Source organism: Malus sylvestris, chromosome 2 (assembly GCF_916048215.2).
Source record: "Malus sylvestris chromosome 2, drMalSylv7.2, whole genome shotgun sequence".
NCBI classification, from domain to species: domain Eukaryota; kingdom Viridiplantae; phylum Streptophyta; class Magnoliopsida; order Rosales; family Rosaceae; genus Malus; species Malus sylvestris.
This window is the reverse complement of record NC_062261.1, coordinates 15,167,064-15,237,249: the sequence shown is the minus strand read 5'-3', so window position 1 is coordinate 15,237,249 and position 70,186 is coordinate 15,167,064. Positions and strand designations below refer to the sequence as shown.

At 38.6% G+C, this 70,186-nt stretch overlaps 6 protein-coding genes and 1 pseudogene across 10 annotated transcripts; 2 read left to right on the top strand and 5 right to left on the bottom strand.

Moving 5' to 3' along the window:
- Nucleotides 1-13,816: 13,816 nt before the first annotated feature.
- Nucleotides 13,817-19,200, top strand: LOC126590150 (protein DWD HYPERSENSITIVE TO UV-B 1-like). Of its 2 annotated transcripts, XM_050255681.1 has the most exons (11): nt 13,817-13,973; nt 14,605-14,671; nt 14,797-15,050; nt 15,305-15,638; nt 15,752-16,399; nt 16,528-16,968; nt 17,199-17,393; nt 17,466-17,522; nt 17,693-17,755; nt 17,837-17,934; nt 18,260-19,200. In XM_050255681.1, the coding sequence occupies exons 1-10, from the start codon at nt 13,948-13,950 to the stop codon at nt 17,918-17,920; spliced, it is 2,169 nt and encodes a 722-aa protein (XP_050111638.1). In that variant the 5' UTR covers nt 13,817-13,947; the 3' UTR covers nt 17,921-17,934; nt 18,260-19,200. The 2 variants fall into 2 exon arrangements, with proteins under 2 accessions (XP_050111638.1, XP_050111646.1); XM_050255689.1 differs by lacking the exons at nt 13,817-13,973; nt 14,605-14,671 and having other exon boundaries at nt 14,905-15,054.
- Nucleotides 18,135-20,478, bottom strand: LOC126590163 (U-box domain-containing protein 4-like). Its single transcript, XM_050255698.1, has 2 exons — nt 19,224-20,478; nt 18,135-19,075 (listed from the first exon to the last, which is right to left on the bottom strand). The coding sequence occupies exons 1-2, from the start codon at nt 20,112-20,114 to the stop codon at nt 19,019-19,021; spliced, it is 948 nt and encodes a 315-aa protein (XP_050111655.1). The 5' UTR covers nt 20,115-20,478; the 3' UTR covers nt 18,135-19,018.
- A 208-nt stretch (nt 20,479-20,686) lies between these two features.
- LOC126590125 (U-box domain-containing protein 4-like) lies at nt 20,687-29,142 on the bottom strand. 4 transcript variants are annotated; one of them, XM_050255648.1, is made up of 6 exons: nt 28,955-29,141; nt 26,966-27,023; nt 25,692-25,972; nt 23,814-23,930; nt 21,215-23,257; nt 20,687-21,118 (listed from the first exon to the last, which is right to left on the bottom strand). In XM_050255648.1, the coding sequence occupies exons 2-6, from the start codon at nt 26,976-26,978 to the stop codon at nt 21,059-21,061; spliced, it is 2,514 nt and encodes an 837-aa protein (XP_050111605.1). In that variant the 5' UTR covers nt 26,979-27,023; nt 28,955-29,141; the 3' UTR covers nt 20,687-21,058. The 4 variants fall into 4 exon arrangements, with proteins under 4 accessions (XP_050111605.1, XP_050111613.1, XP_050111627.1 ...); XM_050255656.1 differs by having other exon boundaries at nt 26,966-27,017; XM_050255670.1 differs by lacking the exon at nt 23,814-23,930 and having other exon boundaries at nt 28,955-29,142.
- Nucleotides 29,143-38,826: 9,684 nt separating this feature from the next.
- LOC126598582 (aspartic proteinase nepenthesin-1-like) lies at nt 38,827-43,628 on the bottom strand. Its single transcript, XM_050264954.1, has 12 exons — nt 43,206-43,628; nt 42,982-43,102; nt 42,093-42,520; nt 41,827-41,983; nt 41,306-41,388; nt 41,019-41,115; nt 40,773-40,845; nt 40,429-40,620; nt 39,962-40,086; nt 39,712-39,813; nt 39,523-39,620; nt 38,827-39,284 (listed from the first exon to the last, which is right to left on the bottom strand). The coding sequence occupies exons 1-12, from the start codon at nt 43,490-43,492 to the stop codon at nt 39,116-39,118; spliced, it is 1,932 nt and encodes a 643-aa protein (XP_050120911.1). The 5' UTR covers nt 43,493-43,628; the 3' UTR covers nt 38,827-39,115.
- A 392-nt stretch (nt 43,629-44,020) lies between these two features.
- Nucleotides 44,021-48,115, bottom strand: LOC126598590 (FRIGIDA-like protein 3). Its single transcript, XM_050264967.1, has 5 exons — nt 47,797-48,115; nt 47,625-47,696; nt 45,237-46,297; nt 44,840-45,009; nt 44,021-44,746 (listed from the first exon to the last, which is right to left on the bottom strand). The coding sequence occupies exons 3-5, from the start codon at nt 46,276-46,278 to the stop codon at nt 44,246-44,248; spliced, it is 1,713 nt and encodes a 570-aa protein (XP_050120924.1). The 5' UTR covers nt 46,279-46,297; nt 47,625-47,696; nt 47,797-48,115; the 3' UTR covers nt 44,021-44,245.
- A 1,015-nt stretch (nt 48,116-49,130) lies between these two features.
- LOC126601556 (serpin-ZX-like) lies at nt 49,131-52,259 on the top strand (annotated as a pseudogene).
- A 100-nt stretch (nt 52,260-52,359) lies between these two features.
- Nucleotides 52,360-55,809, bottom strand: LOC126603982 (metal transporter Nramp3-like). Its single transcript, XM_050271024.1, has 4 exons — nt 55,087-55,809; nt 54,425-54,561; nt 53,644-54,296; nt 52,360-52,786 (listed from the first exon to the last, which is right to left on the bottom strand). The coding sequence occupies exons 1-4, from the start codon at nt 55,611-55,613 to the stop codon at nt 52,580-52,582; spliced, it is 1,524 nt and encodes a 507-aa protein (XP_050126981.1). The 5' UTR covers nt 55,614-55,809; the 3' UTR covers nt 52,360-52,579.
- Between the last annotated feature and the right edge of the window lie 14,377 nt (nt 55,810-70,186).

Genomic DNA, 70,186 nt, shown 5'->3' with positions numbered 1-70,186 from the left:
TACTCCACGACTCACCACTGTGGCCAGCGACGAGTTCGTCATTTCCGACGACTACAAACCAACAAACCGACTAAAAACAAACCCTCTCTCACATTCAATCTAGCCCTAAAATCTATTTCTAGAAATTGTTAGCCATTTTCGATTATTAAGTTGGTGCCTGAAGTCCAGCAAGCTGTTTTACGACCTGAACGTTGGCAATTGGACCTTGCTGTTACAACCAGTCGTGTAACTTTCGTCTCAGGAACCAAAATCACCCGTTGCATGCCTCAATTCGTTACGGTTTAAGGTGAATCAAAGGTAAGTTGTTGTCCACTTTTCCTGCAAAAGGTAATACGTTTATGGAAAATTTTCTTTGAAAAATTCTAGTTTCCGGCGAGATTCCGTAATCCTTAATTTCTAAACCCTAATCTACTCTCTTCGACCTTTACTTAGGAGTGATTTCAATTTTCACTCCCTCTGCAATTTTTTTTTCGATTTGTGAATTCAATATGAAATTATCAACTTTTCCTACTTTTTTTTTTTTGCAAAGTAGCAGCCAAAAGTCTGAGGATTCTGTTCGAGAACCCCGTAAGTATGTTAATTTTCTCAAATATTGAATTGAAAAAAAATCCATTGTTTAAAGAAATGTGTTATATGTATTTTGCCTTTGGATTGAATTTGTGTTGTATGTAATCTATTGTTTACTTTGTCAAACAGGTTTTATTTCAATTTTAAACGTGTGTTGTATGTAATCTATTGTTGCATTTAAAAAAAACGTGATGTATGTATTTTCCTTTGGATTGAATTTTAATCATGTTGCATGCTTAGAAAGAAAGCCAAGCAAATCCAAACAACATAATAGATTCATGACATGTGGAATATATACTTCATGATGCGTGGAATACACTTTCAACATAGAACCAGAGCACACAAATCAGAATCATTTGATAATGCATATAGAGAAAAATCTTATATATCGTAAAGTAATATATCACATAATTGTTGAGAATTATATTTTTAATAGTTTATTTGGAAGTTCACAAATGTGGATGAGTGTGTGGATTATTACATAAGTCTAGCAAGAAAAAAGCGGAAGTTCTCTTTTACAATTAGTTTTGTTGCATATAAACAAGAAGCTTAAAGCTGTTATAGCAATTGGTTGGACTGTGAGTTTGGGGTTTTTCTTATATTTTGACTTTTGGTGTTGATAGGTTTATGACCATGTCATTTTAGTATTCAATTCATGGGGACTACGGCCTTGGATTCGTTAACTAATATGAAACCATTCTTTGGTTACAATTCAGGAAGATGACCCAAGTTCAAAACTCCTCTCCTCCAATTGCATAATACATGAGTTCCCCTTTTTTATGAACAGTGATTAACTGATTGTTATGTATGAACCAACCCTTTTCTTTTAATACAAATGATATTGACAAGGGGAATTGAATTTGGGACTATAGATTTTGGGGCTTTTTATTAACCAAGTTACAAGGGAATCAAATTTGGGACTATAGCTTTTGGGGCTTTCAACTAACCAAGTTACAAGCTCTTCACGTGTATGAATAACTTTATGTGGTAGTATATGGCATTTTGTTTTTGGCAACATAGTTGTTGAGTGGTATAGTCCAAGGCATGCTAAAGTTTCAAATTTTTATGAAGTATTTCACGCATGCTTAATCAATTTTTGTATAACAGGTTGCAAAGCTATAAGTATTGTGGCTCTGCAAACTTCTGATTCTTTAAGCTTTCACCTATTCATATCATTCATAGATTTCATATACTATTGTTCATGCATTAATTAGTTACCCATGTGCTCTATCCTATGTTAAATTGTTAATTGATTATGAGGTTTCAATGGATGTAGAATGCACAAGGAGTTTTGAAACCCGCAGCTTTGCGCAGGCAACTTTTGCTAGTTAGATATAAAACCTATTTGACCAGTTATACATGATAAAACACAAATTTGATAAATTACTCGAGAAAAACATGTAACGGGTATAATCAAAGCGCATTAGGCATGCACTTTTGAGCAATTATCAGTCCTAGCATGACAAGATCATCCTAGCATCACAAATTGGTTAAGTGATGATGAATAGAGTACTTTGGGTTGTAATTTATTATTTATTAAATAGAGTACTTTATGTTGTTTCCAATTTATTGAATTTAGTACTTTATTTAAAGTGAGAGTAAATTTATTTAATTTGGTAATTTATTTACACAAAAACAATCTTTATTCAAATGACATAAACACACCAAATAAAATTACATAAACATACCAAATAATTAAAAACTCACTTAATGAACTAAAAAAAACACACCAAATAAAATTAAATAAACACACCAAATAAAAACAAACACACTACATGAAAGTATCTGGAGCTTGTTTCAATTCCCACCGGTGCTCTATCAAGTCAATTTGTAGGGCATTGTGCATATATGGCCTTTGAAATGCAGTATATCGTTGAATGAGCCTTTCATTGTAACATCCATCCCTTTCTAACGGCTCATGTTGCACGGGTTATTCGGTGGCATCATGAGCACAATATATTTGTATTTTGGAATTGTTCATCGTGTCTAGCTCATATTCATCAACGACACCATAATCGTACTCATCTTTCACAATCATGTTGTGAAAAATGATGCACGTCATCATGATGGATCGAAGCGACTTTACATCAAACATTCTGGCAGCACCCCTGACAATCGCCCATCGAGCTTGGAGGATACCATAACAACGCTCCACATCCTTCATGCACCCTTCTTGATAGCTTGCAAAGTGTTTTTACTTTGCACTTCATAGACATGGCACTGTTTTGACAAACGTTGACCACCTTGGATAAATGTCGTTTGTTAGGTAGTATGGCCTGTCGTACTTACGTCCGTTGACCTAGTACGACCACCTTGGTGCATTTCCTTCTAGGACATCATTGAACATTAGGGATTAGGCAAGGACATTGAGGTCATTTTGAGCTCCTGGAACCCCGAAAAAGGCGTGCCAAATCCATGTATCAAAAAATGCCACCACCTCCAAAATGATGCTTTTTGATATTTTCTACCCTTATAAGCACCTTCCCATGCACTTGGACAGTTTTTCCAGGTCCAGTACATACAGTCGATGCTTCCAATAATCCCAAGAAAACCTCGCATCCCGCCCTTCTTCAGAAGCCTTTGCAAGTCCATCTCAGTAGGTTTCAGGAGGTACTCTACGGTGTAGATAGATTCGATTACTCAACAAAACCTCATCAGGGATTCAAGAATGGTTTATTTCTCCATCCTCGCTATCTCGTCCACTTGGTCTGCAGATGCTCCATATGCAAGCATCCACAAGGCAGCATTAAGTTTTTGCTAAGGCAGGAGACCCATAGCACCAAAAGCATCTTTCTTTTGCATAAAGTAAGAATCATGGTTGCAAACAGCGCCCTGATTTTGTTGAACAAATGTCGTTCCATTCTAAAATGACGCCTAAAGTATATATCAGGCAATGCACTGTTACGGACAAAATAATCGTCCAAGAGATTCGTACCTCTTCGTTGCCTGCTTCTATCAAGGTTTGCGGAATGGCTGGGCCTGCTGATCTGAGCCACAACTTGGATGACTTAACGAGAATGTGAGGTTTTGGCCATTCTTGCTTCGTCATCTCTCTTTTTACGCTTCTCATCATCTTCCATCTCATTTTGGGCCACTTGGAGATTAAACATTCCTTTTGATTGGTTAAACAATTCTTCCTATTGCTGATCGATTTCCTACATCATCCTTGAAGAAAAAGACATTGTAAGAAGGAATCAGAAAATAATGATAGAGATTTTGGTGAAGAAGGAAGCAGAAACTATGAATAATGATAGAAATCTTGAGAAAATTGGCGTAAGATTTATGAGGATGGATGGTGGATTATATGGATGATTCAGAAAGGATTAGGTTATAGATAATGCCACATGGCATGCCGTCATTCATTAAAAATCTGAGGGAAATCTATCCTTAAAGATTGTAAATAGATTCTGACACGTGGCTCAACGAGAACGATTAAAAATCTTATCGGAAATCTATCACCAATAATTGTCTTTTCGGATAATGACACGTGGCTCAACGAGAACGATTATAAATCTTATCGGAAATTCATCACCAATAATTGTCTTTTTGGATAATGACACGTGGCGCAATGAGAACGATTATAAATCTTATCTGAAATTACAAATAAAATTATTTTGTATTATTTTATAAATAAATAAAATACTAATATTTTATTGCCAATTGTCAGGGCTGTTCAGTGTAGGGGTGGAGATGCAAAAGGCAATTACTGTTCATTAAGGGCGGTTACTGGTCACTGGGTGGATAGCATAGTGGATAGCCCTAGGGGGCCTCCACCACGCTGGAACTGCTCTTAGATCATGGGCAAAACCGACTGGACACTGTTAGTAAACAATAGTTTTCCCATCGGGTTTCAGTATAGATAAAATTTCTTGTCACACACGTCAAATTATATGGAATTTTCATGTTGACATTTTCTAACAGATCATTTCCGGATCCTCTTTGTGAGGATCCTGGGGATCCTCAAATCGTGTCTTTTATCGTACATCGTGCGGTCAGTTTTCGTCAGGTACTATTCATATTTAATTTTAAATAAAAGTATTTAAAATGATTTTTGGTCGCACAATGTACGATGAACAGACAGAAAAGAGAATTTGGAGAGGATCCTCATTCGACATTTTTAACTTAAATAATTTAGATTTATTTCCAAATAAGTGCAGAAAGTAATTAAAGGCATTAAGAATTTTTTTTGGTTACTTCCAGCTGCAAGTCATCAAGTCATTTCTACTCTCTTCTCCATTTCTAGCAGTGATGACCCTTTTTGTTAAATTGGTTGTACTCATATGGGTAAATGTTGTTAATAACCTAGTTTAATGTCAAACTTTTGGATGAAAATGTCCCTAAGCAAGTCTAATGAAGAGGCAAAGGGCTTAAGGTTAGAGCTAGAGGTTTCATTTTGGCCTCTCAATATGGCACTATTTAATTACTTATAAGTACATGCAAAGTACATGCAAGGTTTGTTACACCATGTCTATAAGTTACTATATTTATATTTCTGAAAATCGTGAAATGTCCAAAATATTCCTAGAGAAGAAAGTGTTGACTTTTGTTGACAATTGAACTCGTGACATGTATGTCTTAACACATGTTCATAGTACTCGTAGATACGAGCGCAAGTGGAGAGGAAATTAGAGCCATAATGAAGATTTTACAAAACACAAATGTTAAGGGTATTCTTGTAATTCTAAATTTAAAGAGTAAAACTCATAATATTATAAAATGTTAACTAAAGTAAAGTAAAGGGGGGAAAAAGGCTTCTAGAAGGGGAAGGAAGAGAAAACGGGGGAAATAGCGGGAAAAGAAAAGGGGGACGAGGACAAAAACTATATCTGGATCTTTGAGAGAAATCGAAGGAAATATAGAAGAATATGCCAGGAGAAGCAAAGAGGAATAAGGAATTAAGATGTTAACTAGGAACTGAGAGGAAAGGTGTACAAGCATGTTGTCTGAATCATAACATAAATATGATTATTTTTGTCAAGCTGCAGCATAGGTAACGAGTCCCATTTGTCTTTATTCCTTCCATGCTGCTTTGTATCAATCTTTCTTATTGATTTTAATTTTATACTTTAGGTGTTTTGATCAAAATATATGGCCCTAGAATTTGGATTAAAAGGTTAATTCTTGTTAATTGTTGAATATAATTGAAATCGAAGTTATAAACATGAATTCTGAATTGTGTGGAAACATTTTGGAAGTGTAATTTGAATCATAAGAGTATAGGTTCTAAGTTGCAGAAAAACTACGTTTCAAGTAGCGTACTTTGGCTCTTGAGTTCTATGTCCTTATGAATTCCTTTTGAGTGTATAGTACGTGGTTTAAAACTAGACATGTTCGTGATGTAAACCCATCTAGTTTCACGTAATTCCATTGAGTATTGATATGTCAAAATCATATTCAAACTTGAGTCCCGAAACTGCCAGACAACAACATATACTGGGGTTCCAGTTTTGAGACTCTATTTTGTAACTTGTGTAACCTTCAACTTAGAACCCCGTTATCTACAAATCTTTTATGCTTTTAAAGTACACAAAACAAGCTTCAAAACCCATGTAAGTTTGCATCAACTGATATAGTTATGGGTGTTCAAAATTAGGTTTAATCTTGGTTGACTGAAACTGCTTTTCTGTAGCTTTTATGGAGAAGAGGTTGTTGATTTTGCAATATTCGCTCATCTCTCAGTTTTAATTCTAATTTACTTATCCGTATTGAGTTTGTGACTAAACCACTTTATATGGTTATGTATTGGGTTTCAAAGAACCATTTTCTTATACAATTATAAGCTCAATGACTTAATGTATTGGTGCAATCATACCTATTGAAACACATAAATCCCTTATGGTCCATAATTATTTCCATTCAAACGTATTGGCAGTGATGAAGTTATTATAGATCAACCAAAATGACATTTGAATTGGGTGCTGTTAAATTTGTAATTCCAAGTTCTTTGACTAGAATTAAAGTTCATGTCATGTATTTAGTAATGTCTTATATTTGTCAAAATGGAATTGGCCATGTTGAAGGATCCGTGTATTAGTAACTAAGAGCAATGCTTAGGAATCTAGTTAGGGGAAATACAACATACATTTACGGAGTTTGATTATACTAAACTTTGTGGAATGTTATATTATTATTTATCTCATTGGTTGATTACTCTTGTTGGGTGTTACTTGATCATGTGCATAATTGGATGACTTGGATGGTAATTGAATTATTGCTTTTGTTGGATGTCTATTGGTGTGATTGTGACTTGCTTTGATATAGATGGAATTCTTATCAGACTTTGCAATTAGATGAGGTATGTTAGGGAACTACGAATGGCTTGATCCCTTCTTAGGGTATGTAGGCAGTCTAACGCTACGGTTAGATGCAACCATGAAATAAAAGAAAATGACTGCGTGGTTGAATTATTGATTGTGTTTTGGTTATTTTGGAGGCAAGACATGATGGATAAATACGGATGTGGTGTCATCACGTGTCGATCTTGGACGTATGTCGGGATCAGGGTGTGACAACTTTTAGTGGTATCAGAGCAAATGATCGTACATTACAATATGTGACATTTTTGGTTTTGTGGATGTGAATTTTGATTTGCATTGGGATTGAATTATTTTACAATTTCTATGAGTAAGTGGCATTTATGTTAAATGCAGCTATGTATTGTGAATGATCATGAATTAAATTGGTGGGGCATAGCTTGGACCAAGGAATATGCTTAGGAAAATACCATGATGCACGAATGCTTAGTTCTTGGAACTATTGCTAATGAACCTCAGATGTGTGAAAGCGTTGGAAGATGTTGTTTTTGATTTTGTGGCATCGCTCGTTCAGACCGCAACATAAATTATTGATTTAAAACCCCATGCGAAGCACCACTATCTGACTCCCAAAAACCTCTCACAAGAGATAAAAGAAAAACAAAAAATGGTCCGAAAATCTAGAGCTGACAAAAAAATCAATCGTCAACGTCAACTGCATATACGGGGAACAATAGCACCTAGGTAATACTAGAGAAGTGAGGAAGGCAGCATGCAAGAAGCCAGGAATGGTAACTTTTATTAACAAAGCTATTCCAATCAACTCCAACATCCTAATTTTCTCCGATCGAGATTTCGAGGACGTGTATTCTCCCCACGATAATGCCTTGGTCATCAAGATCTAATTTCAAATGTCATGGTTAGCTATATGTTGTGGACAATGGATCCAGATTTAACATCATCTTCAAATAAGTATTAGAGATGATGAGAATTCTGGATTATCATCAAGAGTATGACTACTTTGCACACTTTCAATGGTTCTCTGGTCCAGTCACTTAAAATTGTGAAATTTGTGGTTTATGCAAAACCGTACAACTACTTGGTGGTCTTCCATGTTATAGATTGTCTAACTTTGCACAACGCCATCTTATGCCGAAATTGGCTCTACAAGATGAGGGCGGTCCATCGTAGTACATCACTACGTCATAGAAAACATGAATATGATTTGGCAAGGATAGTGGAGCTTCGCATCTCTGCTGCATACACTGCGTAACAACTACAGTCTAGGGGCCTAAGAAATGAGTTACAAAGAGTTTGACATAGACCTTGACTCCCAAGACGACATCACTCTTGAATTTAACGAGGACGAGAACACTGTCTACATAAGTCTCGATCCTAACAAACCATAATGCAAGGCTAAAATCGGGACAAAGTTGTCAAATCAAGAAAAATGAGCTATTCACCTAGTCCGTAGAGGATAAGATGTATTCACATGGTCCGTATAGGATAAGATGTATTCGCCTGGTCCACCGTCTCCACCAGGACCTAATCGTAAAACAGGTATTTAGCGAAAACGTAACTATGAGACGAAGCGAAGTAAGATAATTGAGGTAGAAATTAACAAACTCGAGGACGCTAACTTCATTGTCGAAGTTCCCCATTCAGATTGGTTAGTTAACATAGGCTTCGTGCAAAAGAAGGAAAAATAGAGGGTATGTGTGGGCTACACAGATTTGAACAAGGCTTGTCCTAAAGATCCTTATCCTCTACCTTAGATAAACTTGTTGGTCGATTCCATAACGGAGCATGAATTACTAAGCTTCATGGATGCATACTCCGGCTACAACCAAATCAAGATGTACCAACCAAACATGGAGAAGACATCTTTTGTCATAAACCAATGTATGTATTGTTAAAAAGTTATGTCTTTTGGACTAAAAAATGCAGGGGAAACCTATCAGATGCTGGTTAACAAATCTTTAAAGAATATATTGGCAAGACAATGAAAGTGTACGTTGATAACATGGTAATTAATAGCAAAGAAAAAAAGGATTATCTCACCGACCTCTAATAATCTTTTGACCAATTCAAGAAATATAACATGAAGCTTAATCTGCAAAAATGCACTTTTAGAGTAATGTCAGGAAAATTCTTATGTTATCTGATCACAAAGTGCAGAATTGAAGCCTATCCAGATTAGATCAGAGCGATCATAGAGATGTAGCAGCCTTGGACAATGAAAGAAATCCAAAGTCTAACTGGAAAAGCAGCTGTTCTCACTCGATTCCTTTCAAGGTCCCACTAATAAATGCAAGTTGTTTTTCACCACAATTAAAATTAAAATTAAAATAAAAAAAATAAAAAATAAAAAACAAAGGTCTACTCTAGACCATGGATTTAAATATCGAAAATATTGGCGATATTTTCGTTTTTTTGACTTACCGATATTTTAAGGAGTATCCAATTAGTTTTCGTCAAAATATCGCGATATTATCGATAATATCGCGATATTTCTCGATATTTCTTATAATATCGCGATATTATCTAAAATATCGCGATATTAGTCCAAAAATTCTTTAAAATTTGGAAAAGACTCGGTTTTGAGCATAAAGGGGTTCGAACCCCTCCCACTTAACTTCTTAACGCCTTAACCACTGTACCACTTATGTTGTTATGATAATAAGCTACAATATTTATATATATGGTTTATTTTTACAAGAAACAAATTTGCACATATTCCAAATTTTTTGTGGTATTATATTTTAAATTGTGTCAATTAATTACTTAGTCAATGGCAAGTGGTTTTTAATTTTTCTATTTTTTATTTGGTCAAGGGCTGGAAAAAATTCCGGAAAATCCCAAACCAAACCGAAAAAATCCCAAACCCAAACCGAAAAATCCCAAACCAAAACCATCCTGAAGTTCGGGAATCCCATCCCGAAAAATACCGAAATTTTCGATATGGGATTGGTTTCCAAATCCCATTTGTTTGGTAATCCCGAAAAATACCGAAGTATTCGGTTTCCTATTGACTTTTGGGTTTTGGTTCTTGAAAACCATTGCCATAGTTGGTAACTACTCTTCAAAATACACTCACTCTACACATAGAGATGATGAAGATAGTGAAAATTTTGAACCTCATAGGAACTCTATGTGGTACTAAGCCACTCATGTATCTTACCATGCAATGTATAAAGTGTAAAATATTGTACTAATTCATTATATATAAATGATTATGGTGTGTTTAGACTTCTTTCATTAATTTCTACATATTTTCTATAGTCACAATGTTTGTCAGCTCGCTATATAATCAACTTGATAATGTTAAATCCATCATGCAATGCATTTCCTTCCAATTTTTTGTGATAAACTAATAGATAATTGACTAAATAAACATCCTGCAAAGTTTCAATAAAAATTTCCAAGTTTTTCTTACAATTTCCGTGGTTTCCATGTAATTTTTATCGATATCGATATTATCCCGATATTTCCATCGATATTTCCGTGTTTTCGGACTACCGATATTTCCGATATTACCGATATTTTCTTCCTTGCTCTAGACCAATGAGTGCGAATAAGCCTTTACAAAGCAAAAGGAGTACCTATTAAATCTACCACTCATATCCAAACTTGTGGACGGAAAAAACTTGTATCTATCAATGTCAGAGAATACTCAGAAACTAGTATACTATGTGTCCAAAACTTTTCTCGAACTAGAAACTAGATACTCAAAGATGGAGAAACTCATTCTTGCTTTAGTGACAGCAACCAGAAAGCTCTGGTTGTACTTCCAATCATTCTAAATAATTTACATGACATAATACCAACTCCAATCCATTTTACATGGTCGATATGCATCTTCTAGAGTCATCAAGTGGACCATCAAACTTGGGCAATATAATCATCTACCGGCCTAAGACTTCGATTAAAGCTCAATCACTTGCAGACTTCATGACTAAATTGAATTTGACAAATCAAGATGTCCCATCTTTCACAAATCCGCAGAAAACACTTGAGAATCCTTGTCTCTGGACACTCTACGTGGACGGATTGTCAAATGTGAACAAAGTAGAGGGCATGAATGATCTTAATGACACAGATGGATCTATACTTGAGCAAGACTTGAAGCTCAAATTTTAAGCATGCAACAATGAGGCGGGGTATGAAGCATTACTTGCTAGACTTTAGGCAACAACGAAACTTCAAGTAAAAAAATGTTCATTCCACTACGACTCAACCTTAATTGTTAACAAGGTCAAGGGAGGCTAAGCCACCCACAATCCGCTTCTAGGACTCTATTTGGTCAAGGCCAAGACACTACTTAAGGAGTTTGAAAAGTATGAAATTCAACAGATTCCTCGGAATGAGAACAGTCATGCCAAAACACTCATGGACAATGCATCTATTGTGGATTACTTGCTCTGATGGACAAATTTCCTTTGAATACATTGCCGCCTCAAGCATCTGCGAATGAGAACTAAAGATGGTTTGATACAAGAAAGAACTGGATGGACAAGATCATTAACTAAATCCAAGATGGAAAACTTCCTGAAGATCGCCACTTGACCAGGAAATTGGTCCAAAATGCTTCGAGATACATCATTGTTTGCAAAAGACTCTATCACGATCTTACTCCGATTACTCATTGTTTACTAAGGTCTCTGGTAGCTATATTACCAGCGTATTACTATATGCTCACAAAGCCACTATGGACACTTGTTTTTCCTTCGCATCTTCACAAATTGAGCATTGTTGATATCCACACTCCAACTTGAAGGGAATGTTAAAGGAACAATATTTGATTAGAGTGATTATAGGGCTTGATGATAGTCAATGATTTGGTTAGTGATTACAGGATGTAAATGTAATTACATGTAATTAGCAGTCATTTACCTAGAGTAGATTACAATATTCGTGTACAACTGAATATGCAACATCCCACATCGCCCAGGGGTGTGGATCTTGTAAGCCTTATATGTATATTCCCATCTCTACCTAGCACAAGGCCTTTTGGGAGCTCACTGGCTTCAAAGTTCATCAAAACTCCGAAGTTAAGCGAGTTCGTGCAAGAGCAATCCCATGATGGATGACCCACTGAGAAGTTCTCATGTGAGTTCCTAGAAAAAAAAACCGTGAGGGCGTGGTCGGGGCCCAAAGTGGACAATATCGTGCTATGACAGAGTTGAGCCAGGGATGTGATGGGGGCCCGGGTCGGGATGTGACAATTTGGTATCAGAGCTAATCCCTGGCCGAAAGTGTGCTGACGAGGATGTCGGGCCCCTAAGGGAGTGGATTGTAACATCCCACATCGCCCAGGGATGTGGATCCTATAAGCCTTATATATATATTCTCATCTCTACCTAGCACGAGGCCTTTTGCGAGCTCATTGGCTTCGGAGTTCATCGGAACTCCGAAGTTAAGCAAGTTCACGCGAGAGCAATCCTAAGATGGGTGACCCATTGGGAAGTTCTCGTGTGAGTTCCCAGAAACAAAACCGTGAGGGCATGGTCGGGGTCCAAAGCGGATAATACCGTGCTACGATGGAGTGAGCCTGGGATGTGGTGGGGGCCCGGGCCAAAATGTGACAGAATATAAATAGTATTAGACCGTCTTCACATGATAAGATATGAAACAAATCCAATACAAAATACAAAATGCTTAGGTTAGAAAAAAAACATGAGCTAAGTTAAAGAAGAAAATGCTCGCTATGGATTAACCAATCTTCAAATTATATAAGTAAGGGTAAATTACACTTTACCACCTCAAGTTTGGGGTCTATCTCATACAACATCTTCAAAACATTTCACTTTCATGCCTAAAGTACTATTTTATTTTCAAAAAAATAATTTTTTATACATTAAAAATATTACAAGAATTTAACCTATTAAAAAAATAAATAAATAAAAACTGAAAACCCAGAAACCCATTCCCCTCTCCTCCACTCTCTTCACCTCCCCTCCCATCCAAAAACCTACCACATCCCACCCCACCCTACCTCCCTCACAACGCCTTCGCTCATTCATTTCTCCCAACAAACCCATTTCCCACCGCAGCCGATCAACTCACCCTTCCATCACTAGATCGGAGGTGTGTTTTCCTTCGCCATTGCCGCCAATGGAAGCGGCGGCAAGGGCTTGGAGAAGACTCTAGATTTCTGAATGCAGGAATTGATCTTATTGATTAGGGTTCCTCCTGGGGAATCTTCATTGTCTCATGCTATGCGGAACACCAATGATCGGTGAACTAATCCAAAAATGTCTTGCATTTCTCTCTCTATGAGTGTTTGTGTGGTTTGATTAAGAGAGCATTTATGTTCTGCTGTTGATTTGGGGTTTCAGTTGGTTGGCAGAGTAGAGTGAAACACTTGGGAGGAGAGAGAGATGAGGGGAAAAGGTGACTGAGCAAAGGGGTTTATGGGAAATGGGTTTTTGGGGGTGGGGGGGTTGCGGGGGAGGTTGGGTGGGGTGGGTTTTTGGATGGAAGGGGAGGTGAAGAGAGTGGAGGAGAGAGAGGTGGTCACGGAGGGGGGGACTGGGTTTATGGGTTTTCAGTTTTTATAATTCTTATAATATTTTTAATGTATAAAAAAAAATTTGTCACGTGACACAAATTTGGCAGCCACGTGGTGCATAATATGTCAGCCACGTCAAATCTTAACGAATCAATGAATGGAAAATGTAACGAATGTATTATATTGAAATAAAATAGTATTTGAGGTATGAAAGTGAAATATTTTGAAGATATTGTATGAGGTTACAATAAACCTGAAAGTTAAGGTGGTAAAATAAATTTTACCCTATAAGTAAAGGTGAAGATTACTTTGCCACGACCACGACATATGTACTTTTTAATATTGGACCATCTTGTATTGGACAGATAGGAATTGACGTGAACACTTGTGCTTATCTCGTTTCATTAACGCGACATGTGGTTCTGAATTCTGAAGGGCCAACCTCAATTATTCCGTACACAGTCCCCCTTGGCACATGTTTCACACTTACTCAACCCACCATACTTTTTGTACTTCGGTAGAAGTTTCCCTTTAATTTCTTCATTCGCACTTCACTTCTCACCATTGCATTTCGCTCAGAAAAACCAGAAGAAGTAGAAGAAGAAGAAAGGAGCCATGAATGTTTCCAGCTTAAAAGCTCGGTATCCCTTCTGCTACTGCTTCTGCTTTTTTGCATTTTTTTTATTCTGTTAGCAGTAGGAAAGACCAACTGCATGCTGAGATAAAAACCCTGTTTTTTTTTTTCTTTACCAATTATAATTGGCAGACCCTCAGATATCTGTGTTTACAGAGAGAGTGAGGCTTTTTTGGTTGATACCCAGATGCTTATTTTTACGAATTTAGAACAAAGATTTTCTCTTTTTATTTTTCCGCTGGTATAGCTAGGTTGCATTGCCTTCAACCAAATTGAATCATTCAGTGTTATCTTAATGCAAAAGATATGGAAATACGGTTGTTTTAGGGTTCGTTTGATAACTGTTTCGTTTTTAGTTTCTAAGTCTTTTATTTTGTCTTGGATAGTTATGGGGGAACCCGGGGAATGAGAAAGGTGGAGGAAGGGTACTGGGGGCCTGAGAGGGAGGAGGGAGGAATGAACAAAATGGTTACCAAACGGGCCCTCAATTAGCTTACACGAAACTGGTTTACGTGGAAGCTTTCATTGGTTTAGTGGCTTGATGCATGTTTTTTGTTAGTAATGTATTTATTTAGTACGGATTTTATTAGTTTAATAAACATTTTTATTTAACTCCCTTTGTTCTACGGTCTCACTAGGTACCTTGACTCTTGCCAAAAACACGAGGTGCAACCCAATTCAGCAATTCTATCATGGTTTTCTCAGGTCTTCTGAAATTTTGAATGTGCTCTCACTTTGACCTGTTATGCTTTTGATCATATGAAATTGAGTGTAAAAACAAATTTCTTTTTCGAGATATTAATATCAATGATTCTTATGATATTTTTCAGGCCAAAATTCAGAGTTCGAACAACGAAAAGTGTAGCATAGCGATTTCGTTAGACCAGCTAAGGGATGCCGATATTTTGCCTCTAACCAACCTACTTATGTCAAGTGACTCGGCTGACATTGATGCCGTTGACATATTTCTGGAATCCAATAGTGACTTGGGCAAAGAAAATGTTAAGGCCTTGATAAATGCAGTCAATCTAAAGCTTCGAGTCATCGATCTCCAGGATTTGGCATTGGGGAATGATTTTCTGTGGTCTGTAAGCAATTCCACTGCACATTCTTGAGAACAATTTATTTTTTGGCTATTTTTCACATTCATTATTGTGAAGTATAAAAATGGAAAGTTCACTTATGTTTCCTTTTTTGGTGAATTTTGAAAGCATATCTTGGTCAAGAATGTTGATTTAGGAAGTAACTTAACTTTTGTAACCAATCATTGCGTATCTGTGAAATAATTTACGAGTGTGAAAGTTTCTGACTTGTTCCATTGATTTGAATTCTCCCCAGGGATCTCTTACAAGGTTGCTTGGCTTGCCAAGTCTTCAACTTGAGGTCTATTAATATCCAGAAACTCAACATGGTTGGAAGCTTTTTGCAGCTGCATACGCTCCGTCTGGACTTTTGTACTTCACTTGCTAGTTTGCAGAGGGACTGTTTTTCTGGCATGCCTAATTTGATGCGTCTCTCAATGTGCGAGACAAGAATTGCTAATCTCATGGCAACAACCGGTGCTCTATCAAAACTTCCGTCTTTGGTGGAATTACGGTTCCAAAGTTGTTTGTGCTGCAAGGACACTGGGGCATGTTCTAATTTACAAGGACAACACAACTTACAGAGTGAGGTAAGAACACAGCATGATTACAACTGATGCACTTAATTATTCAAAAGTATGAAATTTCTGTGTTGGTGATGGATTTATTAGTTTATTTTAATAGGTCTTTTGTCGAATTGCAGGTTCAAGAAAAAGATGAGTTCCTTGTAAGTGTGTGTAAGCTAGACCTGAAGAATGCTGCTATCACATTAAAGTATAGAACTCATTGTCGCTCGCCCATATGCTTTGAGAAATATTACCGGGAGTACATGATTTCAATGCTCCCTGGTTTGGAAGTTTTGGATAATCTTCCTATCGGAAAGACCGAAAGGGAATTGGCCATGACAACTGCAGAAAAATACTATGAATACTTACCTTACAAGAGACATCACAAAGAAAGTGTTGTTAGTGTTTTGCATAAGCGTGAAATGGGAACAAATGTTATACACTACCAAAGACCATTCAAGCCAAAACAGCTGCATCCTTATAGAAATGGCCAGAATTTTTTCTTGAGGTCCCTTTGCGCTGCCAAAATCGGGTCTTCAATGTGGCCACTCTTACATCCGCTGTCTGAGTTTAGCCACTCATTTAAAACCGAAAACAAGAAGCTTCGTCCAAGGCAGTTTGAGTATCATCCATCAAACCCCAGTCTTATGGTTTTCGGAAGCCTGGATGGTGAAGTAGTTGTTCTCAACCATGAAAACGAGAAAATAGTTGGTTATATCCCATCCGTAGGAAGAGCAATGAGCAGTGTCTTGGGGCTTTGTTGGCTCAACAAAAATCCATCAAAGGTATATGATTTCTTTAATGGATTAATTAACATACAAATGCACATGTACTAAATGCAAAAGCGGTTCTACTCCCCTAGTGAATGTAGCATTTTCTTACCCTTTTTATCCCTTTTGTGTTGAACAAGTAGCTTGTTGCTGGTTCAGATAACGGTTCCTTGAAGTTGTTTGACATCAATTACATGTCACGAGGAGTTTCAGGCTCCTTCTGCAGCTCCGGTGCTGCAACTTTTGACGATTTCGAGCAGTTGACTTCTCTTCATGTAAATTCAACTGATGACCAGCTTCTTGCTAGTAGTTACTCTAAAGGTCTTGCTCTATATGACCTAGCAAGTGGAAAGCGTTTACAGTTGTTCACTAATATTCACCAAGAACCAATCAATGTTTCCAAATTTTCCCACCATTCCCCTTATATGTTTGCTACTTCATCATTTGACCATGATGTGAAGATGTGGGATTTGAGACAGAATCCAATGCGGCCTTGCTATACAGCTTCAAGCTCAAGAGGAAATGTGATGGTTTGCTTTTCTCCCGACGACCTTTATTTGCTTGTTTCAGCTGTTGACAATGAGGTATAACCATACCAATAAAATGCACTTCAGTCTGTTTTTGTAGAAAAAAATAAATACAATCTTACTTGGTCAAACTTTTACCCGTACAAATTCTGAGGTAGGAAGTCATTTGCCATCCCATGGTTAAAATTGCAACTCAGGCTTTCCTTTTCCACTTATCCTACTGAATTGTGGTGTTTTGTCGAATTTGAAGTCCAGAGGCTAACTTTTATGGGGTTGTCACTTTCCAGGTTAAGCAACTTTTGGCGGCAGATGGGAGGGTTCACATGAATTTTGAAATAGCTGCCACAGGAAGTTCTCATAATTATACTCGTTCATATTACATGAATGGAAGGGACTATATTATCAGCGGGAGTTGTGATGAGAATATAGTTCGCATTTGCTGCGCTCAAACTGGAAAGCGACTGAGGGATGTCCATTTGGAGGTAAACTTTTGGATGACGTTTGTATTTTCATTTGCAAAGCTTCTACTTATGCTCACCACTGCTCTTTTGCAGGATACAGAGTCAGGAAATTCAATATTTGTGCAGTCCTTACGGGGTGATCCTTTCAGGGTAAGTTGTGCAGCAAATATGATGCATCGTTAGTTCTTTGATAGTGTCATCCTTAGCTGTGCACGATTTTCTTCATAAGGGTTTAGGATCTTCTCTGTTACAAGAAATCTACTGATGCAAAATTGCTACTTTTTTTTTTTTTTTAATTGTGTTCACTTTGGGGAAAATAGCATTTTCACATGAGTATATTAGCAACCTCGACACGTCCAAGCTCTAAGTGGGAGATTATAAAGGTAATGCTAATGTGCCATCATCATTTGTGTTGTTTGAAGGTTTTAAAGGGGATGGCTAAAATTGTATTGGAATTTACGCAGGTCAATTTACTTAGATCAAGTTGCTACTCAGAAGAGTATTCGTCTGGCCAATGTTTTCACCCTTCCTGCTGTCTCGGAGGTTGATTTATATTTCTGTGGTATGTCATATGCATGGATAGAATATATACAAGAACACATATTTTCTGTGAGCATATCTATAAACGTATCTGTCATCGGATGATTTACACCAAACCAAAATTTGAGTACAAGTTTATTTTGCATGTATACTTCTGCAATTGTTCAGCTTAATTTGTTAGTTATTGAAAAGAAATCTGGCGATGGAAAAGTAAATCCGCTGTAATAGAAACAAATGTTCAATTGAAATTGAAATTACAAAGTTTATAAAAAAGAAATTAAAAAAATACATGCTTATAGTTTAAACTATTAGTATTACATCACTTTTGTTAATTTATTGTTCTGCAGCTTGCTTTCTCCTCGAAATGAAGCGCCATAACTTAAGTAGCTCCAAGACTACTTCAGTGCCTCCCGGAGCAATGATAAGGGCAACGTACGCAGTTTTCCACTCCTTAGGCAGCTCTGAGATGTTGAATCCTTTCATTATGTTGATGACACTCATGATGATTGTGGCGTATCCTACCGCATAGTGAAACAAATCCAGAAGACCCCCTTCTCTTATCTGTCTTCTTTGGCCTCAAAGAAAAAGCTACCGCCAATTGAATACAAGCAAGAACAAACAGTGTTATGCCTATGCATCTATGGCCTTTATATTCAATCCCTTGGAGACATGGCACCGAGAAAGATACCAGTTCCCCGCCCGGCTACCCCGCCAACAAGGCCCAGCATTTGGAATCCTCTGAACATTGAACCATGTCGGGTCAGCCCCTTTGATATTTTTGAGATGCCTAGCCACCATAGCCATGATAGCTGATGGTTTTGACAATTCCAAGAGCATACTTCATGGTTGTTCTCATATACAACAGATACGTCATACAACGGGAAGCTGAGATTTCCTTGTTACAACCGAGTCTCGTAGCTGTTGATTCTTGAAGAATATACAGACATAGTTCCATCTGTTCTTTTGAAAGCAATGATGGAATTGTGAACCGACCAATGCCGGTAGAGGGAGGGATTCTGGCCCATGCTACCCATCTCGAGTCACCAAAGTTTGTAGTAAAGGCAACGCTGTAATTTTACAGCAAATAGTTACTAGACTCACTGCTGTTATTTTTTTCCCTGCATTTTCATGTAAGAAGCCAAGAGACTGAGGAGTAACTTTGCCTGCAAGGAAACCGAAACTTTGGTAAACCCTTATGCTCTTGTGAGTGCAAACAAATGTGTAAAATATTCAGTTTGGAGTGCAAATGACTAAACGAGGATAGAGAAAATCGTTACCGTTACTCGAATATTTAATCCAGCAGAATCATACCTTTTGTATGGCCCTTGGGGTGCCAGATTGGTTGAGTGCCACTAAAGGTGGAAGAGCTCCTTGTCGAAGCAACGTATTGCAATATCTGTTAGTATCTGTGCAGAGTTGTAAAAGAGCCGCAACTGCATTTTCCTTTCCTCTTGCAGAACCCAACTCGAGAACTTCAACCAGACCAGGGATCCCGCCTTCTTGGCCAATCGCAGTACGCCCCTCAGGAATCGTAGAAAGATTAGCCAGAATAGCAACTGCCTTGTCAACCATTCCAGCTGCCGGGTTCATCAACTCCACCAGGTGCTTTACAGCACCCGCTTCAACAATCCGGGGCTTGTTTTCACGAAAATTCGACAAGCTAAACAAGGCCGAGGCTGCATCGTTCCTCCCTCTAAGAGTCCCACTCCTCAGTAAATCAACTAAAAGCCTAATAGCACCGGACCTTCCAATCCGAACACTTTTGTCCTCCTCGTGCACCGAAAGGCTATAGAGAGTGGCCGCGGAGTTCTCCTTGGCCTCGGCACTGCCTGTCTCGAGGACATGAACCAGATGTTCAATTGCATTGGCAGTATTAGCTATTGCGGTTTTGTTGGCACCATAGATGGACAAGTTAAGAAGTGCTGTGACAGCATTTTCCTGAACCCCGTTGTCTGCAGATTGAAGCAAGTCCACCAAGAAGCCAATGGCTCCACAGTTTGCAATAACAACCCGATTTTCCATGCCATTCCTGGCGAGTAAACGGAGTTCAAACGTTGCAGCTCTTTGAGATTCAACAGAAGAAGTGCCATCCAAGTCATCAACAAGATCACGAACACGGGCTTCAATCAATCCGGAATTGTCTACTATTGTTTCGCCGGCAGGAGAGGGAACAGGGCTAACGGATGCTCGACGCCTCCTCATTCTCGTTGCCTCCGCCAATCTGGTTGGTCTCAGTTTTTATACACCAATGTCGACTTCAAGAAGGCGACAACATTAGACGCCAAACGCGTTTAGAAAGTTCAAAGTCTGAACTGTGAAATTGTGATGAACGTAATTACTTGTACCCGTGTCGTTTGGTTTTCCTACAGGCTTTGAAGACTTTGACTCGACCTACGTCAATGCTAGTGGGGTGGAGCACTGCCCCTACTTCGGGGACCCATGCTACCCGGGCAGGTTGACTAGGGCAAGTTGGATCGGAAACTTCGATTAATAAGTTGATTGTTCTTGCACGGAGTAGACGTGATTTCCACCGGTCATCGATTTTTGCCCCATAATGTTGAAAGATGTCCATAAATGGGGGTTCGAGACTTGGGAGCAGCCTCTCCATAAATGGGGGTAAGGCTAGCCGACATTCACCTCTCTCAGACCCTGCGTAAAGTGGGAGCCTTGTGCACTGGGTACAACCTTTTAATGTTGAAAGATGTCCCAAGTTCTAATTTTCGCACTCCCGTTGATGAAATAAATGAATAAATAAATAAAACCGCCGCACAAAATACTCCGCAAACACCCAGAAACTATCACTAAAACCACGCAAGGTAGTATACCAATGTGTATGCTGCCAAGAAAGACAAATGGAGGCATAACATCAACAATTTCAAATTACACGTTTGTCATCATCATCTTGCCTAAGCAGTCCAACCACCAGAGTTAGAGGCATGAATGTTTCTTCCAACATTCAGAGAGTTAAGTATTTTACAAATCAGACTCATACAAATCTTCGATCAAACGTTTGTTTTTCCGTCTTCTTTACAAATCACATTAAAATCCACACAATGAATCCTTTAACCGCGGTATTTGCACCAACCAATTTACACATCATCTATAGAAGCTGAACCAAAACCTCGGCTGACAGCAAACAATTTTGATTATCCTCTACCAGCATTACCCTGTCTATGGTTTCTGAAGAAGCTAAGGAGCGTCTGCGCCTGCAACAAAATCAGAAACACCATATTGAATACATCATTCGTAAAATTAAATAAACTGGGGGTGAGAGAAGCAAACATTACAAGAAGCACGGGTACCTTTTCTTTGGCCCTTGGGGTGCCAGATTGTGACAATACTACTAATGGTGGGACAGCTCCTTCTTGGAGAACCTGACTGCAATATCGATTACTGTATGTGCAGAGCTGTAATAGAGCAGCAGCTGCATTTTCCTTCCCTCTTGCAGAACCCAACTCAACAACCTCGACAAGAACAGGGATCCCACCCTCCTGACCAATTGCTGTCCTCCCCTCGGGAATTGTTGAAAGATTAGCCAAAACAGCAACTGCCTTGTCAACCATTCCAGCCGCTGGGTCCATCAACTCCACTAGGTACTTAACAGCACCAGCTTGAACAATTCGACCCTTGTTCTCATGAAAAATTGACAAATTAAACAAAGCTGTGGCTGCATCTTTCCTCCCTCTCGGACTCCCATTCCCCAATAAATCAACCAAAGGCCTGATAGCCCCTGACCTTCCAATGCGAACCTTGTTGTCCTCGATCACCGAAAGGCTGAAGAGAGTGGCAGCTGAGTTCTCCTTGGCCTCTGCACTCCCTGTCTCAAGGACATGAATCAGAGGTTCAATTGCATTCGCAGTAGCAATTGCAGTTTTGTTGTTATCATTGATCGATAAGTTAAGAAGTGCTGTGACAGCATTCTCCTGAACTCTTGTATCTGCAGAGTGGAGCAAATCCACCAACAGGCCAATGGCCCCACTACTTGCAATAACAATCCGATTATCCATATTATGCTTGGCAAGTATCCGGAATTGAAATGTTGCCTCTCTTTGTGTATCAAGTGAAGTGCTTTTCAAGTCCTCAACCAGGTTACGAACTTGGGCTTCAAGTTCAGAAAGGTCAGGTCTTGTTTCAATAGGTGGAGAAGAAACTATCCTTGGGATTAAGCTAGATGGTCGGCGCCACATTTGGTTTCGAGGTCTTGCCTCTACTATTCTGGTTGGCGACTCAGTTTGTCTCTGTTGGGGGGGCAAGGTAGCAACAGCTTGCGGTTCTGATTTCAACTCCCCAGAAGCATCACTGCTGTAGCCTGACAGACTGGTCGATACCTGTAAGGCCCCATTGCCATTGACTTGAGTTCCTTGGCTACAATTGGCATTGGAAACTACGCTGGAAGCTGACGCGGTTCTATTATGGCTTTGAGATGACTGCTCAACTTCAATAGAATTAGGAAGTTCATCTCGAGATGGTGACATAGAGTGTTGGCTATCTAGATCTATACTCCTTTCTTCTAAGTTGGCAGACCTGTCTTCAGAATTTGCTAGTGATATTCTTTCAATATCCAAATCCTGCCTAGTTCCAACTATACCAGGCAAGGAACCTTCTGATGTAGAACGAGGATGCAATGGAGAACTTCTCTCCTGATACAGTGGACCAGATGAGAACAAGTTCTTCGAGGGCGAACCAGTAGACCGAGTTGACTCAGGTGACATCGATTGACTGACCCTGGAATGAGGAAAAATAGATGAATCCTTTGGTGCACCAGGCTCTGCTTGCCCAAGAAGGTGTGCTGCCTTAGCGGGATCAGGCAGTTTCACATTGTTTGACTCACACCAATTTGCAATTAGTGCCTTCACAGTGTAATTAGGTATCAAATTGGTGTGAGCCAAAGTCTGCCGTGTCTTTGGACAAACAGTGAGGCCAAGACCGATCCAGTTCTTGATGAAAGTCCTCTCGTAGGTTTGACCTGATGCCACGATCACTGGATCCGTCATCAGCTCCAGAGAGAGGGGGCAGCAGAAATCAGCAGGTATTGGAACGGGGCTGCAGCTCTCGGATTGTTTTATCATAATAAGGCGCTCATGCATACGGGTAACAAGGGAAATCAGATGCTCAATATACTCTGCTTCCTCAATCTTTTCAGATTGTTCAGCATTTTCCTTCAACTTTTCAAGTGCTACAGCCTCAATAAGAATCTCCTGGTTGGACCTCAAGCTAAGGCCCTCTGCAATTTTCACTAGGATCTCTGAGCTCGGTCCAACACCCTCCACTTGATCGTTTACAGCATCTTTAATGACAGTTGACATTTGTTCATATCCCATGTGCTTAAGTTTTTGTATGCAGTGCTGCAAAATAAACATGGTGAGTCTCAAACGTCATAAAAGGACTCATCTAAAACTTTTCCCATACCAGAAGTTCACTAAAACGCTAGAAATTACTTCCTCCACATTCGAAAGATCATTAATAATTTTACCAACGGATGGCTTCTCATCTAAAGTAGGAGTAGCCGAAATTGAAGGAAGGAGGAGAGAAACTCGGTTACGGTGGTTTGGACATGTGCAAAGAAGGCCTACTGACGTTCCGGTTCGAAGATGTGACTACGGGATAGAGGTTCAGGGCCGAAGGGGTAGAGGAAGACCTAGGAAAACTTTGGAAGAGACCCTAAGAAAAGACTTAGAGTACTTGGATCTAACGGAGGACATGACACAAAACCGAGCGCAATGGCGTTCTAGGATTCATATAGCCGACCCCACTTAGTGGGAAAGGGCTTTGTTGTTGTTGTTGTTGTGGATGGCTTCTCATCTAACTAATGTACTTTAATAAGAAATGAATTGAAGAAACTTAGTGTTATGCTCCATCTGAAACAGAATGGAACAGGTAAGAAATAAACACATTTGCTACCTCAAGAGATGCTGAACCCAATTCATCAGGAAGATGCTGCGGGGATACCTTCAACAGTTGAAAGATATCCAGGCCAGAAGTCCAAATCTTTGATATCAATGACTCAACCTGAAGAACCTACACGTCATAGGATAAGATGTTTAAATAAAACACAATTTTTTTTTTAAGTCCATGCCATACTTTCAAACTTGATAAAAGCTAAGAGGCGTCAGGAAAACCAAAAAAAAAAAGCAATGTAAAATTCATTAAATGACACTAATAAAAAGAATTAGCAATGGAGCTGCATGTAAGAGCCGGGGCTGCACATGCTTCCAATTCTTACATTTCTAAAGCAACCTTAGACTCTTTAAAGAAAGCTAAGAGGCGTCAGGAAAACAAAAAAAGCAATGTAAAATTCATTAAATGACACTAATAAAAAGAATTAGCAATGGCCATTTAAGAATTGGGGCTGCACATGCTTCCAATTCTTACATTTCTAAAGCAACCTTAGACTCTCTAAAGAAAAACTTACATCCTTTCAGAACAAAAGACTAATCAGCAAACCTGATGACAAGGATTTAAAAATGGGAGGATAAATGAGAAAATGAAGAGACCGCCATTGCTACTGTATATGTCACAATGCAAATTCTTCAGCCATTTTCTTTCATCCCATATAGACTAATAATCCTCCCAAAACATGTGGTTTCAAATTCATGTATTGAAAAACATGGAAGAACAGATATGGCAATAAGACAAGAGAATCACCAAATTTGTATCAATCACTTTAAGAATCGGGGCTGCACATGCTTCCAATTCTTACATTTCTACAGCAACCTTAGACTCTCTAAAGAAAAACTTACATCCTTTCAGAACAATAGACTAATCAGCAAACCTGATGACAAGGATTTAAAAATGGGAGGATAAATGAGAAAATGAAGAGACCGCCATTGCTACTGTATATGTCACAATGCAAATTCTTCAGCCATTTTCTTTCATCCCATATAGACTAATAATCCTCCCAAAACATGTGGTTTCAAATTCATGTATTGAAAAACATGGAAGAACAGATATGGCAATAAGACAAGAGAATCACCAAATTTGTATCAATCACTTTAAGAATCGGGGCTGCACATGCTTCCAATTCTTACATTTCTACAGCAACCTTAGACTCTCTAAAGAAAAACTTACATCCTTTCAGAACAATAGACTAATCAGCAAACCTGATGACAAGGATTTAAAAATGGGAGGATAAATGAGAAAATGAAGAGACCGCCATTGCTACTGTATATGTCACAATGCAAATTCTTCAGCCATTTTCTTTCATCCCATATAGACTAATAATCCTCCCAAAACATGTGGTTTCAAATTCATGTATTGAAAAACATGGAAGAACAGATATGGCAACAAGACAAGAGAATCACCAAATTTGTATCAATCACTTTAAGAATTGGGGCTGCACATGCTTCCAATTCTTACATTTCTAAAGCAACCTTAGACTCTCTAAAGAAAAACTTACACCCTTTCAGAACAAAAGACTAATCAGTAAACCTGATGACAAGGATTTAAAAATGGGAGGATAAATGAGAAAATGAAGAGACCGCCATTGCTACTGTATATGTCACAATGCAAATTCTTCAGCCATTTTCTTTCATCCCATATAGACTAATAATCCTCCCAAAACATGTGGTTTCAAATTCATGTATTGAAAAACATGGAAGAACAGATATGGCAACAAGACAAGAGAATCACCAAATTTGTATCAATCACTTTACCCAAAAAAAAGTATCGATGAAACTTATAGTGAGGATTATGAATATGACAGGTCAAATCTACCTTAAATTTTCCTAAGATACATCATTCATCCTAAATACAAAACACAACTGAATAGAAGTAACTTACAAGATTGACTTTACTAAACAATGGCTGCCAGTCTTCAATTTGCTCCCTCAACTCATCAACATATTGACCCAGTTCTTCAAATGGCTTATTAAGCAGTTCATAAGAAGCTATTTCAGAATCAGCAATGGCATCAAGTACAGTCTTCAACAATTTTAATATCTCTTCAGCTCTTTTGTAGTACTTCAAAACCGGGTCAATGTTTATGTTGTCATGAGATGATAAATGGAAAAAAGAGGAGATGTTATTAAGAAGTGCTTTGAACAATGATATCTCCATCACACCTGCATCAACAATTTAGCATATAATAAGTATAAATAGTCTCTTTGCAGCAGAAAGGAGTAGAAAAAAAGCCTTGAAAAGTAATGGAAAAACAAACATATTATATATTTCAAAAATAATAGTGACCATATCACAGAGCAATTACATTCAAAAGTGTTCACCTTTTTAAAAATTGGAATCAATTAATTAATCTGAACTCATACAGATTTACAGTTAGCAAATTTTTATCAGGTTACCCTGTTTCCACTGTTCTCTTGATCAATGCATTTTTACATCGTTGATGTCAAACATGTGCTTCATCTCAATCATAATTCATCAATGGTTCCTAATAACTTAGGTAACCTAATCAGCTAAAGTGTAAATAATATGAAATTACACAAAGGGTAGAGAAGATGTAGCGAGCTATGATCATCAAGACATATAATGAAGCTGTCTTTCATTATTTAAATACTGAGGAAGATAAAAGATGTATGTATTTTTTTTTACATTTCTGTTCTAAAGGGATAATTGAAGTCAGTTCTCTGCCCCATTGCATTATTGCCAAATTACTAGTTGTAACACACATGCTCAGAGAGAGAGAGAGAGCCTCGAACGTATTTGAATTGGCAGGTACTATAAGTTTTCTAATGCCTTTAGCTCCCATATAATGTTCATGTATTCTTATCAACAATCATTATAATGTGTTTCTTGCAGCATATTTACTTGTTTTAAAAAAGTTACACCCCAACAAAATCACTAATCCATCTTGTTTTAAGATTTCTTAGTATAAAACCCACACTTGTATTTTTTCTATCGTTCTTGCTGGCATGACATTCAAGACATGTGCCTCCATGAGATTAAACTGATGCATATGATAAGGAAGGAACATTTGTTAAAGGGATGAAACAGGCAGATTCTTAACAAAGTCATCATATTAATGAAGAACATGCTACGAAGTATAACTTCAATGTACTCCTATGAACAGATTTCAAATAACAAGGAAAGAATGGATGCACCTTTATTCACCATAAATATATAACTTTCACACCGAAGCAATCTTTCTCATTTTTGATCCTTCAAAAACCAAACCAAACCACAAAAATGACGAAAAGAATACTTAAAACCCAATAAAAACCTAAGAACACTCACTATAAAAAATAAAATAAAATAAAATAAAATAAAGACAAAAACAAAAACCCGCACTCCAACTATGAGATCCATAAACTTCCAAGCATGAGATCCATATCTAATATGAAAAAAGGGCAATTAAAAGCTATTATTGAAAATTTAAATCTTTATTATTAATTGCCTTGGGACCTAAACAATAAATAATTTCTCCCCAGAACTAATATGCTGACAAATTTCCTACCATCCTTTTCATCTAAGCTTTTTTATTGAACATGAAGGAACATCTCTTTCCGATATGCATTCTCTTCTTTCCTTCCCTTTCCAGTCGGAATGGTGGATAAGAAATGCCACGTATGGGCCAAAAGTGTCTACCCTGATTTTCCCTCTCCTCCTCATTCCATACCCACAAATGAAACTAGTCTGTCACCAACAATCCTTTCTCTTACCTCTCTTATTTGTCCTTCACGTTTTTACCAACCATACAATACAGAATTAAAATTTGAAAATGATTAACTGCAGGTTGTTGTGTAATTCCGTGTTCTTATTTATTGATATGAGTTTCCTTCTATTTTTACCAAGCTATTATGGTGCATTTGGATGAGGGAGTTTAAATTTCAAAATGACAAAAACTTAAAAAGATGGGATTTCAAATTGTAGAATTTCTCGCTTGGGTAACTTATTAAGCATAATAGGATTTAAAAAAGAAAGCTTAAAGATTATCTTTATGGTGCTAGCAATCAACAAAATAGTGGTAGTGATGGTGGCTGTGGTAATGTAGGTGATGGTCGGCGGTGACAACAACGAGATTTATGCTGGTGATAGTCCAAGTAGTAAGGTGGTGGCAAGGTCGGGCTGGGGACAGTGATGCAAGTGGTGGTTTTAATCATGGTGACAATAACAGTAGAGTGGGCGCTGACGACTGTGGAGAAAGGATAGTGGTGACTGAGATTGAGATTGCAGTGTTGGTGGCAAGTTGGGGATGCAGTGATGGTGCAGACTTTTGTCGTAATCCCATATCCGTTTTGGAAATGACACCTATTTAGCTAGAAGGTAGATGTATGAACCACCCCCCCCCCCCCCAACAAAAACCAAGACCTCCCTCTCTCCAAGTGCCAAGTTCCTTGTTTCTCACGTAGAACTTATAAATCTCCTTGCTATGTATCCATAGAAGGAAATTAGGATATGCCGTTTCATAAATCCTAAGTTTTATTAAATTTCTGGTTTATTTTCTCAATCCAAACACGCTGTTAAAGAAATTTATTAGTTTTATGATGGCGTTTAGATTTCTCAGCTCCATTACACTCTGACAAATGTACATCATGAAGGAATACAATCATATTCTGATTTGAAATTTATTAGTTCGTTACAGTTCCTGACTACAAATCTAAACCAAGCCTCCCGCTTCCTGCCTCTGATAACGCCTTGCCCAAATTAATAACTATGATCCAAATGCAAAAGACCTCAAAAATCATAAACCCACCCAATCCAATTCAAGTACACCACTTATCCATCTCAATACACATTACCAATTCCCATTTCTGTCTTCTCTGTCTCAAACATTGATTTTCATCATATCGAAAAACCGCAACCATTCAGCTTATAAAACCAAACCACACATACAATCACTAATTTGAAAATTGGGAAGATAAAAACATTTCTGATGTGCAAAATTCAAAATTTGCACACAAGCATTAAACCCAGAAAGCGATTTGAGTGCCAGAACTGAAAACACAGTCCAACCAAAGCAGAATGATCAAATTTTGAACTCCAAATGTAGACACAATCAGTCAAACAAATAAAAAAGGGGCAGAGAGTAAAACTTGAATTAAAAAACCCTAGCTGGATCAAGCTGAAGAGATGAACAGATAAAATTGTACCTGGATTCGGCCAAAACGCAGAAGCATACAGCCAGTGAAACGTCGTTGTGGGAAATCCTTGTTCCTTCTTTTCCTTTCCAAAACCCCACTCCTGGAGAGAACAGCTACTGGAAGTTTCCCACGTCTCCTGCTTGGATGATTTTTTTTTTTTCCTGAGAGAGTTTTTGTACCTTTTTAATTAATTTATTTTTTATAGTATATTATTATTGTGTTTGGGAATTGAAGAATATAGTTTAATAGTAATAGTACAGTTGCTGGGGCTTTTCTAAACTGTTACGTAGCATCTGATGCTCCTAATTTTTATTTATTTTTTTAATTAAACAAGTGCACTGTAGTCATTTAAAACTACGATTCAATAACTTTTTATTTTATTTTTAATTGAAAAATTTTAGATTTAATTTCCATTAAAAACAAATTTAAATAATTATTACCCCAGAAGGAACAAATTTAAAAACAAATTTAAATTTTAAATTTAAACTACGATCCTAATTTTTATTTTATTTTTTTCGATTTGCCAGTGACGAATTTTCTTTGACTGAAATTCGGTAGCCGCCAGAAGGGCCGGCTTTCCTCTTACGCGGGCGGCCGTTACCGTTTACAATTTTTTTGTGTTTTGGAAATTGTTTTTAGAAACAAACCATTTTGTCAAATCCAAAAAAGGAAATGGAAAAGCGTTTTAAGAAAACTAAAAATGGCAAAACTATCCTTAACTGGTAAGGGTTTTTTTTTTTCTCCTTATTTCTTTTTCCTTTAGTTTGGGTGCATTGTTATTGTTCTTACTAAATTGCGGATTTGGTTAATATATATAAATGATCAATTTGAATAGAACTCCACATATTCGAACACCAAAATTTCATCATAAAAGGGCTTTTTTAATCAATTTGAACAAAATCTAGATTGACAATATTGGCAAATTTTCAGAAACGGGTTAGAAGAACCCAAAAACAAAAGTGAAGAGAGAAAAAAGAATTAAGACATATAAGTCATTTCCTTATAGGAATTATTTTTAAATGACGATTACGCATTATTTGTAATCCAGATATTAAACTCAAATGATACAACCGTACAACCTATATAATCAAATATCAAATTAAATATATCATGTAAACATAAAAGTTTTAACTAAAAATACAAGATGGGTAACGTTTAAGAGATGGTTTAATTTGGATTTCATTTTATGTAGTGTATTTTTCTGTTTTACTAAATTATGATATAAAATGATCACTAATAATTTGTAACTCAATTAATTAAAAGTAGTTATCCTTATACAGGGCGGACTGCCATCAATGGGGCCAGCAGTGGCCATGGCCCCTCTTTGATTTTTGTAAACCCTGATAATGTAGATTTAATATATATATATATAATATTGCCTATAACCTTTAAAATATGTGTATATTGCCTATAGTCTTTAAGGCTTTTTTGTTATACTCTTTCTAACCCTAGTCTAAGTACCTGTAATTTTATATTTTTTTTCATTTGCTTTCATTCTAATTTGTAAGCATCGTAATTTTATATTTATATATGTTTTTTTATTTGTACTTTAATAATTTTCATTTTATTAGTGAAAGACAAAATCAGATGAATAGTCTTCTCATTTGAACTCACGATTGATCAACTTCAATACGACGCTTTCAAAGATTTTGTTGTTACACAGTTTTCACATTCTATAATAATTGGACAACGCCGCCCTCAGGCCACTTGGTATGCGCTTTTGACTGTAAATATACCAATTTTGTCATGGTCATATAATCAATCTAGTCTAAGGCTGAGGGGAATTGAACGAATCGAATCAATATGAAAGAGGAGTGACTGAAGGAGATTTATATTCCAAGTCCGAGAGGAATCATCAATCAACTCCTTGACCAATGCTAGATCACAACTTACTAGCTTTGGAGTGAAGATGCGAAATGATCAAGGCAGAGGAATCCAACGATTCTCCTAAATATTAACCAAATCTCCACGACCGATCTAACCATTTCGATCCTCTAACTAAAATTTCTGTAGCGTAAATAATAGATCCATTTTCAGCAATACGACGTGTTTGGTTTTAGAGGAGCATTAAAAAACGACGACGTTGGAAATGAGAAATTTTTCATTGTGATCGGAATACGGGTATTACACCATATGTTTTTATATAAGTGGTGAGACATTTTATTTTTTAAAGTTATTAATTTTTTTAGCACACATATTTCACCATTTGTATAGTAATATATAGTGTACTACTATGTATTACGATCACACTGAAAAATCTCTCCATTGAAAAGTAATTTTGTCTTAAGGACAATAGCTACCAGAGAGTTTGGGTCTCTGAGAAGCCACCGTCCCCAGTTGACTCAAATTAGAAGCAGATTGATTTCCAAAATTGGACGAGAAATATCAAATATTCGTGTCTTTTGTTGTGGTCTATTTTATCTGACAGAGGGACTAGGGCCGGCGGCAGAGAGAGAGAGGAGAGAGATGTGTGTTTGTAGAATTGTAGGGGAATGTGTGTGTTGTTATCCCTCCTACATTGTGCCTTTATTTATAGTAGTAAAGGGAGAGAAGATATTCCTTCTCCTCCAAGTAATACAAGTTGTAATAGGAAAGGATAACTAGAATCAAATCTTATCTAGGATTTACACAATCATACTTAAACTAGGAATGTTTACAACACTCCCCCTTGAGTGGGTAAATACTCAAGGTAGATTCAGCATCATGCAGAAGTTGAGGAAGTCGACTCGTCGGCATTGATTCCAAGGAACAACGCTTATTCTCAATAAGGTAGGAACTTGCATAAGTAGTAAGTCTCACTAAAAAACCCTAAGGCTATGGCAAAAACCCAAGTAGGGACAAAATCCATAGTCTAAGGAAAAATGCGTGAGAAATGCAAAGTCAAAAGAAACGTCTACAGGACGTCATCAGGGATATGACCAGCCCAAGGTGGGTGCCTCGTTAAAACCTAGTTAGGTAGCAAAAACCCAGTGGGAAAAATGCTCCTAATCGTAGGGAAAAAGAGTACATTAAGATCAAGCAAGTATCTAGAAGATACTCCCCCTGAGTTTGACATAATTCCAAAGAGAAATAGCAAAGTTACAACTCAGAAAGTTTACGCATACCAATTCCATGAACAAGCTTCTGAAACGTCGCCTTCGGTAGTGATTTGGTGAAGAGGTCGGCCAGATTGTCTTGTGATCGGATTTGCGTGACTTCAATCTTCTGATGCTCTTGTTGTTGATGTGTAAAGAAGAACTTCGGCGCAATATGCTTGGTGTTGTCTCCTTTGATGTAACCCTTCTTGAGCTGTTCGATGCAAGCTGCGTTGTCTTCAAAAATCGTCGTCGGGGCATTAACGGCGGGATGAAGATCACAGGAGCTTCGAATATGGCCCACTACTGCTCTCAACCAAAAGCATTCCCGAGTTGCTTCATGTAAGGCAAGAATTTCAGCATGGTTAGACGAAGTGGCAACTAAGGTCTGTTTAGTTGACCTCCAAGATATTGCGGTGCCTCCAACGGTAAAGACATAACCCGTTTGAGAACGCGCCTTGTGCGGATCAGATAAGTATCCAGCGTCGGCATAACCAACAAGGCGAGAATCAACCCGATGATCATAGGGTGCGGCATCACTCGAGGATTCGTAGGGATAGAATAAGCCCAAATCCGTAGTACCCTTAAGGTAACGGAAGATGTCTTTCACGCCAGTCCAATGTCTGCGTGTTGGTGCATTGCTGTATCTTGCCAAAAGATTAACAGCGAAGGAGATGTCGGGTCTAGTGCATTGAGCTAAGTACAATAAAGCGCCTATCGCACTTAGATAAGGAACTTCAGGCTCCAAAATCTCTTCATCATCCTCCTTCGGACGGAAGGGATCTCGCTTTGCATATAGCGTACGAACGACCATAGGAGTACTCGAAGACTTCGCTTTATCCTCATTAAAATGACGCAACACCTTCTGGGTGTAGTTCGATTGATGTACTAGGATTCCATCCGAACAATGCTCTATCTCGAGACCGAGACAGTATCGAGTCTTACCTAGATCTTTCATCTCAAATTCCGACTTCAGGTGCGAAGCAGTTCTCGCGAGCTCTTCAGGAGTTCCGATGAGATTCATGTCATCGACATATACTGCAACAATCGCAAATCCGGAATGTGACTTCTTAATGAACACACAAGGGCATAGTTCGTTATTCACATATCCCTGACTAGTCAAATACTCACTTAAACGGTTATACCACATTCTTCCGGATTGTTTCAAACCGTATAGTGAACGCCTCAGCCGAATTGAGAGCGTGTTCCGGGGTTTGGAAATATTTGAACCAGTCAATGTAAGTCCTTCGGGAACTTTCATATAAATTTCCGTATCTAGATCCCCATAGAGATACGCGGTTACTACGTCCATCAGCTGCATATCCAGTTTTTCGGAAACTACCAAACTGATAAGGTATCGAAAAGTAATCACATCCATAACGGGTGAGTAAGTTTCGTCATAGTCAATCCCGGGGCGTTGTGAGAAACCTTGTGCTACAAGACGAGCTTTGTAACGCACAATTTCGTTCTTCTCATTACGCTTCCGAACGAAAACCCACTTGTAGCCAACGGGCTTCACATGTGGAGGAGTAGGAACTACAGGTCCAAACACCTTACGTTTCGCAAGTGAATCAAGTTCGACTTGGATTGCTTGTTTCCAGTTTGACCAATCAGCTCTACGTCGACATTCATCAACGGAACGCGGTTCAATGTCATCGCTCAACATGATCTCAGTAGCTACTGCAAATGCTAATGCATCGTCGACAATCATCTCATTTCTACGCCACACATCATCTAAGCTAGCATAATAGACCGAAATCTCACGATTCTCGGGAGGAGGATTCGTCTCTTCAAGGACGCTTCCATAATCTAGAATTTCCTCATGAGTTGGGTAAAATGAGTAAGCGATAGTCGGATTCACGGTAGGCTCTTCAGGACCTTGTGCCGTGGTTTTCCTCTTTCGGGGGTGTGAATCCTTTGAACCAAGGGGTCTGCCACGCTTTTGTGTAGGGGCAGATGATTGGCTAGCCGCTAATGTACGTGGATCACCAGAATTGGCGTCCCGGGCTTCCAGGAGGGTAGTCCGTCGTACATTTGGTACATCCATCTTTACAGGCGTATTCGCAGCTGGAATATGTGATCTTGTCACGCGCGCTAGATCGGTGAAAGCATTTGGCATGCTCTGAGCTATGCTCTGGAGATCTAATATGCGCTGCACTTCAGCTTCAGACTGAGCGGTGCGGGGATCTAAATGAGACAAAGTGGGAGTCGTCCACGATAATTCGCGTCGTTCATTAGGAACGTTGACGTTTTTATCTCCCCCTAACGACGGGAAGACTGTCTCATAGAAGTGACAATCCGCGAAACGAGCGGTAAACAGATCGCCTGTCAAAGGTTCTAAGTAACGAATAATCGAAGGAGAATCATATCCGACATAGATTCCCATCCTTCGCTGAGGCCCCATTTTTGTACGTAAGGGCGGCGAGATCAGCACATAGACCGCACAACCAAAAACGCGCAGATGCGATATGTCGGGTTCGCATCCGGTGACCAACTGAAGGGCACTAAATGGTTGTGTCGCAACAGGCCTCAGGCGGACCAACTTTGTTGCGTGCAATATTGCATGGCCCCAAGCAGCGATCGGGAGCTTGGTACGTATGACCAACGATCGAGCAATCATTTGTAAACGCTTAATGAAAGCCTCTGCCAGGCCGTTCTGGGTGTGAACATGGGGTACAGGATGTTCAACTTCAACCCCAACCGACATGCAATAGTCATCAAAAGTTTTAGATGTGAATTCTCCAGCATTATCCAATCGAATAGATTTGATCGGATAATCAGGGTGGTGAGCCCTGAGCTTGATAACCTGAGCCAACAGTTTGGAGAATGCAGCGTTCTTTGTGGACAACAAGCACACGTGTGACCAACGTGTAGAAGCGTCAACCAAAACCATAAAATATCTAAATGGTCCGCAGGGAGGTTGAATCGGTCCACAAATGTCCCCCTGAATCCGTTGTAGAAAAATGGGAGGATTCGAACGAATCTTGTCATAAGAAGGCTTAGTAATAAGCTTTCCCATAGAACATGTTTGGCATGCAATTTCATGGATCGAACCTAAGCTTCGGGTTAGTGGATGCCCGTGTGAAGTTTTGAGGATACGACGCATCGCTATTCGTCCAGGATGTCCCAAACGATCATGCCAAAGTGTAATTTCGTGCGCGGTCCCTGTGGTAGGGCCGGCCACATAGTGGCATTCTATGGGGCGTATGGTCGTAGTATACAGACCACTCGGGTTACGCTCCATCTTCTCTAGAATACGCTTCTGGCCATATTCGTAGGAAGTTACGCACAAAAATTCAACTCCGTTTTCTACGTGGGTTTCAGCGTGGTAATTGTTATCTCTAATGTCCTTGAAACTTAGTAACGTTCTTCCGAAACGTGGAGAATAGAGTGCCTCAGCAATGGTCAAGATTGTACCATTGGACAACATTATACGTGCCTTACCGTATCCTTCGATCAGGTTGGATGGGCCTGAGAGGGTTGTCAGAGGTGCATTCTTAGGTACGAAGATAGTGAAATAGATGCGTTCACGCAAAACAGTATGCGTGGTTGCACTATCTGCCAGACAACTAACTTTCCCACTAGTCATACCTAGAATGAAAAATTAATTTGAATCGGTCACATGCATAAAAGTTTATAAAAACAAGTATCAATTCGAAATAATTTCATTTATTCAAGGAAAAAACTTAATATCCAAAATAAATCGCCAACTAATAATCCAAAACATAAAGGAAAATTGTTCAAAATCAACCAAAAAACAAGGTGGGGTTCGGCCACTAGGTGGAATTCGGCCCCAATTGTCTTATTTTAACTGAAAAATAAGTCTATGTCTAAGATTCTAATCTTCCATAGGAGTGGTATCCTCCTGAAAATCAGAAACCTCCATCTTTGTAGTCTCCGGTTCGTCCACTTGCAGGAAGTTTGATTCAAACTTCGTACGACGAGAATGATATGCATCCACAACCTTCTTGGGAGCACGGCAAATACGGGACCAATGGTCCTTGGAACCACAACGATAGCACATATCGTCATTCATTGTGGCAGGTGCTTTGCCCTTATTCTTGAAGTTCGGGGCCTTGGGAGCGAGGTTTGGGCGCTTCTGGGCTTTGTTTCCTCCCTTGGATGGGCCTTGGCTCTGTTGACCTTGGTGGGATGGCTTCTGGCCGCCCTTACCACTCCTCTTTTGGCGTTTTGGGTGCTGATTAGTGCTATAATGTGCTTCAGGCACAGCAGTAGCCCCAGTAGGTCGAGCTTGATGATTCTTCATCAACAGCTGGTTCTGCTTTTCAGCAAGAAGTAAAACAGAGATCAAATCCGAGAACTTAGTGAACTTCTGAGCTCTATATTGTTGCTGCAGGACAATATTAGAAGCAGAGAAGGTCGAGTAGGTCTTCTCCAGGAGATCCTCTTCAGTCAAAGTTTCATTGCAAAACTTGAGAAGTGATCGGATTCGACAAACTTCATAATTATATTCATTCACAGACTTAAAGTCTTGGAAGCGCAAGTGCTGCCAGTCGTGTCTTGCTTCAGGCAAGAATATGTCCTTTTGGTGATCGAAACGATCAGCCAAAGCGACCCATAATGCACGTGGATCCTCCTCAGCAAGGTACTCAGTTTGTAGAGCGTCATGGATATGTCTTCGAATGAAGATCATAGCAGTGGCTTTTTCAGCCTCGCCAACAGGTTTATCTGTTGCTTCTGCAATAGCAGGACGTAAGTTCTTTGCAGTGAGGTGGAGCTTCACATCTTGAACCCACTTGAGGTAGTTCCTTCCAGAAACCTCCAAAGCGGTGAAGTCGAGTTTGTTCAAGTTCGACATGTTCCTATCACAAAATAGATGGACAAGATGTGGTTAGTGTAATGGAGAAAAATCAATCCATTCACATAGGAGTAGAACATACAGGTTCTAATAGACATGTATTGGTTTAATTTTGCATGAAAAACTTCGGATTTTCATGGGTGATATATTTAAGTGAAAACTTCGGGTTTTCAAACAAGGCATGTGTATAAGAAACTTCGGGTTTCAAAGTAATTATGAACTTCAGGTTCATATATTCCTGCAGGCAAACACAAATATATATGCAAACAAATATGCAAATAATATATGCAGAAATATTGTATAATGATAAGTGAATTAATTTATTTTTGGTCTTCGGGGCCAAATTAAAATGTGGGTGAAAATATAAAAACCCATATTATTTAAAAAAAATTAAATAATAAAATCTCGGGGCCTAAAAATATAGGCCGAGGACCCTTGGGTGGGATTATAGGCCCACGGGGTGAGAAGAGGGGAATGGGCTGCTGTGTGCAGCCCTAAAATTTTTTTTTTTTTTTTTCTCTGGCCGTTCTAGGCGAGACCAGAATTTTTTTTTTTTTTTTTTTTTTTCCCGGGCCGTTCCAGGCGAGCCCAGAAACTTTTTTTTTTTTTTTAGATGCATATATAATTCAATGAATCACATATTTACTTTGATGCATATGCAAATAATAGTTTCAATGCATGTACATATGTAAGATTCAATTCATGGCAAATATCAAATTCACATAATTGTAGCAATTTTGATGATGAAGCATACACAATTTATGTAGAATCTAAAATACGTTAAACGTAAAGTTGGGTCATGCATCATGGTGAATGTTCATGCTATCAGGGTTTGCAAAATATCGAGTTAAAAGCCGTTGTTTGGAAAGAACCTGATTGCGTGATGATATGGATGAACTGGTTTGATGCAGAAAAAATCTCCAACGTCAGATTCCTAAGTGCAGCGGTAGGAGCGTGCTGATAACGTGTTGTGGTCTATTTTATCTGACAGAGGGACTAGGGCCGGCGGCAGAGAGAGAGAGGAGAGAGATGTGTGTTTGTAGAATTGTAGGGGAATGTGTGTGTTGTTATCCCTCCTACATTGTGCCTTTATTTATAGTAGTAAAGGGAGAGAAGATATTCCTTCTCCTCCAAGTAATACAAGTTGTAATAGGAAAGGATAACTAGAATCAAATCTTATCTAGGATTTACACAATCATACTTAAACTAGGAATGTTTACAACATCTTTGACTTTTTTGAAAGGCACCCAGTGCTTAATACTTTAACGGCCATTGGGACTTTATCAACCATCACGTCATTCGGTTTGAAAATTTAATTTTAAAAATTTAGTATTCCTAGCATTACCTTTTTCGCGGTACAAGATAGAGAGACGTTAATTAGAGACCGCCCTCAAAAATATCGACTTTGAATTGGGCATTCTTCCTATTTTATTTCTCTGAAGTCGCTTCCAACAACTTCGTTTTTTGTTGACTCGTTCCAATTTAAGTGTTCACTGATTCTCATGAAGAGAGTATTGAGTAAGGCTGCGCTTCACCAACTCTCTCAAAAGGAGGTGGAATCGATTGAGACCCACATGCATACCATCCATGTCTCTCTCTTTCTCCTCGCACGAGTTTTCGAGACAATATTGTTATACACCTGTGACATCTAAGTTTTTCTCGTTCAATTTACCAAAATTAAAAAAAAAAACACATGGATCATCATCATCTATACCTGTAAAGTGGGATTAAAGGCAACATCTACAAACCAAGGGCTAATCAGAGTCACATGTAACGGCATGGCAAAAAGCACAAATGTATTAGCTGGACGGAAAATGTGATCAGATAATATGGTTAGCAAATATAATCCACTCGTTACTCTTTTGAGTTCTTGACACATCTCATCTAAACAAAAAGGAAAATTTGTTATTGATGCCTGATGAAGGCGCTAATACCTATATGTATCGCTAGCAGGTACCCGGAAGAAATGAACAGAACAAGAACAATAATTTAAACTGCTCGAAAAAGGACCTTATTCAGTAAACTTTTGATTCACATACTAATTCAATGATGTTTACAGAACCAAAGTGTGAGTAGCTGTTCTACCTATACCTCTCTCTCTCTCTAATATCTGGGTTTTATGGGCATTGCAAAGAATGATTCGTCACATGGAGCAAGAATCTTGATCAATCGAGTAATTGTGATTCCAGAATTTTGGTTTCGGTTATCATGGGAATCAAAATGCAAATGGCAGACGTGCCATGCCATCAGCCACGAGCAAGGACAGCTCTCGGATTTTCATAGAGGCTGGAGTTCTTGCTCTGGAACGGCAACATTGACAGGCTTGTAGGGATTGGCTGTCCGTTGGCGATGTCTCCATATAAACCAAAATCCAACAGCTGCTAATGCAATAACTAGAATTCCTAAAATTGATAAAACCACCAGATAACTTCGCTGCCACCATGACCTGTTCAATTTCGGGAAGAACAAAATATTAAATATTACCAAAGAGCCTACTTATTATACCGTGATCTGTATATAGATTGCTAATTCGTTATCTATATGCCAGCTAATTCGTTATCCATATGCCAACACTGATTTTAGAGACTCTGTTTTGATTATTGTATAGAAGGGGAAAGAATCAAATAAAGAAATAATGTGATCACAGATAAAAAGTATCTTAGAAAGTGAAAAATATCACGTACCTTTTGTCCTTAGGCTCAACATGCCATCTGAGCAATTCATAAGTTCCAAACATAACAGGAAACTTCAAACGATGTTCGGAAAGCTTGGAAATTATATCCTGCAGGCAGAACAGATCATCAAGCTTGCAAACAGTTATAAACCTCGGTAGTGGCACAGTCACTAGCTGCAATTCATCAGGGGAAACTTACCAGCCCAGTTGTATTAGAAATACTGTCGGTAGAAGCTGCAGGAAATATGGCCCATTTAACAAGGGAATCATTTCCACTGGTAGTAAACTTCAACAAATGGACCTGAAATCATCAATTCGAAATTGAAAACTTAAGCTATAAAACTTCATTATGAACAGATATATCAGTGCATAGTATTGAATTTGAACTGTTTGTCAAAAAGTATAAAGCAAATATCAATTGAACGTTCGCATATGGTTTTTTGCCAGACCTGTGATGTGTTAACTTCTAATTCCTGAGCTATGTATTCAGCTAGTTCTGTAATGTGGGGCTTCAGATCAGAGTAGCTGATGTTCAAAGACATATCAAATGTTATTTTTCCAACTTCCTGTTCACCTGATTCATCAAGGTTAACAGGTATTGTAATTCAATTGTCTTAAAAAATAAAACAAAAAAGGGGTTGCAAATAGATGTTGTTTCTTGTCCAAAAACCGTGCAGTGCAAAATACAATTCGTGTTGATACAAAAATAATTAGAAACAGTTAACAGACGGTCCAAAAATAAACCTTAGGTAGAGCAGAGTGTCCACAAAAATATAATTTTCAATTCTGTCTCGTTTTCCAATGAATGATTTGGGTAACAGGATAAATTCACCTAAATAACTTCCACGATGAGAATGATATAAAGCTAGAGAAATGTAGCATAAAAGCTACTCAAAAGGTCGCAAGTCTAAACTACCTGGAAGTACATAAGGTGGTGCTCCAGTTGGAGCTTCTCTAGTTGAATTCTTTTCATCTGAAGCAGGAGGCATTGGTAGAGGCGAAACAGATTCATTAAGTCTTTCCCACAACTCTGAACAATTGGTTTTCCAGAAACCAATCTTGGAATGCGCACGGTCATACATTACAAGAGTATTGCGGACAACAATTCCTATCAAGAAAATGATATTGTACGACAAAATTAATTGAAACTATTGCAAAACCTAACCTAAACGATTGATATAACATGAAACAGGGCAATACATGTACACGAACACATATACAAGTGGGACGAAGAATTATGGACCTTTCTAAAGCATATACCTCCTAAAAGAGTAGTTGGATCCTTTCCATTTTGAAAAATCCCCAGGCAGTATGCACCATGGACCTTTGAATGCTTCATTAATGATAATGATATAACACAGTAGAAAAACAATTAATTAGTGACATAACCAACAGACAATCACAAAGTTCTATAAAACATAAAAAGTTACATGTTGTGTTTACATTTGCGAAAACATTATATTCATAATTCAGAAAGGGGGAGAGCTTTTAAGTTCAATCACTTACCCTGAATAAATAATTTTCAGGAGATAGAGTCAACTTCTCGCCATTGCCAAATATCATGTCAACTTTTGGAAAGGTGTCTGATGGGTGGGAGACAGCACTAAATCAACATTGAGAAATCATTAGAAAGAAACTTGAGCATTTATTGGTCGGACATTACTCACGATTTAATTGCAAAAATGTGGATTTTGCAATTGTGGCTTCAATAGGGTTTCTTATCATTTGGTTTCCACTAGAAAAAGGCAATTAATTTATCTGAACAACCAATTAAACCTAGTACTGTATGATACCTTCCAGCAGTGGAAAAGCATATATCATTAAAATTTGGATCAGGGCCAGGGATTTGCTTGAGGGAATTAAGCTCCTTCATGATCTGCACTCAATGAAAGAAGAAATTAAATAATAGGATGAAATACAAGATAACTAAACCTGCAATCAGCCAAAAATAAACACAGAGGGATTTTCTGGGAAACCAAAGTGTTTCAAATGCTAAGATTCATTTCAAATGAAGAAGTGCAAGTATTCCACCCAAACTACAATTAAAATATAACGGAGTTTTGGGTTGATCATACATAATAATTATTTCCTTTAACTCGGACAAGATCATCCTCTCTGTCAGTTCTAGTTGACCAAATGTTCACCAACTCAAAGTTTAAAAAGAGGTTTGCAATCATTATCATTTAGAAATATTTGCAAGGTATCATGTAAAAGATTGAGGATAAGCAAAAATATTTAATTATATGGTCATGTGCGAAAATTAAGTCAAAATGTAATCTGAAGGGTAATTAATAAGGGCAAAAGAAAATCTTACAGCATCCTTAAATGCCAGAAATGCTGCTTCTGGTAGGTATGCATATGTTGTACCACTGTCCAAGACTGTTCCATGTTTTCTGTCAAAGACACTTGGATCCAAAGGCAATCGCTTTCCCGCAACATGCATCTCCTTCAAATCAATATTGTAGTATGGACTGTTGCCATCCCGAAACTAGAGTAAATGTGTGAGATGTATAGATTGTATTTTTTTTAGGAAATTGGACATGTTGCAGTCTATGTAAGAAATTTTTCTAAACCACACACCTTCGTACTGGGTTTGAACGAGTGAAGACCATGTCTGACGGGGCTGAAAACCCACCAAGAACCATTGCACCTCCACCAATGTCCATTCCACCATAACATAATGAGAAAGAATCACTTATTACGCTTTTATCAACAAGTTGGTCGACCACACTCAGATCGCCACGGCCCAATCCCATTATGCCATCAGCAGGCTGGCTGTAAAGATCACCAGTTTCAAAATTTTCACAACCGAAAACTGCACGTTGAGGTGGTAGTTCACTTTGATCGCCAAAGGATATAAGATCCTCACCAAGCACCCCACTGCTACTACTCATTTCGGCATATTGCCTCTCATAAATACAATTCACCCTCTCATTATCGCAAGTGCAATCTATGTTGCATTTGACAGCTTGGTAAGTGTTTGAGCCTTCTGGATCGAACTTGGGGTCCTGATCGAAGGTTAAAAACAAAACAATAATATAGTTACAACCTGAAATCTACCAAGTTTCCTCTGCACACAAAAGTACTTAGTGTTGAGGAAAGTTTTGTGGTAAACAGAAATAACCAACCTAAAGGTTGTTAATCCAACTATTGTTTTCAGTTATAGAGTGAACATGATCGACTGCCTTCATCCAAAATTTCCCGGTGAGTCTTGGTTCTAGTTTTTCCCGTGATTATAACATCTTGGTATATGTTTCTTTTCGTTAACAAGGTGAGCATGATTTACATTAGCCCCATTACTCGGTGTAAAACTAAGGAGATCTGATCCCAGCCTCACAATGTAGCTAGCTACTCTATCCCAACATGCGGTTTCGAAATCAACTCTATCCCAACATTCCTATTTCGCATCGCCATGTTTACACATTCAGATTCGGTAGTAGATGAAGAATGTCATGCAGCACAAAATTACCTGGTGTCTGCCACACTGTTCGCAAGAAGAGCAAGGCACATAGGTCACAGTGCTCCCAGTATCCACAATTAGCGCAAACTTCTGCGGCGGCGTTCCGATCCAAAGCCGCGTCGTATAGTACCTGTCTCCACCGCGGCCACCACCACCACACAAATTTCAATCCCAATCCAAATACTACCAATCACAAACTCATTCCGAATATTACAAGGAAAATTTTAGCGTACCCATTGCGTAGGAGATCGTCGTAGAGGCTCATGCGGGCGTTGGGGCGGCTGATGGACTCCGATCTCCCAAGGAGGCGCCGGGGATTGGACGACGATGACGTCCGGGACGACGAATTTGGAGTGGAGTGGTAGAGAGGTAAGACCATGGCTGGGAGTGAGTGGAGAATGAGGGCAGGGGTGCTGGGATTGGACGTGACCAGACACAAAAGCTCCATCTCTAAGAAGATCAGGAGGAGGACGGCGGAGATGGAAGCGGAGGTGGTGAGGTGGCGCAGTGTTGCTGCCATTGGTGCAGCTGGAAGGTGAGGAGTGGTGGCGGAGATGCCAGATCGGAAATCGAGTGAAAGAACGGAGTTTTTTAACAAAGGGAAGGAAGTCAGAGTCGTGCACGACACCAAATTTAGTTATTTCAATTTCTGACCAAATTACAATTACTTGGAGAGAAACAAGAAAATAATTTTCTTTTCTTTTTTATTTCCTCTTTCGTCAGTTATTTTGGTTTATATGACGCGGTGATACGATACCATTACCACTCCATAATTTCTCTTTTTCATCGACTTTTTTTTTTTTTTTTTTTTCAAATAATTCAAACATAAAAAGTTAAATCTTTCAAAATTATCTTACTTTTTATTCAAGCGATATTTTACTAATAGTTTAGTTTAAATTATAAGATGGTCAGATATCAGATTTTAATTGTTGATCTGATTAAATTCAAATATAAACGACATAGCAAACATATATTAATTGATCATTTTGGGGCATATCTCTTTTATAAAAAAGTTTTCTATGCTTAACCGTTACGGAGGAACAACTCCTTGCACGTAAATAATCTATGTTATTGTTGACAAAGAGACTTGTACGTTGACAAAGAGCAAAAATTTTCAGTACAATGCTTTTCTGTCATGGAGATCTTCATAGCCTCTTTAACTAGAAAAGTTAATTCCTACAAATTTCTCACCAGCTGGTATCGCAGCCAAAACAAAATATTCTTTCAGATTCCGAGCAGCCAATATATCTGCAAGGCACATCAAAATACAAGGCTACATGTACGGCTGGTGTTGAGACTGCATTCCACTGCCAGCGTAACCGCCATAATTGGATGGAGTAGCATTATACGGGGCTGGTTTGACTCTGTCGTCTTGGGGATAGTAATATAACCTTTGATCATTAGCTTGTGGAACATAAGCAGCCTGGCTGGGAACTTGGTAATCGTATGCGAGTGGACGCTGAGCATACCTCTCCAATATCCCACCATATCCCGCCCTATCACCAAACACAGGTTGCCCGTGCCTAGCAGCAGCCGGGGCAGAGGTTGCAGCAACACCTGGGCCACGGTAACCACGCCATCTTCCACTGATTTTTTGCTTCTTTTGCTGTTGACGTTTAGATTCATTACTTCTCTTCTTATCAGCTTTGGATCGCTCTAGTTGATGAACCCTTTTCTGTAGCGGATCAAGGGGGTAGTCAGCCTCAAGCTTGAACTCTTGCACGCACCTTATTACAGCCTTCAGTGCAGCAAGCTCTTTTGCATTAACATCATCCTACATTTTATTGAAACAAAAACAAAACAAAAAATCATCAGAAAAGTTCTTTTTTACTGAAATGGTTCGAGTCTCTGGCTGACTAAAATATACCTGTGCACCAGTACCATCTCCTGTGTTGTCCCCTTGTGAATTTCTCCTCAAGTCTTTCAAGTACGTCTTTAGAAGTGGCACAAGGGGATAACTTTCAGTAAGCTGGAAGACATGAATAAACCGTACAGCATCAATTTGTTTCCCACCGCTGACCATTGATTCAACAAGACCTGCAAGAAACTATAGCGCTTTAGAATAATCTGCTCCTAAAATCCAAAGGACCCATCTTACCAGAGAAGAATTATCACTACGCAGCAAAATGAATGTTGCATCTATCCCTACTTCTAAACTAACATGATTTATTATCAAGGCCGAAAGGAATATAGCATAAGGGACATCTTAAACAGAGCTTTAGCCCCCAGAGCGCATCAGGTCAGTTAGTTAAAAGATGACCAACCTGGCATTTTGTGTGTTAAACCAAGAGAGCGGCAGAGCTCAGGTGTCTGCCTGCGGTGAGTAACTGCAAGAACAAACTTGCAGAGTTCGTCTTCATCAAACTCAGAAGTAATCCTAAAAGTAGCGAGGAGCTGCAAGAATGCCTCTGCTTCCAATGAAATTCCATTGGCAGCATCAGTGCCGGCACTAGCCAACTTAGGCTTCCACTCATCAGCAATTGCTTTGGCTTGCTGCTTGGTGTCAGGGTTCAAAAGGTGATCAGCACCTGGGTCAACCTTTTCCAATAAGGCAGTCATGGCTTCCATAAACATTAGACAGGATCTGCGCATGCCCTGAAGGGCAGCATCCTTCTTACCCTCTGGTTGGTTAGTCTCATCCAGAGGGTAAAACCCCTCCAGTGAATCCAGCACCAATCGTGCTGGTTCACCTGCACTTTCTAGTGCAACAGAAAGTTCCTCACGAATAACATTTAGTTTTTTATAATTCTCAGTAGCATAATTCAGAAGCCCTTTTGCATCCATCTGCTCACAAAATTTCATCAGTGCTGGGCGTGGCTTAACCTCAGAAGCCATACCCTCAGCATTATCACCTGTTTTATGAGGAAAATCCTCCTCTGATGAATTTGTATCACCAAGAGAGCTGCTTACCTTGCTGTTTTTGTTATCCCCATCATCCACAGGTTTTGAAGTTGTTGGCTGGTGAATGACTCGTGCCTCAAAAATAGCAGCAACAGCTGCATCTTTTAGCTCCTGCATTCGATCCAAAAGGTCTTGCTCTTTAGCAATAACAGCTGCCTCTCTCTCCGCAAGTGAAGCACAGGTTTCAGCTTCCTGCTCCGCAAATTTCTTCTCCTTGGCTTCAAGCTCTTCAAAATTCTTCCTCAGTGTTGTCTCAAGGTTGCGGAAATGCTCTTCAATTTCTTCCCACTGAACCTGGTCCTCAGAAGTATCATTGTGTGCATTTAGTTCCAGTAATGCGTCACCAAGCTGATCGATTAGAGAGCTTGGTGCATCACTTTCCAGAACTTGTTCCACATCAACCATGGTTAATGCAAATCTACACCTGTTTCACGAGAGACAATGAAAAAAAGAAAACATAAGCAACACTAAAGTGAAAGAGCACTCTCGTCAGGAGAACATGCAGAAATGCTCTCCTATGGCCCTAACAATAAAAACCAGACAATCCTTATAGTGAAATTAACCCTGCTGGGAGTAATGGAGTATCAATGACTCAAGCAGACATAAAACCCTGTAAAATCTCCGGGTGCATCAGGGTATCAATTATTAGCAATATTTCTGATATTGAATTGAAAAACCGAATACACAAATAGTTAATTGCTTCGCATTCAAATTTCAAGATGCTCTCAGTCAAGGCATAGCAAGAAATATCAACACTTCGTGTTTACATTTTCTGATAAGAGCAGCCAAAACAAATAAAACTTTCATGGTCCAATCATCTCAATATTATCCCCTTATTTCAAATTGATTACAATAAGAACCCAAAAATAGCGTCCAACTCCAAACCCAGTAATGTAATTACAAAACCCAGGAATTAAAAATTGAACAAAAAAATATATTTTGCATTCAACCGCATGTACAAATTACAAACTAACATCATAAATTATACTAAATTAAATAAGCATCACGAGAGAGAGAGAGAGAGAGAGAAGAGAAGAGAAGAGAAATGTATACAAACCCTAAAAAATGACACAGTCCAAGGTCCAAGGCACAGAAGCCGGAAACTGAATTGAAACCCTAATTCGAGTGTTTGAATTGGGGAAATAGGCACTGAGTGAACTCGCACTTACTTTTAGCAATGGACACAAACGAATCCTAAACAATCTATACAAAATTCTGGTTCAGGCCAGCTGGATGCAAATATCTCACAAGATATTTCTTCTGGAGGTTCACTAGTATCTGATGGAGTTGCACCAGGTGCTTCTAAGGGCACCCCTGAACAGAAAACAACGCGAGCATCTAGCAAGCCAACGGGTAAACAGAGCGCTAAGAAGGGAAGTGTGCAAGCAAGAACTCCTATGAGACAATCAGAGAGGGGACAGATCAAGCAGTGTGTCCCAAAACCAATCTAGAATTTTCCAGATTGTGCAGCCTAGTGAGACAAAGTCCTATGGGCATGTGGATGGTTCTGTAAAACCATGAAAATTCCATACTTGGGACCGAGGCTGACTCTCGTCCCTCGAAATTTCATTGTTCCACTCCCTTCGCACAGGGTACACAACTATCGGAAACAGAACTTATTCCTAATATTTTGTTTGAGTCGAATCAAAGCATGCAAACAAGATACAAATTTTATTCCTAAAAGTTTCGTTTTCCTCGAATTTTCTCGGAAACCAAACAAGTCGAAAAAGGAAGGAACAGCTAAAACGTACCTGAGAATGATTCACACAGAGTGCCTAAACAGGTCTGAGACGGAGAGGAAGCGAGCTCACAGGTCGCGACTCCTGAGAGTGATCATTGCAATAGAATCAGATGATCAAAATCTGCTCGAATTGCATAGAATCAGATAGAATTGCAGAGAACGTGTGGAGAGAAGAGACTCACCTGGAATTGCAGGTGGAATTTGATCCCCACGAATCGATGTCGAGCTTTAATCCCCACGAATCGAGCTTTGAACAGAGAATCGAGCTTTAACTGTCGAGAGAAGACACGGCGAGGTCGACGTCGAGGACTCGAGGGGAAGAGGAAGCCCGCGGGGTTAGGCGAGACGGCGTGGGGTGAGGGGAGCGAGTGAGCACGCAGCGAGGCGGGGATTAGGGACTAGGGCTAAATGAAATACAAAACTGCGTCCTCTTACACGATTTCGGTTCGGTCCACTTCGGTTAGGTTTCTCAACTCTTAAAATCAAAACCAAACTTACCGAAATCGGTTAGGTTCGATTTTCTAATTCGGTTTGATTTTTTTTCTATTATTGATTTTTCGGCTTTGGTTTGGTGTTCGGTTTGAACCCACCCCTACTGGCCCTGTTTCTTCTCCAAAATATTTAAACCCGCTCCATACTCATCCCGACCCTCAAGCTCAAGGCCCGTTTGCCCACCCTAGTTGCAAATTTTTTCTTTATCAAATGATATATTTGTTAAATTAGATGTTAGATTAAAAACTAACAGAATTTGAACTCACGTCGTGCTGCAAAGACAACATTTCTCTCCACCACTGTGGTAGAGGACCACTTGCCACCCTAGTAACAAACTTACTTGAGACAAATCTAAAATTATTGAAACAGTCACTTGTAGTGAAGAAAATAAACGAACACTATTTTGCAAAGAAACACTAAAATGGCCATCATTTAATTTAACAGTCATATAATTTCCGTTTCAAATTAGGCTGATTTTTGGTAGACAAAATAGTAAAAGAAAGATCGAAAAGATAAATGGTTGAATCGTTAAAATACATTATGAAGTGAATCAGAAATGAAACTTTATACACCTTAAAGTCATAAGATAAGACAAAAAGAAAGTTTTTTCTTGTATTCATTATGTCTGACATTGAATTGAGCAACAAAATGTATGCTCAAAAATGCGTGTATGTTTTATTGTTTTGTTTATCATAGAAAGATATTATTGATTTTTTTTTCTTTTGTTTTTGTTTTTTTTTTGTCAAAAAGAAAGATTAATTGTTAGTTTACAAACAATTCGCAGCAGAGAATCCTGTGAGCCAAGTCACTGAAAGGCCCAGGTTACGCCATATTTTTAGGGTTTAACGATAGAGAAGGTGTTTCTGTCGTAGAAGTGAACTTGGTGGCAATGGCGTCTCTCGTTTCAATGAAATTGTCTTCCTCCTTCAACAGGCGACCTCTTTCTCCTTCTCGTTTCCCCTCCTCTATTCACAACAACAGCATACGAACTCTTACCACCTCTGCGGCTCCTCGGTCAACGACGATGGAGCTCAAAAAATCCATCAGTAACCAATCGGCTTCGGACTAAGAATGACGAAGCAGTTGTTTCTCAACCAAGGGGCCAAAGAGAGGAACATGGTGTACTCGCCGCTTTCAATCCACGTCATGCTGAGTCTGATCGCGGCCGGTACAAAGGATCCCGCCGAGAAAGTGTTGCTCTCTTTCCTCAATGCCTAGTCCACCGCCGACCTCAACTCCTTTGCCTCTGATATCGTCCCTCTTGTATTTGCCGACGGGTCTCCCAGTGGCGGGCCTTGTTTGTCCTTCGCCAATGGCCTCTGGTTTGACAAGTCGCTCCCTCTCTGTCTTGTTTCAAAGAGGTGATGGACAATTTTTACAAGCGGCTTGAAAGGAAGTCGATTTCCAGACCAAGGCCTGAGAAGTGAGAGTTGAAGTGAATTCGTGGGGGCCGGAAACGAGACGCGAGGCTTGATCAAAGAGGTTCTTTCTCCTGGGTCGGTTAACAGCATAACAAAGGCTCATCAATTTGCGAATGCATTGTACTTTTAATGCATTGAAAACGAGGAAGTGTGCCTTTCACCTTCTCAATGGCAGATCATCAGTTAAGGCACCCTCCATGACCAGCTACGAGGGCCAATATGTCGAAGGCCTTGACAGCTTCAAGACCTTAAAGCTTCTGTTGAGAGTTGTCCCACATCGATGAGGGACAAGGTTTGCTACGTGCTTATATGATCTTGGGCTACTCCTCATATTGCCAATTAATTTTATGGTGGAACCTCAATTTCATTAGCTCCGATACAAAAAAGGAAAATGTGAGAAAGCAGAGTTTCTCCATGTGCTTGTTTCTTCCAGATGAAAATGGCAGGCTGCCCGCTCTGGTTGATAGGGTTTTTTCCGAGCCCGGCTTCTTGGATCGCCATGTTACAAGCCGGAAAGTTGAAGTGGGCGACTTCAGAATTCCAAAGTTTAAGATTCTTTCCAGTTTTGAAGCTTATGAAATTCTTAAGGAATTAGGATTGTTGCTGCCTTTCAATGTTGATCCATATAAGACCATCTCCAACCCTGCCCTATAACCTAAAATTTCCCCTTTTTTTCTCCCCAAAATCCACTCTAACCCATGACCCAAAATTAACCTAAAACCTAAAACTCATTTGAGGGTCAAATACCAGCCCAGTTTTAGGCCACAAAGCAAAATAGGCCCCATCAACTGAGACTGAAACCGGGGCTGTGAAGCCCAGTTCCCTTTCCCAACTTGCCTACGCGCTTCACGCGCTAGGCATTTTCAGAAACCCAACCGGCCCACGTGGGGGTGTTCCCCTGCCTGTCAGGCGCTGTCTGGGTAATAAGTAGCCCAACGGCTACTTTTTGTAATCTAACGGCTAGGTTTAAATGGGCCGTTGGTTAATCCAACGGTCCAGGTTCAAATTTAATTTTTTTTAGTTTTATATTTATTTATTTATTGAATTCAACGGTTTAGATCGAATATAATCAAATCTAACGGTAAAAAAAAATATCTAACGGTCCAAATTTAAATCCAACGGCTAAAATAATTAAAAAAAATTATTTAACTTAAAATTCAACCAAAAACTCTATAAATACCTATGTATTTGTTCAAACATCCACACAAAACTCATTTTTCTCCTACAATTCTTCCAATTTTTTTTTCTACCATTTCTTCTCATTTCCAAAATTTTCAAGATGGCAAAAGAGCATGTTAGAGGTCGTAATTGGACCTTTGATGAAGATATTGCTTTATGTTTGGCATGGATTTCTGTTAGTGAAGATGGTGCCGTCGGCACCAATCAAAATAGAAAAGATTTGTGGGGTAAAATCGTTGATAAGTTCCATGAAAACTCCAACGCCGGTCGAAGGGAAGTTGGTGGTGTTTATGATCGGTGGAAGATTATCAACAAAGCGTGCACTTTGTGGAAGGGAAGCTTGGAGAGAGCCATGGTTGACATGCCTAGTGGAAGGGGCGCCTCAGAAATTGTGAGTTTCTTTGTTGATATTTTACTTGTCATGTACATAATAGTATTTTGCAACTAATTATTTTTATGTATTTGTTGCATAGGGTGACAAAGCAATGACAATTTACAAAACAAGAACTACACCAAAAAATCAAGCTTTTAAGTTGCATCATGCTTGGAACATCCTCAAGGATTGTCCGAGGTGGAGAACTGATGCAAATCAACAATGTGGAAGATTATTTCATAATGAAGCCCCACCCCCAAATGATGTCAATGAAGGTGTGAATTTTGCCGACAATGAAGGTATCGACCAAATTAGCCCAACTTCTTCTTTGCCAAGGCCCTCGGGTAGAAATAAGCAAAAGGAAACAAAGAGAAAAAGGAAGTCCCAAGATCCGATACATGCACAATTTGTTAGCGAAATGGCAAGAATGAACGAAAACCAGTGTCATCGGCAAGAAGAATCGGCCCAAAGGTTTTTGGCCATGAAGCAAGAAGGGGATAGGGAGCAAGAAAGGTACGAAACTAATTTGATAATGGAGGACCTCGATAAATACACTCTAGAGAGGAAGAGATACTTACGTGGTAAGCAAAAAGAAATTTTACGAAGGAATGCCACAAGAAGTATATTTCAAGATGATGATTCATCTCAAGACTATCACCCAAGTCCACCACCAAGTCAAGATGATGGATATCATTATTAGGATTATGTAGTCTATGAGTTTTCGATTGTATTAAGTTTATGTGGTTTATTAATTGTCTTTTTTTTTTTTTTAAGTTTATGTGGTTTATCATGATTTTCATGTATTGATTTAGTGATTTTTCAAAATTTATCGGAATTTAAATATTTTTAGGTTAAAATGTTCATAAAATTAATTTAGGATAGTCTACATAATTTTTTTTTTTAAAAAAAATTGATTTTAAAAAAAATAGCCTTAATTCATTTTTTGATAATCTGGGGCTCAAATTTTAGGCCAAAAGGGTTGGAGTAGAAAAGCTGTTTCTGGGCTAAAACCTAAATTTTCTGAGCTAAATATTTTTAGGTTTTAGGTCAGGGTTGGAGATGGTCTAAAGGAGGTAAATTGACAGAGATGGTGTACTCGCCTCCGGGTGAGGTCCCTTTTGTTTCTAGTATATTTCAAAAATCCTTCATCGAAGGTAACAAACAAGGATTGCTTTTATAATTCAAAAGCACTTTTAAATTTCTCCACCAAATGGAGGCGGAAATGCTTTTGATTATCTGAAAACGCTATTACCTTTCCAAATGCAATCTCAAACTCAGCATGTCCTTAACTATGGCTTGAAATAAGGAGAAAACCAATGAAGTACATAGTATTATTACATGGCTAATTCCAATATCGTTCCAAGCTAACTTAATACAACGTTGCAGCTACAGAACTATGCTACTACACGTATATGCAGTCCGACAACCATTGAGGATGCGGCGATTACAAATACAGCATGATTCTCTTGCAATTTCAGTCAGCATTGGTGATTACTTAGCTCACTGTACCATCGATCTCTTTGATCCGCACCAGCTTGAAAAGTTGATCCCCCGCAAAACAAGGTAAACTATAAATGCTACATACCCTGAGGTAAAAGCAGACACTCCGACACTAAACAACCAACCAGTTACTTCAGAGGCGAAGAAGTCGAACAGAAGGTATCCATTGATTACCATCACCAGGGCCGCCACAAGCCATGCAACCATCTTCACAGAAAATAAAAAAGATATGAGCATTCTAACTCATACACAATATAATAACGAAAGGCTACCCCTCCCCTTATTAGTGTAAAAATATCGATGCACTAAAAATATATTTATAATAACGAAAGGCAAAGATGAGGGAAGAACAGCTTGAACACATTGTAGGGTAATTAACTTATCAACATTCAATTCATATGGAGACAATGAATAACTAACTTATCAACAGTCAATTCATATGGAGACAATGAAGTTCAATTCAGGGAGATAATTTCTTTTCTCAACCCCCAAAGCAAGGTAAAAAGGACGAAAATAACAACAATCGACCAGGCATTACAGAAAATGAAAAGCTCAAATGCTGGGACAACCACTAAATTAGTCCTCTAAAATGCTATTCTATGATCAAATCTGCAGCAAATAGCCATGAATTATCTTACAATTAGACTATGTGGACCGTCACCATACTGTCCTATTTGTGTATAAGTATATGGTACATTATCGAGTCCTTAGGAGCAGTGAACTCGTTTTTGCGGTTTACTAGTTCATAGGAGAAACTTAGCTCTAAAACTTGGTCTACCTGAAAGAAACTTAGCTGTAATCTATTACACAATAATACATATGTTGTACCAAATCACAAAACAATAATCTCATCAGAAATAAAAGGGAAAAAGAAAAGGCAAAATAAAGCAATTGCGACAACACCAACATATGACATGATTAACCCGCCTACATAACTGACGGCATGTGTGCTCTGCTCACACACATTCTAATTTGATTCATTTGCATCACTACAGAAAGTTGAAATACAAATGCCATTATTGACCTTATGGCCTTACTGCAGAAGAAAGGAAATAACAACATACCTTGAGAACAGGGCCAACTTTAAAAGAACCCATGAGCTGCTCGTTTGACACCAAGAAAAGCAGGGGAATAAGTGCAAAAGGGATCTGAATTGACTGTAACACATTAAGCCACTCATTCAGAACATCCAATGTGTCCTCCGAGGTATCAAATACAAGAGCTACTATTATAGTGGGGATAATTGCACAGCTTCGTGTAATCAATGCCCTCATCCATTTTTTCAATCTCAAGTCTAAGAAACCTCCCATTATAAACTGCCCGGCATAGGTACCTGTAATAGTACTACTCTGGCCAGCTGCCAATAACCCGATACCCCAAATGTACAAAATCGGGAACAACCCGCCACCATACTTTTCTTGGAGATACTGCCCCGCATTTACAAGGCCTATCCTATCTGCTATTTGCGTACCATAAAACCCCTTGGCAAACACAGTGGTAACAAATAGGTTGATGACAAAGGAGATGACAAGAGCGACGGTTGACTCTATGGAGTAGTAATTCAGAGCTTCTTGAACTCGTCCTTTCTTGGTGTGATCAACCTCCCTTGACTGTACTAGAGCTGAGTGCAAAAATACATTGTGAGGCATAATTATGCAACCCACAACTCCAACAGCCTGCTTTATTGTTCGGGAGCTAAGTTTCGGGACAATTATACCTAGAAAGAGGAAAACAAATGACAGTTAATTATACGCAGAGGAACATTGCAGTATGTTTGTTCGAAATTTTGTGGCCTCAAACCACGGAAACTGTTTAAAACGTATAAACTCGGAGTAAGTCGAATACCAATCAGAAGTTCAGTGCCGCTAGGCTTTGCTTCACCGAACATCCACGCAAATGAGAGCGCCATTGTTGCAATTAGAACCGCAAAAACTGCTTCCAGCTTCCTCACTCCGTAGTTCTCGAGAAACAGGAAGATGAAACTGTAACATGGCAACAAAATAAAACAGTTTGAAGTTAACACTGCTATAATAGCTGCAAGTTCTTCAAACCTTGATGTTTGGGTTCAGTTCAAATACAATGTAGGAAAAGCAAGAAACGTCAGGCTTGGACCATCAGAAATTTTAACCTTTTGAACCTCAAAACCAAAAACATTTGTCAGTAACAAATACAGAAATCACAGATTTTCCAGGCAGCCAAAAAGAGTCAACAGACTGACTAAGAACTTCAAAAAATATAGGATAATGCTAGCAAGTCCCGATTTTTAAAACAAATTTACAAACCAAATTATGCGTCACCAGTAGGAAATAAACACATTAATCAACACTTAATAATAATCTAATCATCCACCACCACATCATTTGCTTTACAAATTTGGTTTAACAATCCTGCAAAGTCGTTACGAATTTTCTGAAAATTGGTAAAGAATCAAACTCAATTTCAAAAACCCAGAAAAATTCAAAGAAAACGATCCAAAATCACAAAAAGGGTAAATTCCAAAAGTTTACCAATCCAAAGCTGTTATGACGACTCCAGACCAGAGCGGCAAAGCCCCATTACTCAGAATCTTAATAGCTATCGCACTCCCAATCACCTCCTGTATATCCGCCCCAATCAGCGCCAGCTCCGCCATCACCCACAGCACCATCCTCGCCCACGTCGGGTACTCCTCCCTACACAGCTCCGCCAAGTGTCGCCCAGTCGCCACCCCGAGCCGAGCCGACAGCAGCTGCACCAACAGCCCCATCGCCGTCGCCCACATCAGCAGCCACAGCAGCGAGTTCCCAGCTATAGCCCCCGCCTGAAGATCACCCTCCAAATTCCCCGGGTCCAGAAACGCGATACTCATCAGGAACCCGGGTCCGGTAAACAGCCACAGCTTCTTCCATGAAAACGGCGGCGTTTGGCAGTCGTCGTCTCCGGCCTCGTTGATCCCCACCACGTGGACCTTATCAGCCTCGTCGTAGGCCGCCTCGGGAAGGTCTCGGTCCGAGTCGAGTAAGAGTGGCTTCGAGTGGTCGTGAGTCGAAACCATCGCGCTGTGCGGTGTATGAATTCCCTGCGGGCGGTTGTACGAGTGTCTCCGTGCGCTCGCGGGAAGGTCGCTTGCCTGTTTTTTCTGCTGCTCTGCTTATCTCTTCAACTCAGAAACGAAGCTCTCTGAAAAGTGCCAGTCCCTCTCCTTCCATTCCTCCTCCCTTTTATTTCTTTTGCTTTACACCTTTTTGTTGTAATTTTTTTATGAGACTTTTAATTTATAAATGTTTTGTCCAATTTCTCGGTGGGTTTTGTATTTCCAAAATTAGTTTTTTATTTACGAACGATAATGTGCCAGGTGGATTTGGAGATGATCTGCAGACCCTGTGATGGCACACGTCGTGATGCTTTCTTATGCTCTGCTTGCCTAGGATTAATTTTGCTTACACTCGCTTAATTAATTATCAACATAATGTCGACATTTCTTTTGAGTAAGAATAGATCATCTTCAATGAAAATGTCAAATTATAACAGTTATATTACAATTGATCATTGATGAGGCAATATGAAGTCTTGTCAATTTTGACACCTAATCACAAAGGCTTCAAATCCAGTTAGCAAAATGACATTTGTTTGAAAGGATTTTTTATGTTAAGCTTGCACAATGAAGTCTCCATTAGGTTTTGAAATCTCATTCGGAAATGCTCTAATGTTTCATTAAAAAAATTGTCCTCTCTCTCTTTCCTCTTCCCAAACCCTAAATCTACAACTTCTAAGCCACCGGCCCCTTGCTTTGGCTTGGAATCGGTGGCAACCTCTCTCTCCATTTTTTCTAGCCTTCCTCCATTATTTTCTCATAGATGGTTGCTTGTTTATTTCCTGTCTTAGTATTTTCATCAATAAGTGCCTCGTTGGTGAGGTTATTTGTGAGTCTTTCTTTGTGAGTATTTTAATTTTGTGTTAGTGTGTTATTGGCTCATATGGGTCTACTTTGTTGGAATCAGTATCTTTGTTGATGGTGTTGGACACAAAATTCATTATGATATGGACACTAGTTGGTTCGTTGTTAGTTCCTCTTCAAAGTCAGCGCTACTCGTTGTCAAAAGGTGTCTTCATGTTCATTATATTCAAGGCTTTGTACGTAGAAGTTTTCCTAAAAAATGGAGTTTTTATGGGGCCATCTCAGTCCTCTGAATTTGGGTTTGGGTGATTTCAAGACTTGGATACCTTCCTTTGCTTATTCTCAAGCATGTCTCGCCCTCAAATCCACTGGTACAGTGGCAATTAATTTGGTCAAATTGACCTTTTATTTTATGTTAAAGTTTTTTTTTAGGTTGAATCTTCTCTTTAATATTGTATCAATTCTTAATTTTATAATAAAACACCTATCGTTTTGTAAAAAACAAGAAAAACAAAATGTAAGTTCTAATCAATTTATGCCGTTCCATCAAGAGAAACTTATGTACTCATATTTGGTAAGAATGTCTAAAGTTTGGATTATACACGTGACAGTTATTTGAAACACTATAAGTATTTTCTTTATACTCTTACCAAAATATGAAAGTGACCAAATTTTTAAATAGATTACATTTCATAGTAAGAACCAATAGTAACGTTAAATTACAGAGTAACAAGTCACATTGACGATATATAATAATTACAGAATATTTAGAAACTCCAAAATATGGCCCATATCTCCACGTGTCGACAAAATGGCAACTGCCATAACACCAAGAGAATTATCTTTAAACTCCATGAAGCATCCACTTCAATACACCTCACTCACACTCGCAGCTCCGTGACTCTACAAATTCTTCGGTGGGACCCCACAAGATAGTGACATGGCCACACTTATCTAAAAAATTATCTGTAATAAAAGGATAATGATAAGCACGTCAAATTTTTAAACAAAATTAAACTAAATATTGTAATTATTCATAATTAAATTATTACTTAAATATTAATTAATATGCATATTTTTTATTTATAACACGTTATTTGATTTTTAAATTTAATTTAAAATTTTAATATCTCAATCATTATTTGTAATAAAAGTAAACTCGACCAATAAACACCACGTGTGATCAGTAATGACGGGGACGGCCGTTAAGGTACATTGGGAGTGCTGGAAGCGTGTGGTGTAACGTTTTTGGACAAGGATGGGCTTGTGGATGCACGGGTTTGTGTGCTGCTTCCTGTGACCGCTTTACGACAAAACCAAACCCGCCAACTTTGAAATTCTCCCGGCAGTTATGTTTTTAACTAATTTCCCGTGCATTAAATCTTTGGTTGCCAAGTACATGATGCAAGCAGCACGTGGATGGAAATAGCTCGCAAAGCAACTTTAGAGCAAGTCCACCGGGGCTTGCTTTGCCCAGCCCCCAGCACAAAAAACAACCTGATCCTCAGTCAAATTGCTCCAGCCCACAAAGTTGCCTGGCACCCAGACCATGCCAGGCAACAGACCAGCCCAATTTTGACTAACCCAAGAGCCAGCCTATTTGGCTGGCGCGTGCACAACACTCGCGCCCAGGGCGAGTAGTCGACAAGAATGCAGAGGGCTGTCAGCCCACTTGTGCGCCAGATTCCATGAGTGACGCGGCACGCTCATAGTCGTTGGATTTCCAACGGCTAGTTTTTATAGACCGTTGGATTTCCAATGGTAAAAAAAATTTAAATTTGAGTTTTAAAATGGACCGTCCGATCACAGATCAACGGTCCAGATTAATTAACTTAATTAAAATTTATTAAAAAATACAGAAAATTTATTAAAAAATACATAAACTCTTTTAAAAAATTCTTATTTTTTTCTATAGTTTATTTGATGAGTTTATGTAATTTTATTTTAGTGTGTTTTTTTTAAGTTTATTTGAAAATTTATCCGAAATTGGTTAAAAATCTTATCCAAAAAAAACTTAAAAAAAAAAACACACCAAATAAATGCGCTGGGTGCCAGCGCATTTTTTTAGGGGTGGAGATGCCTTAGCCTATTACTGTTCACTCCAGTCTATTACTGTTCACTTGAGTAGATAAATGCGCTGGGTGCTGGCGCAAAGTCCTTAGGGGTGGACTTGCTATTACAAGTTGGGAATAAATAATTATGGTTAAACTTTCAAGTTAGTTTTTAAATTATTTTTTGAAAAAATTAGTTTCAAAAATTAATATAAATTTTTTAATTATATCCATAATATTAGATTCGGAGCTATTTAATTTAAATTTGTTGTCAATTTAACTCACGTAACTTATATGTGATGCATGAAATCTAATTTTCAAAATAAATTCCCCTCTAGGGTTTCTCTAGGAGAGTGGTAGGGTTACTTGATTTTGGCGCCGGTGCTGAATTTAAATGCAGCTTTCTAGGATCGAGTTCGTAAAGGGGCTGACGGTGGTTGTTGTGTCGGTCTAATAGTGAATGTTTCTTAGATTTGCTCACCGAGTGGGTGGGAAACTCTGGGGTTTGTACCAAGCAGCACCGTCTTTGAGATTTTAGAGGTCTTGTGCGAAATTTGTAAAAGAGGCCCTCCTTAAGATAGTTTTAAGTTTGAAAAAACGTATGACAATGTGTTGATAATAGAAAACATTCACTTAAATCAAAACAAAGCCATTTAATACTACGGTCTAGTGATATTCTTCTCCACTTGGAAGTGAGAGGTCTTAGGTTCAATTATCGTCAAAAGCAAATTTGAATCACATTATTGTTAGCCCATTGTGAGGCTTAGCCCACTTCCCCCCTCTTTAGTGTATATAACATCGTTTGTTAAAAAATAAAAACAAACTTTAGCACTCACCGATTGCATGTTTACAAGTGTCCTTAATGATAAGTAAAAAGATTTACAAATATAACCTTCACTAAAAAATCAAAAATAGTTTTATCTTAAGCAATCAAACATGAAAAAAAAAACTTCAAACCTCTAACTTTAAAGTTTTACTTGAATATATACTGTTGTTATATAATAAAATTAAGAAACTTTCATTTTTTAGGGTGATATTAGACACTCACAATATCTCATTGTACTTCAAGTTTTTATATTTAGAAAGAAAAAAAATCTCAAATATGAAGTGCACAATGCGGTTTTAAAGTGCTAACAAAAACAATTTTTTTTTTAAATATAGAACATTATTACATGATGTTAGATGGCAAAAATTTAGGGGCCCTTCAAATTTGGGGCCCTATGCGATTGCACATTTCGCTCCCCCTTAACGCCCCTTCTGGTACCAAGTAAGCTTGCAAGCGGTACTACGGCGAATGGACGATATGGTTTTGAAATTTGCGGAGAGATTCGCCTTCACTGCTGATGAAAAAAAGGCTATGGTCATTGATGATAAGGAGAGTAAGCTCATCCGAACTACAAAGGTCTTCCTTGTTGGGAGAGTCCTTACAAGTAAGTTTTTCAATAAAGAAAGGTTTAAAAGGCAGATGTTGAACCTTTGGCGTCCCAAGGCTAGGGTTACAATCGTGGAATTAAAGGATGGTATGTTTTCTTTCGGGTTTGATAATCAGAGTGAGAGGGCAATGATCCAGAAATGGGGGCCATGGTTGTACGATGGTGCTCTGGTGGTGTTGGTAGAGGCGAACGACCTTGTACATTCAACGAATATCCCTTTGTCCTCTTAAGAATTTTGGATCCAAGTAAAAAGATTACCCCTTGCGTATATGACCTGGGTATATAGGCCAGTTTATCAGGAACCAGATTGGAGTACACGTATTGACTAATCAGAGCAGGAGAAGTGATCTCCATGGCAGCATACTACGTATCTGTGTAGCTGTGGACATTATGAAACTGTTAAGGCGAAGTTTGTTGTTAGTCATCGAGGGCACTGAGGTGGGAATCGATCTTCGCTATGAGAAATTTCCTTAACCTGCTTCTTATGTGGAATTATTGGTCATATAGAAGAACATTGTGTGCTTTTCATGGCTAAGAATGAGGATGATAGGTTAAAGCTGTACGGTCGTTGATTCTAGTTTGATGTATTGGGTGAGAGTTATAGGAAACCCAAGGGTAAACGGTTTGGGTTGGATGAGGTGCATGGTTGGTCAATGAAAGCTCACATGCATGTGGACGAGGAGATGGAGGTGGAGGATAGCATGAATGCCAACCTGATTTCTTGTCAAGGTACAGTGGAGACAGTACAAGAGCTCGGGAAGTGTCAGGGCATTAAGAAAGGTTAGGGGGAATTCCTGTTTGATGGCAGCATTGATGGTGCGAACCCATTACTGAATTTGAATTTCTCAGGTAACATGAAGGTGATGATGGATGACTTTTTGGCAATTGTTCCTGTTCAACAAAATCGTACATCTCTAGAACCACGTGGGTTGACTTTATTTGGGTTTGATTAGAATGAGTTGCCACCTAACTGTGAGGAAAACTTCCATAGTCTGGTAGAATGAGACACGGGATGGAGCAACAATGCTTTGGATTGGGATGGGTTTCAATGGAACCCAAGGTGATGAGGGGCATGGACTAAGCCAGCAGTTGGTAAATGTGGGTGTGGAGACTCATTCGGTGTAGGTTGGATTCAGTCTGCCTTTCGAGGTATGTGAATGGCCTAGGTTAGGACTGGACCCTTTTAATCTTATGCCCATTATTGAGCATCACCATAGGCCTCGGTGAAGGAAGCAATGAAGAGGAAAAAGAGAATGAGGTGTTTATTTGGGTATGGATCAATCGGCTGTTAGACCATAGGTTGACGCTCCAATACTTGAGCTTGGGAAGAGGTTATTACGAGAAGATGATGACGGGGTAACAAGGAGTGGTGGTTGTATTGGTAATTTTAATGAAATTATCCAAGCCAATGAGCATGAAGGAGGTAATGTTAGACAAGAGAGGCAGATAGAGGGGTTTCGGGATGCAGTGGCACATTATCGGCTGTTGGACCTTGGTTTCTCACGTAATAAGTTTACGTGGTTTACGACGAAAGGGGGTGGAATCAAAGTAAGGTTGGATAGAGCTTTGGGTAATCTAGAATGGGCGGAGTTGTTTCCTCATTTTAAAGTGCACCATTTAAACAAGACTTCATTAAACCATATGCCGATTCTTCTTAATTAGGCAGGCCGTAATCCGATTCGAGGGAAGAAGCAGAAAATTGGCATATGCAAAAGGGTTGTGCTCAAGCAATATGGGATGGGGTGGAACCAAGGTGTGGAGGGCTCGCCAATGTTCCAAGTTACTGAGAAAATTAAGATAACGCGGATGAAGCTTAATAATTGGGTTCGAAACAATGCAAAGTCGGGTCCAAGTGAAATTAGGGAGGTGGAGGATAAGCTTACGTGTTTGTTGGGCCAACCATTCACATATGAATCTATTAAGCAGAAAAATGAGCTTATTGGACAGTTAAACAGACTGCCTGAATAAGAGGAACACTTTTGGAGACAAAGATCAAAATAAAATTGGGTTAAGCTTGGAGATCGAAATACCAAATATTTTCATCAAAAGGCGAATAAGAGGCAAAAACATAATTGTTTATATGGGTTAATGGACAATAATAGGTGCTGGTATGAGGACCGTAGGGGGATGGAGGAGATTGTGGTCTCCTACTTCACAAAGCTTTTTAGCTCGAGTGGCGTGGAGAATTTCGATGACATTTTGTGCCATATCATGCCCACGGTGACTGAGGAGATGATTGCTTCCTTGGAGAGCCCGTTCATGGATGAGAATATAAAATGTGTTGTCTTTCAAAGGCATCATATGAAAGCACCGAGACCCGACAGTATGTCTCCAAGTTTTTACCAAAAGCACTGGGGAGTGGTAAGTGTGGATGTGTGTAATGGGGTTCAATCAATGTTTTTATCTGGTTAAATCCTACGGAAGATCAATTATACCCATGTTAAGCTGATTCCTAAAGTCAAGGAAGCTACGTTGATGACACAACTTCGCCCTATTAGTTTATGCAATGTGTTGTACAAAATAATGGCGAAAGTATTGACGAACAGGTTGAAGCTTATCATTCCACATGTTATTTCCCCTACAAAGTGCATTTGTTCTGGGAAGGTTGATTTCAGATAATTATTTGGTAGCTACTAAAGTTGCTATATGCACAAACGATTTTCGGGGTCCAATGGCTTAATGGTGCTGAAGTTGGATATTAGTAAGTGTATGATCGTGTAAAGTGGAAGTTCCTCAAGGCTATTATGCATCAGTTGGGTTCTTTGATAGATGGATTCATATGATCATGTTATGTGTTACAACGGTGACTTATTCCTTTAAGTTGAATGGCAACCATGTGGGTTATGTGCATCCGGAAAGGGGAATACGGCAAGGGGATCCACTATCTCCTTATTTGTTTGTTATGTGTGCAGAAATACTCTCGACACTATTGACGTGGGCAAAAATCAATGGAGATTTACAAGGGATCAAAGTATGTCATATTATGCCTAGCATCCACCATTTGTTTTTTGCTGATGATAGTTTTCCATTCGCTCGAGGTACCGTTAGTGAGTGTCAAAACATCAAACAGGTACTGAGGAGGTATGAAATAGCTTCTGGACAAATGATAAATTTTGAAAAGAGTTGTGTTTCATTCAGTCCCAACCTTACTGATTATGATAAGCAGTTGTTAGTTGTGTTTCATTCAGTCTCAACCTTATTGATCATGATAAATATTTGGGACTCCCGGTACTAGTTCAGAAGTCGAAAAAAGAAACGTTCGTATACGTGAAAGATAGGGTGTGGAAAAATCTATAAAGTTAGTGAGGAGGCCTTTGACTAGTGCGGGTCGAGAGCTATTGGTGAAGACAGTAGCTCATGCACTACCAATGTACTTCATGTAATGCTTTTTGCTCACTAAATCGTTTTGTGAGGAGTTAAATATGATGATAACTAAGTTTTGGTGGAGTGGAGATCCAGGCAAGAAGAAAATTCATTGGCTTAACTGAAGGTGTTTGTGTAAACCAAAGCATGAATATGGTCTTGGTTTTAGAGACCTTTATGCGTTTAATCAGGCTTTGTTGGCCAAACAAGTATGGCATTTTCTACATGATCCCGAGGCTCTTGTGTATCGAGTGTTCAAGGCTCGTTATTTTCCTACGACAGATTTTCTAGATGCTTAGGTGTCTTATAATAGTTCATATGTGTGGAGAAGTTTGTAGTTGTGCGACTGGTGCTTTAAAAAGGTCTTCGATAGCAATTAGGTAATGGGAAGAAGGTTCATATATGGAAGGATAATTGGGTGTCGAGGGAAACGTGTTTCAGGATTTTGACCCCACCACCAAGACTTTAGAATGAAGAGGCCACAGTAGAGGATTTATTTCTGATGGATTCGAAGCAGTGGAATGTTCAGTTGTTGAATGAACTTTTTTCTCAAGAGGCAGTGGATCTAATTCGTGGGATTCATTTAAGTCTACGGGATAATGAGGACCGTAAGGTTCGGCATTATGAATGGTATGGGAATTTTATTGTCCGAAGTGCATATCACATTACACGGGGGCTAAGTGTGGCAAATACCGAAGGGCCAGCTGACTCTTATTTTTCCTCTAGTGATTTTGGGGAGAAGTTATGGAAGAAATTGTGGGGTGCTTGTGTTCTTGGGAAGGTGAAGATATGTGTGTGGCGTGCATGTTTGGACTCTCTGCCTACAAGTTTGAATCTCTATAAACGAAAAGTGATGAATGAAGAGGTGTGTGTAGTTTGTGGAGGTTAGGTAACAAAGTATGTTCTGCAAGATTGTACTGTGGCTAGAGCGGTTTGGTTTCGAGGTTTGGGTTTACGGAGTGGATGGTGGGCAATGTGTGTGTTTTATGAATTAGTTAGCCAATTTACAGCTACAGGGTTCTGCTTCGGGATTTGATCTATGTCTAATGTTGATTTGGTCATTGTGGAAGCATAGGAATGAGATTCTATGGAATGGCACGGCGTTATCGCCGCTTAAGATTGTGCTTCAAACTAAGGGCCGGATGCAGAGGTTCCATAAATGGCATAAGCCAACGACGAAGAAGGCCAGTTAGGAGATTCAGAAAAGGAGGAGACCTATAGCCTGGTGGGTTAAGTACAATTTTGATGGAGCTTAAAGCCAAAAGAGTAATCAGGGAGGTTATGAGGTGGTGATTCGTAATCATTTTGAGGAGTACCTTGCCGTTGCTGGTGGTCTAATTGAAAGGGCAAACTTTGCAATGCATGCTGAATTTTTTGCAGCCCGGAAAGTTGCATTATTGGCTGATACTCTAGGTACGGTGGAGGGAAAAATCCAATTTGAATGACACGCTGCGTTGGTGTTGGCTGCCAAGAAGGGGCGATGGGAATATAGATATGTTTTCGGTCTTATAATTAATGATTTGCTATGCCTTCTCATGGAGTGGCCGAATTCAGTGGTTAGTCATGTCCAACGGGAAAGGAACTCGGCAGGCCATCGGCTTGCTCGGATAGGGATTACTAGTGTGCAGGAAATGGTGTGGTTCGAGGAGCCCCTAGATTTGATTCAAGACATTCTTCTAAATGAGGGATTGTAAACTTATTATACTGTTCATTTGAGGATAGGTCTCTTGTTGTGAGGGACGCTTTTTTCCTTTGACCGGGTTGAAATCCTCGACAAGGTTTTTATCGAGGCCCATTATGCATACTATCCTCAGTTTGTACGAATTCTGATTTGCTTAATGAATGTCATACCTTTGTTCAAAAAAAAAAAAAAACTATATGTGATGCACTTTGGAGGGTAGATTAATCGTTTTTCATAGTTTAAGGGCTCATTTTTTTTCAAAGAAATAGTGTATAGAGTTAACTTTGGAAGGTGAATTAGACGTTAAATAAGCAAAACATGCAACGTTAAAGGCTTCTAGGCTAGAAAGTGACGGTATTACCTTTTAAAATGTGTCATCTGACTTTAAATTGATGAAAAATTGGATATAATATCATGGATGAAATAGGCAGTTTTTCTGAATTTAGGGACTTATATTACCAAAAAATAATTTATGGACCTAGTTTTCATTAAGATGATAATTCAAGGACTAAAATCAGCAAATATTATACACGTCATTACATTATTGACATAAAACAACATGCAGGCGTTATAAAACTTACAGGTCCTTTAACAGAAAGGAACTCCATTTTGTTTAGAAAATGAGGATTAGTTGTGGGACCCACTCTACATTGAACTTTAACGATCTGAACCGTTTATTTTGTAAGTCTCGATTCATAGATCATCTTTACAAAAATTCAATTCAATTCGAAACTATTTGCCTATTTAATTTTCACAATATAATTTCATTGTTTCTTATAGAAGAAAGTGTTCGTCAATTTTTGTGAACTCAATTAGATGTCTCAAATATTTCCAATTTGACTAATATTTTGCAATGATGATCTAAGAAGTGCAACTTTAAAAATAAACCATTCGGATCGTTAAAGTTTGATGTGGTATGGGTCCCACAACTAATCCCCATTTAAGAAAAAAAAATTAAGGATCCATTCTGACCTCCCATCAAGTTATATACGTCATATTTGGCTTGATGGCACAAAACAAGAATATGAGATAAGTTTTGGAGCAGCATCTATGAGGGGTATGGGGGCAGTGTCATCGAAACTTCCTATATCCATTCCCTTCGTACCAAAATTATGATGACATGCATTTGAACATTTGTATGTGATGTTACTCTCTCATTTATCAAACCAATTGGGAGGACTAATTAAATGAGAAACAAGTAGATGCCAAAAATGTAGATGTCTTCCCCAACATTCTGCCTTATAATTATTGATTTGTAATATTTTCTTCTTTTTCTTCTTATGGACAGTCTAATATATAAAATAAGTATGTTATTACAATTTAATGATATTTCTCTTTACTTTTAAGTGAAAGGTCTTAAGTTTAGTTAGCGCCAAATATGAATATGAATCAAATTATTATGACTAATCAATTGTGAGGTATTGCCCACTCCCACACCTCTCAGATTGTATTTAGTATGTGAGAAATGAGGATTGCGAATGAAAAATGAGTCTTGAGAATGGCAATCATCTCCTTTCCAAAGTTTGGTAAATCCAGATTTAAAGAATGCTAAAGAGACTTTCTTAGAGTGAGACTCTCTATGGACTCTCTACCACCTCATAGTTTATCGTCAACTCACGTAGCAACATTATAAAATATTGTGCCAAAAACATGAGGTGATAGAGAGTCTATAGAGAGTCCAACTTTTGAGAGTCCCCTTCATTTCTCTATGAACTTTGAGTTTGTGGAAAATGATGACGTGTTTACTAAAGGGGAATGAAATGGTGGGAAACGGTATTGCACATTTTCCTAGTCATTCAAGTGTTTACCAAAACATCAAGATTAAAAAATAGGTAGGACTCGCATGAAATCAGGAACTCAATTCCTGAAATGGCCGGAGTCGAATTCTTGGCTGAGATGAGGTAATTGAATTCCTGGAAATGGTGTCCATCAGGAATCCAAGTTTTGTATCAATAATACCTTTATGCCACAAAGATAGATGGGAAAAGCGTCAGGAACGAATCCAAAAAATGGTGGTGTTTGCGACCGTAGATCCAAAATTTGAAGCTTTTCAATCGAATTTTTGATTCATCGTAGTCTACCATTGACCACCCATGTCAACTTTCGTGTATGGCGGCTGCTGAGAGATACGAGATTCGGCTGAAAAACGATGTCGTTGCAACTCTTGCTCCCCAAAGGTAGTTAGCAGAGGAAGAGGGGGAATTTTAGAAAGAGGTTGGTCGGCAGCAGAGAAAGTTGGGGGAGAGAGAGGGAGAGAGAGAGTGAGACTCTCTATGGACTCTCTGCCACCTCATAATTTATTGTCAACTAATGTGGCAACATTATAAAATATTATGCCAAAAACATGAGGTGACAGAGAGTCTATAGAGAGTCCAACTTTTAAGAGTCTACTTTATTTCTCTCCGAACTTTGAGTTTGTGGAAAATAATGACGTGCTTATTAAAGGGGAATGAAATGGTGGGAAATGGAATTGCACATTTTTCTAGTCATTCAAGTGTTTACCAAAACATCAAGAATAAAAAAACAGGTAGGACTCGCATGAAATCAGGAACTCAATTCTTGAAATGGCCAGAGTTGGATTCTTGGTTGAGAGGAGGTAATTAAATTCCTAGAAATTGTGTCTATTAGGAATCCAAGTTTTGTACCAATAATACCCTTATGCCACAAAGATAAATGGGAAAACAGTAGGGAACGAATCCAAAAAATGGTGGTGTTTGCAGCTGTAGATCCAAAATTTGAAGCTTTTCAATCGAATTTCTGATTCATTGTAGTCTACTATTGACCACCCACGTCAACTTTCGTCTATGGAGGCTGCTGAGAGCTACGAGATTCGGCTGAAAAATGATGTCGTTGCAACTCTCATTCCCCAAAGGTAGTCAGCAGAGGAAGAAGGGGAATTTTAGAAAGAGGTGGATCGGCAGTAGAGAAAGTTGGGGGAGAGAGGGAGAGAGGGAGAGAGAGAAAGTCATAACAAAAAAAAAATGAAAGAATAAAAGTTTTATTTAAAAATAGTGCTTTTTATCTAAAATGGTCACTAAGATTTGCATAACTCCTCATTTTAGTCTCTGAGATTTGAAATCGATAGAATTGGTCCTTGAGTTTGTCCATCATTAATCATTTTGGTCATTCCCCAAAGGTAGTTAGCAGAGGAAGAGGGGGAATTTTAGAAAGAGGTGGATCGGCCGCAGAGAAAGTTGGGGGAGAGAGGGAGAGAGGGAGAGAGAGAAAGTCATAACAAAAAAAAATGAAAGAATAAAAGTTTTATTTAAAAAAATGCTTTTTATCTAAAATAGTCACTAAGATTTGCATAACTCCTCATTTTGGTCTCTGAGATTTGAAATCAATAGAATTGGTCCCTGAGTTTGTCCATCATTAATCATTTTGGTCATTCCATGAAAAATCTCCATTACATAAGGATAAAATGACAAAAGTACGCTCAATTTTTGTCAAATCATTTTGGTTTATTGTTTATTAAATTGAGGGTAGTTCTGTCATTTTAATCTTTATTTAACATAACTATTCATAGAAAGATCAAAATGTTTGATGGTGGATAATCTCAGGGACCATTTGTATTAATTTCAAATCTCAAAGATCAAAGTGAGGAATTATACAAATCTCAGAGACTATATTGGCTAAAAAGCCTTTAAAAAAATTGTTCTCTTTAGTAAAAAGTAAAAAAAAAAAAAATGAAAGAATAAAAGTTTTATTCCTTGAAACTCAAAATTCTTTCTACTTTGACTTGTGACTCTCTTTTGTCTTTGAAACTCATAGGTTGCCTCTTGAAACATATGTGAGACCCAACACTCAATAAGACTTATGCAATAAATTTGATTATAAATCTCTATTATGTGTTATCATTCAAAATAAGAAAATATTAAGTTTAAAACAAATTAAAAAGATGAAAAAACTAAAAAAGAAATTAATTAGCCTAGTACACCCAAATCACATCCATATAAGAAATTAACAAATTTAAGGCAATGTGGAGCGAAATGTATACATTCAAAAAAGATACCATAAGAGGTTAGTCGTAAATGAGAATATTGATTATGAAACAAAAGTAAAATAATTTGTATTCACATACATGAAAATTATATAGGAGCAAAAATAATCATGAATTATTTTTTGAAAAAACAAATTACTTTTAGAAAAAAAGAAAATCACCTTTTTGGGTAATAAAACTATTCCAATTATAATAATCTTACTTATAATATGACCAAACTTATAGTCGTACCTTAACTTACCCATAACATAGTACTACTGAATTAAATTGGCTCAATATGATCTGACATATTTTGATGAGCTAAGTTAACTCCACACAATTTATTAATGAAGAAATTATAAAGCATCCTATATGATCGCAACACACTGACAAACAGTTGAGACCTCCTGCATATGGGTCTCAGCCGTTTTCACTCCTTTGTGCATGTGATGATCATATGACGCTAGCAGAGTCAGAATTTTTAAATAATATGATCATAGTATCATCTAAATTTTTTTATTAGGCTATTTCCTCAAGCACCTAATAAACATATGCTAATTCTTGTCAACATATATCGAAAATTTATACCAACATATGTTGACAACTAATACCATTATTTGTGGAGGCTTGTCGAGGTTGGACGCATGATACTGTGGAGTAATGTTGAAGACTGTCAAGGCTTGTCAACTAATGTATTTCATCGAGCACATGATGGGCACAATAGAGTCGCACACAAGAAGAGAGAAAATAGTAAACAACTATGATGGAAGAAAATACAAAAAATAGGAAGTAGATGCTGTAATTTAGTTTATTTTAACTGTTTATAGTAGTCAAATACAATATACAAACACTTATACATTAGATTTTAAAATTAATGAAATCAAGACAACCAATAATCACATCCTGACTCTGCCACTATACGGCACCCTCACCTAGTACTCTCTACCCACACACGTAAAATGAAAATCATTTAACAAATGATTTATTAATCCCCATCCCTAAGTGCTAAACTTTTTAACAAAAAAAAAGTGAAATATATTGTTGGGGCATCTGTCAACCATTTATACTTGGTGGACCCAACAGCAAATAGTGTTAGTGCGGCCGAAGGTGGAGTTTGTGTGAAGAGAAGAGGCTGCAACTTCCTTACGCATTTGTCATACTATGATTTTCCCTCTTCAGACATCTCTTTCTTTAAAGGATCCGGCTTCTCTGCCCTCCTACTT

Excerpts from the sequence above, each read along its gene's own strand:
- LOC126590150 (XM_050255681.1), top strand. The coding sequence starts at position 13,948 with ATGAATGTTTCCAGCTTAAAAGCTCG. Across the intron at positions 16,400-16,527 it reads TCAACAAAAATCCATCAAAG|CTTGTTGCTGGTTCAGATAA; the intron begins GTATATGATTTC and ends TTGAACAAGTAG. Across the intron at positions 17,523-17,692 it reads TACGGGGTGATCCTTTCAGG|CATTTTCACATGAGTATATT; the intron begins GTAAGTTGTGCA and ends TGGGGAAAATAG.
- LOC126590163 (XM_050255698.1), bottom strand. The coding sequence starts at position 20,114 with ATGAGGAGGCGTCGAGCATCCGTTAGCCCTGTTCCCTCTCCTGCCGGC. Across the intron at positions 19,076-19,223 it reads CCCCAAGGGCCATACAAAAG|GCAAAGTTACTCCTCAGTCT; the intron begins GTATGATTCTGC and ends GTTTCCTTGCAG.
- LOC126590125 (XM_050255648.1), bottom strand. Across the intron at positions 23,931-25,691 it reads TGTTTAGTAAAGTCAATCTT|GTTCTTCAGGTTGAGTCATT; the intron begins GTAAGTTACTTC and ends TATGACGTGTAG. Across the intron at positions 23,258-23,813 it reads TGGGTTCAGCATCTCTTGAG|CACTGCATACAAAAACTTAA; the intron begins GTAGCAAATGTG and ends TTTATTTTGCAG.
- LOC126598582 (XM_050264954.1), bottom strand. The coding sequence starts at position 43,492 with ATGGCAGCAACACTGCGCCACCTCACCACCTCCGCTTCCATCTCCGCC. Across the intron at positions 42,521-42,981 it reads AACAGTGTGGCAGACACCAG|GACCCCAAGTTCGATCCAGA; the intron begins GTAATTTTGTGC and ends ACCTTCGATCAG. Across the intron at positions 41,116-41,305 it reads TGCTTTTCCACTGCTGGAAG|TGCTGTCTCCCACCCATCAG; the intron begins GTATCATACAGT and ends ATGTTGATTTAG.
- LOC126598590 (XM_050264967.1), bottom strand. The coding sequence starts at position 46,278 with ATGGTTGATGTGGAACAAGTTCTGGAAAGTGATGCACCAAGCTCTCTA. Across the intron at positions 45,010-45,236 it reads TTTAACACACAAAATGCCAG|GTCTTGTTGAATCAATGGTC; the intron begins GTTGGTCATCTT and ends AGTTTCTTGCAG. Across the intron at positions 44,747-44,839 it reads GAGATGGTACTGGTGCACAG|GATGATGTTAATGCAAAAGA; the intron begins GTATATTTTAGT and ends AATAAAATGTAG.
- LOC126603982 (XM_050271024.1), bottom strand. The coding sequence starts at position 55,613 with ATGGTTTCGACTCACGACCACTCGAAGCCACTCTTACTCGACTCGGAC. Across the intron at positions 54,562-55,086 it reads GTCATAACAGCTTTGGATTG|TTTCATCTTCCTGTTTCTCG; the intron begins GTAAACTTTTGG and ends GCCATGTTACAG. Across the intron at positions 52,787-53,643 it reads AAGTTGGCCCTGTTCTCAAG|ATGGTTGCATGGCTTGTGGC; the intron begins GTATGTTGTTAT and ends TTTTCTGTGAAG.